This window comes from Spinacia oleracea, chromosome 1 (assembly GCF_020520425.1).
Source record: "Spinacia oleracea cultivar Varoflay chromosome 1, BTI_SOV_V1, whole genome shotgun sequence".
Classification (NCBI taxonomy): domain Eukaryota; kingdom Viridiplantae; phylum Streptophyta; class Magnoliopsida; order Caryophyllales; family Amaranthaceae; genus Spinacia; species Spinacia oleracea.
In genome coordinates this window covers 15,966,147-16,038,235 of record NC_079487.1, presented here as the reverse complement: position 1 = coordinate 16,038,235, position 72,089 = coordinate 15,966,147, and the positions used below count along the sequence as shown (strand labels likewise).

The 72,089-nt window shown below is 36.1% G+C and overlaps 3 protein-coding genes and 1 long non-coding RNA gene across 10 annotated transcripts; 3 read left to right on the top strand and 1 right to left on the bottom strand.

Annotated features, from left to right (window-relative positions):
- Positions 1 to 28,185: 28,185 nt before the first annotated feature.
- Positions 28,186 to 39,470, top strand: LOC110793650 (vacuolar protein sorting-associated protein 45 homolog). Its single transcript, XM_021998540.2, has 13 exons — positions 28,186 to 28,500; positions 29,954 to 30,155; positions 30,573 to 30,652; positions 32,502 to 32,729; positions 32,980 to 33,099; positions 33,184 to 33,264; positions 33,346 to 33,487; positions 33,617 to 33,795; positions 34,651 to 34,806; positions 36,308 to 36,415; positions 36,489 to 36,610; positions 36,984 to 37,115; positions 38,919 to 39,470. Exons 1-13 carry the CDS (start codon positions 28,411 to 28,413, stop codon positions 38,977 to 38,979), a joined length of 1,701 nt encoding a protein of 566 aa, XP_021854232.1. The 5' UTR covers positions 28,186 to 28,410; the 3' UTR covers positions 38,980 to 39,470.
- Positions 39,471 to 41,965: 2,495 nt separating this feature from the next.
- LOC110793651 (protein FAR1-RELATED SEQUENCE 6) lies at positions 41,966 to 52,066 on the top strand. 5 transcript variants are annotated; one of them, XR_008926346.1, is made up of 9 exons: positions 41,968 to 43,868; positions 44,579 to 45,809; positions 46,187 to 46,249; positions 46,426 to 46,709; positions 47,377 to 47,482; positions 47,983 to 48,317; positions 48,417 to 50,001; positions 51,562 to 51,650; positions 51,740 to 52,066. XR_008926346.1 is itself a non-coding variant. In XM_021998555.2 (5 exons), the coding sequence occupies exons 2-5, from the start codon at positions 42,568 to 42,570 to the stop codon at positions 46,675 to 46,677; spliced, it is 2,847 nt and encodes a 948-aa protein (XP_021854247.1). In that variant the 5' UTR covers positions 41,968 to 42,193; positions 42,561 to 42,567; the 3' UTR covers positions 46,678 to 46,948. The 5 variants fall into 5 exon arrangements, 2 of the variants coding, with proteins under 2 accessions (XP_021854247.1, XP_021854243.1); XR_008926347.1 differs by having other exon boundaries at positions 47,970 to 48,317; XM_021998555.2 differs by lacking the exons at positions 47,377 to 47,482; positions 47,983 to 48,317; positions 48,417 to 50,001; positions 51,562 to 51,650; positions 51,740 to 52,066 and having other exon boundaries at positions 41,968 to 42,193; positions 42,561 to 43,868; positions 46,426 to 46,948.
- Positions 52,067 to 63,700: 11,634 nt separating this feature from the next.
- On the top strand, positions 63,701 to 65,768 carry LOC130466281 (ATP-dependent DNA helicase Q-like SIM). 3 transcript variants are annotated; one of them, XM_056835086.1, is made up of 4 exons: positions 63,701 to 64,493; positions 65,034 to 65,212; positions 65,321 to 65,540; positions 65,632 to 65,768. In XM_056835086.1, the coding sequence occupies exons 2-4, from the start codon at positions 65,149 to 65,151 to the stop codon at positions 65,723 to 65,725; spliced, it is 378 nt and encodes a 125-aa protein (XP_056691064.1). In that variant the 5' UTR covers positions 63,701 to 64,493; positions 65,034 to 65,148; the 3' UTR covers positions 65,726 to 65,768. The 3 variants fall into 3 exon arrangements, with proteins under 3 accessions (XP_056691064.1, XP_056691065.1, XP_056691063.1); XM_056835087.1 differs by having other exon boundaries at positions 63,702 to 64,493; positions 65,045 to 65,212; XM_056835085.1 differs by having other exon boundaries at positions 63,704 to 64,493; positions 64,917 to 65,212.
- Positions 65,769 to 67,334: 1,566 nt separating this feature from the next.
- On the bottom strand, positions 67,335 to 68,081 carry LOC110793653 (uncharacterized). The gene is made up of 3 exons (XR_008925764.1): positions 67,899 to 68,081; positions 67,691 to 67,802; positions 67,335 to 67,590 (listed from the first exon to the last, which is right to left on the bottom strand). It is a non-coding gene; the product is annotated as an uncharacterized lncRNA (long non-coding RNA).
- Positions 68,082 to 72,089: the final 4,008 nt, after the last annotated feature.

Below are 72,089 nucleotides of genomic sequence, written 5' to 3'. Positions count from 1 at the left end.
GTCTTTTAGTGCGTATCAATTTCATGATGGAATGCGTCTGGGCCCGTTACGAACTCTAGGCTCGTTAGGATTTTAATTAATACGTAACTCTTATTTCCGAATTATATTAGGAATAGGATTCTCGCGGTTTTCTATCTCATTTAGGATTTATGTTGGAATGCAACACCTAATTCTGACAGGTTTCTATCCTTTATGATTTGCCACTTTTAGAAGCTACCTTTTACGGCAGTTACTATTTTTAGCAGGTTTCCATAAATAGCAGGTTTCGGGTGAAATGAAATGGGGAATCGAGATTCGTTTATTTTATAGGAGATGCGTTGTCAAGTGGAGATTTATGTTTTCATCATCGAACCTTTCCCTTTCGGGAACGGGGACAAAAGTAGGTGTCTACAGCAATGGTGCCCCCAGAATATCACATTTATTTTTCGCCGATGATAGCATACTTTTTGCTAACGCTACTATTAGAGAATGCTCGGTGATAGCTGATATAATCAGCAAATATGAAAGAGCATATGGGCAAAGTGTCAATCTAAATAAAGAGGATGTAGTCGTTAGTAAACGTGTGGATGTAAGTATGTAACTCGAAGCAAGGAAATTCTTGATATTCTGGGGGTAAATGAAATTGAGAAACATGAGAAATATCTGGGGTTGCCTACTGTTATTGGGAGATCGAAGAAAATAATTTTTTCGTCCTTGAAGGAGAAAATCTAGAAGAAAATGCAAGGTTGGAAGGGGAAGTTATTGTCGATACCGGAGAAGGAAACTTTGATTAAAGCAGTGGTACAAGCCATCCCGACTTATATGATCACCTTGAATGCATCTCATCTAAAGGCCAATATAGCTAACAAAGCCCTGATACTGATAGAGCATGATGACAATGATGAAGACCTTTGGGGGTTCAGTGCTGAGGTAGGAGCCATCGAGTCCAAAATGAATCCCATGGCAAGGCATATAATGATCAAACGTGGACGCTTCTTGGTCACTACTCTGCTACCACCTATCGAGTCTCCTTTCAAGACTTTGGGAAATACTAATTGCTTTGGTCTGGGATACAAGTCAACTAAGCACGACAGCAAGCAACAAGAGGCCAAGCTAAGGGCCCGTCGAGCCAGTAACGATCAGTTCAAGCTACACCCCCATCAGCGAACACTCAATGGGAAGTTCGTGAAGGAAGGAGAAGATGACTTGTACTTCAACTTCCCGGAACCTTTCTATGACACTTCAAATGGGATCATCTACCCTGGTTCGAGATCTTCCAAGACTGCCATTTCCTCGAAGATGCCCCTCCAATACAAGACAAGGTTGTCTCTGAATGCCTTGATTCATCAGCTTTTAGCCTTCTGTTCGGCCAAGAAATAACACCAATCATCTCCGAAGACACCATGGTCCAAGTGGTCATTCAAATTGAAAGCTTTGACCCATCCAAGCTTATTGCTCCCAGTGAAAAGATGGTCAATGGCTGGAGGAAATCCCTCAAGATTACTGCTCCAACTGGCAAGATGTTCAAAATTATTGTGGGCGAAGGATCCATGATGAGCGAGTCTGAATCCGAGGATGAGTCTGTATCTGAGTCTAGTGATGAGTCTAAGAGTCTAGAGTTAGAGTCTTGCATCAATCAAGTGCCCTTAGAGGCCGAACTTCAAGTCAAAGTTGTCGATGTAATGATTGCTAATTTTATAATACTTCAATTTCATCCTACTCTTCAAGTCCAACTTTAAAACACATTCCTAATCCAAACAACTTTTCTTCTCAAGAAACTGACCTTGAAATCTTAAAATCTATCAAAAATCATGAAAACAGGAGGCCCATAATTGAGGAAACAGAAAAATTTAACCTTTCTAACAACAGTGATCCAAAACTAGTTCACATTGGTTTGACTCTATCTCAAGCAGAGCGGGAGATCTGGTCAAGTTACTTTCAGAGTACGTAGACATCTTCGCATGGTGCTATCATGATATGCCAGGGGTTGATCCAAGCATCGGTCACCATATAATTCCCCTCATTCCAGGTTCAAAGCCCATCAAACGGAAACTCGGTCGCATGAAACCTGATGTTTCCCTCAAAATTCAAGAAGAAGTCTCTAAGCAGCTAGAGGCTGGGTTTATTCGAGAGTCCAACTATCCAGACTGTATTACAAATGTCGTCCCAGTTCTAAAGAAGGATGGCAAGGTCCGAAATGTGCGTCGATTACAGAGATCTTAACAGGGCCAGCCCTAAAGACGGTTTTCCACTTCCACACATCCACATCTTGGTCGACAACACAAAAAATCATGCCTTACTTTCTTTTATGGATGGGTACGTAGGCTACAATCAGATTCCCATGGCGGAGGAGGACATGGACAAAACAACCTTCATCACTAAGTGGGGTATATATTGCTACACAATTATGCCATTCGAACTGAAGAACGCAGGGGCTACTTATCAAAAAACAGCCACATCCATCATGAGTTACATGATTCACAGGGAAATCGAGGTGTATGTCGAAGACATGATCGTCATATCCAGAGAACTTCATGTGTAGGGGAATACAGTTAAACATAATAACATGTGCGGAACAATCCCCAAAGCCAGGAAACATGTATAAAGCACAGATTAAGCAAACTTACATTCGAAGCGTGTTTTCCACAATGATCTGTCAACGAACACGAACAAAGAACTCCACTTGTTGTTCCTCTACTTGGTTCAGCGACACGATCAGATCCGTCTTGATAATCGTAGCTTAGACAATCATTCAAGAATTTTGTGCTTTTGGGAAGAACACATCCATGGAGGCTAGAGAGAATTAGGGTTTCTCTCTCCTCCTTAGGGTTTGATGTGTAATCTGATTTTTGCATTAGGTTATTGGAAAACGTGAGAGGGATTAATATTATAACCCTTAGGTTATAATATCAACCGGCCAAGGCACATAGGTCATGCGCCAGCCAGCCCCGTCCGTGCAAGCCCACACGCGCACAGCCACACAGGCGCTGGGCCTTGGGCCGCGCTGTGTGTGCTGCTGCTGCTGCTGTTCCTCGCATGCGCGCGCGCGCCCAGCCAAGGCTTGGGCCTTGCGCGCTGGCTCGCTGCTACGCCTAGTGGGCCTTGCGCGCTTGCGCGCCTTGGCTCGTTAGGCTGGCAGCGTTGCCCCTTTCCGTATCCGCGATTAATATATTTCCGATATATTATTTATCGTTTCGTATACGACGAATCACCGTCGTACGATTCGATTTATTCGTTTCGCCTAGCTTACGAATATTCGCGATACGATATACGATTCCGATGCAAGGTCGTATCGTATAATACGTTTTCCAACTAATTCCCGAAAAGCTATTAAATGAATTTCCGATTCATTTAATCCGATGATCTGTTACGTGTCATTGGTGTGACCTTGTAGGTTCAGTCAAGAGTAAGTTGTGAGTTCAAATATGCATTAGAACTCACTGATCGGAAGCATTGCTCCAGCTAGCTGTTCCGATCACTTGATCTCACTGAATTAATTGTTCGCAATTAATCTGAACCTTGGTATTAGACTTAATGCACCTTGGGTGAAGGACATATTTCCTTCAATCTCCCACTTGTCATTCAAACAAGTGTGCATTCACATTCCTTTGTCACTTAGTGTTACTTACTGAACATAAGGTAAGATCCAAGCCATCCTTATTAGGTCCAGAAGTGTTTCTCGGATTACAGAGTTCAACTGTGAAACTTTTGCAGAAGGTTAAGCCTAACCATTCTGAGCACGGCCATGCATTTTACAGTATCTAACTCTCCGAGAGGCCTTGTTACACAACAACACCATATCCTATCAAAGATAGGAGGACAATCCATTCTTACAATCTATGAACACTCACTTTGATTCATAGTACGCCCAATAACTGCTTTTATAGCCTCCTTTTACGGTGCGACGTTTAGCTAGTATCAAAGCAAACAAATTCTCAAACGAGCAGACATAATCGCTCATGTTCTGAGGAACGGTTTCTAATCACCATTAATGAGAACTACCTATGACATGACTTTAATCTCTTAAAGCGTTCTCATGGTCAATCCGATACAAGATCCAATAAGTATCTATGCAAAAGATTCTGACATCCAGTCACTCTAGTTCAAGAAACAGAACTAAGTAATCTACTTGCAATCTAATCTTCATTAGTCATTGGTCGTCCACCTTTCAATGACCTGGATTAGGGATCCTTTGTGACTTCAATATTCAAGTTCACTTATGGGTGTTTCTTTGTCGAAGAATCCATCTTGACATCCCATTTGAACGATTTGAATCACATGGACTTATCATTTAATACTAAACCAAGATTAAATGAACTATGAAATATAATTTCATAAATGATAAATGTTTAAACCAAATTCTTACCAATTTGTGGGCCTCTAACCCAAAATCAAGCATTTAATGTTTTACAGATATAGGCCTTTCACCCAACACTTAAAACATTCATGGAACTCAAACTTGATTCCATATATGCATATGAATGTTGTGTATCATTCAATGCAGAGGTTTAGTTTATCGTACTTTGCTATCCTTAGCATCTTTTCTATCGAAAGCCTTTCGATGTAAGATGAAAAGATCTTTGAATATGTTTCTAGAATGATCTAGTCTTTCGTTGCTGTTTAGAATGATAATCATATCTAAAATAGAAAATCATCCAGGTAGCAGACTTGTGATCAACCTGAGTTCATTGAAGAAATCCCACTAAAAACAATTCCCTTTCATTGCTTCTCAGGCAACAATGAATTTATTTCAATTATGTAGAATTTCAAATGATGCTTCCTTTTGGAATGCTCCAACCAGTTCACATAGATGTGGGAGATACATCTTTCAACTGAGAACTTGGAAACTAATCATTGATTCAATTTCCCATGCATCACATATGGTTTAGAACCTATGTTACCACCTTTTAATCACGACGCCTGATTGCCCGTGTATGTTTGTGGTTTGCCTAACAACAAGATTCAACTTTTGCTTAGGCAAATGCATGTAGCATCAAAACTTTAGTTATCTTCACTTCCTCTTATCAAGTGCTCATCCTACATCTCCAAATGTATTGGATGTTCTTGATACTGTTCCAATGATCTTTGATCCAGATCAATAGAGATTGGTATAAACTCGTCACGATCCAATGTTCACGAGTTATCTTGGCGATCTATATATCACATTATAAATGATTGATTGTAATGCAAAACCATTCGCATTTTAAAATCCATCCATGTAACTTTTAGCTTCATTCTGTTTCAAGAGACACTGAATCTTGCTAAAATCTTGGCATCGTCATGTGACATAAGGTGAAGGCACCTCTTCAAGGTCCTTCGTGCTTAACTCTAGTGATAACAGCCTAGCTTTATACTTAGTTAAAGCATTCATAACTTAGACTTAATCATATGGGTTGAGAGTCTCTTTTGAGTCTCTCCATTGTGTTTGATTTAGTAATTACTTTTACAGAATCCAAACAACGCTTTAGATCCTATCCAATAGATCTCTAACCCAGTATGTTCTAAGTTTCGCCATAGTTCTAATATTGACAAATACTTTCAAATCTAACCATTTGAATGTCATTTTCAATAGAGAGATATGTATCTCATATATAGAACCAATAAACATGACTTAGCTCCCACTAAACTCCTCATCTATAAGATGATCCATATTTTCATAAAGCTATGATTTCTCAATAGCCTTTTAGACAAATATGGTCCAATTCCCACTTGCATGCTTTATTCTACGAATAGATTTCTTAAGCTTGCTCTTTTATCTAGCATCCAAAACTTTTACATTGTGTGATATACACAATTCCTTTCTCCAAGTCCAATTGAGTAAGGTGTTCCGTTTTCCAATTGCCATATTGCCATATGCAATGATTGCTAGATTTATCCAAAATAATTCAAGCATTCCGACTTGGTGAAAAAGATTTCAACATTATCAACGCCGTGAAGTTGTTTACAATCTTTAACCACCAATCTAGCTTCTCTTTTGTATGAGTATACAATATCATCTCTGTATGTTTTGAAAACATATTTGCAACCAATGGGAGTAAACCCTTTATGCAAATCAACGTTGTATGTTTAGAAAACATGTTTGCAACCAATGGGAGTGAACCCAATATGCAAATCAACGTTCTATGTTTAGAAAACATGTTTGCAACTAATGGGAGTGAACCCTTTATGCAAGTCAACCAAATCATAGATTTGATTCTTCAAGATGAAGGTACTTTGGATGAAATGGCCTCAAACCATTTTGTATGGCCTCGAACCATACTTTATGTTTCTGATGGACTCAAACCATACTTGGGAATTTTTAATTCTTCGTAGCTAACCTGTAAGTCGTATGTTTTTGAAGCACTTTCCAAAGTCTTCATAGTTTTCATTCCTCAAGATATCTATGTATCTTTCTTGGTTGAATTCCATTCCTTATACGATTTACCTAGGTATTGAACATCAAACGTTAGTGTCTATAAAGACATTACTCAAGTCCTTTGAGTATTAGGATTCTCTTGAAGCACTTCTAAAGTCTTCATGAAGCTCTTCCAAAGGCTTCTAAGTATGGAGCTTTTCCAAAGACTCCTAAGTATCCTACATTTGTTTGTTGCTTGACTCGAAGTCCATTCGAGGTCATTTTTCTCCCACTTGCCTTTTTGGAAATATGATGGTTTCCTAAAAGACATTATCTTAAGCAACAACCATATGTTCTCAGATTTGTGGTAGAATCCATACCTTTTGTTTCTATGAGTCGCTCATAAAGAAACATATATCTATCCTTGAGTTTGTTTGATGTAAACACTAACTCCCACTGGGTTTGACAACCCTAGATATATATGCTGAAAAGATGTACTGAACCGAAGTTCAATCCTTATGACATCTTATCTTAGCTCTGACAACCTTGTTTAGTGTGAAAGTCACTTGAGAGTATCATTTAGAAACTATATAGGAAAATAGTCGTGATTATCGTTAATCGAAATAGATTCCGATTTCTCCATTTAGACATACCATATTCTTATGGAGCTTCGATTGTTATAATGCCATATAAACAATCTATATAATCTTTCTTGGCTCATGCAAACATCACCTTGACCCAGCCTAGATGTTTCCAAAATTCTTGCCAAGTTGATTTTATACCCTTTTGTGAATTGCATTGAAGCATTTCACACATTTCACCTTGAGTAAATATAGCCATATTTTTCTCAAATTCTTGTGAAATAGGTAAGTAATAAAATCCATCTTTGGCCCATGAACTTCATTGTCTAGAAACCTCTAACAATAGTCCATTTCTATGTCATGCTCAACAAGCAAGACCTACGTGTCCAACTTTCAGAAATCCATGCCATGGAATCTTAGAATGTTGACTTGTTGATATGGTCGTATGACATTGCCAAAGATATGTGGAACACAAATCAAAATGTTTGATTTGAACCTTCTGAAGTTTGAGTGTGTAGAGATTCGTTTGTTTATTAATCAATCATATGACTCAACCCTTAAATGACCATTTCATTCAAATAAACACTCAATGAATGTTTTTGTTTACTTTGAATGTGAGTCTTCCCGTTGTCCAAACAGAAATTGATTATGATGATTAATGGAACATAATACCATTAAGTTCCAGCCTTTGGAAGGACTTTAAAACAAACATGATGACCGTACGGTTACTGTAGCACAACTTTGCTTCATTTCCCACTTGTAGGTCAATAACCAGACTTAGCTCCCGGAATTTGAGTTCTTAACAAGAGTTAGAATCTCAAGCGGTAATCTAATACCATAGGAGTCTATTTGCTAAGTCGTTTCTCTTTAACATAAACTTCAAGGTAGAAATTGAATCTTGAATTCATTTCTTTTGTTCCCCTTTCCTATCCTTTCTAGCATGTTTTCTTTTAGTCCTAAAGATTTTACTCTTTGCTTGATCTTCTTACTTTGTTACGCTTACAAAGTCCGTTTCTTTTGTTCACTTTGAATGACAACATCCAATGAGTCTAATTCATTATCGAATCAAAAGAAAATTGGTTGTTAACCATTGGTTATACATGAGTCTTTAACTCAATACTTCATTATTTCAAAAGTACCCAGTATTCTGAATATATGAGGTCCAATTGGTCTATCATTCAAATTTTAGTTTGAAAACAACCATGAATATCACTATAAGAAAATAGCATTCAAGATACGCTCTCACTCTCCTTTTGTTTGAGAATTGCTCTCAAAAATAGTTACCAATCGATCGAGGAAATATCGCAGTTCTATTGTCCGAACGCAATAAGGTTGAAGATTGACTATTCTACAAAATGAACTAGCAAAGAAAACATTTATCATACTTTAATAACTTGAAATAAAAGCATTCACGCAATCATCAAAGCTATTAAACATTTCATTCATGCAAAAATAAAACATGGTCCAAAATGAATGAAACGATTCCAAGACCCCAAAAGTCCTAAATCCTTAAGCAGCTTTAGCATGTCTTAAGTAGTTTAAGATTTTAGGTAAGCAAAACCTATTGCTAGTAATCTCCAAATTACTCTTGGTTAATAAATTAATGCCATAATTTATCCCATTGCCACAACATAATGCCATTGTTGTTTGAGTTGTAACCACAATCAACGTGCTCCTTTAGGACGTCTTACCACCTAAGTCAACTAAAATAGCACCTCGCTTTAGCGTAAACCTACTATCTTAGATCCCTAGATTTTTGTAAGTGCTTGATTTGGAAGGCAATTTTTAAACTCAATATTACTTTGGACCTAGTTGCTTCTATGTTGGTTCGATTATTTAGTGAACTCAATGTAATCGAGTCATAAGAAACAACCTGTTCATACAAAGCATACATACATTCATACATTCACGCATAATATATATATAGAAGTGCATAAATAAATGGTGATCTAGTATGGCCCAAAACATCTTGTCTTGAAGCATCCAATCTTCATCACCTCCTTGTTAGCTTGGCATCGTCTTGAATCTTCGTTCAAATGCTAACTTAAAGTTCTAAACTTAGAAATACTTGAAAATAATAAATTACATCAAAATTTCCATGGTACGTAGACCATATTTAAAACTTTACATTCAAAGATAGAACGGTGCGCAGACCGTATTTAACTATCCTAAATTGGCCATACTAGTCACTTGGAGTATCTGCATTACATAAAATATATATTCTATGCATTCACCCATTCGTATGCTAAAACGAATGGCACATGTAAATATGCAAGTATTTACGTGAATTAATTAAAATTCACGTTCACATAAACGCGTCCTAAAAGATTAATCAATTTCCAAATTATTAATCCTTAGACTTTATTCTAATTAAAATTGAATTTAATTAAAATAATGTGACCTACGAAATAATTAAAATAATTATTTCATTTTAATTTCATTTAGTGGCTCCCACTCAAACCAATAATTATTCCGGATAATTAATTATGAAATATTAAATTAAAACTCGCGGCCCGGCCCAAGCAAATAAAATATTAAATTAAATATCCTGTTAGCCCAAATTAATGCAAATATACGAATCCCAACGAATTAAACGATTTAAAAAAAATCTAATTGCTAAATCGGGCTAAGCTTGCGCCCAGCCCTGCCTTGCGTGAAGCTCAAGAGCACACGAACATTGCCCGCGCACCCCCAGCCCCATCGTGCGTAAGGCCCAAGAGCACACGAGCAATGCTCGCGCGCCCCAGGCCCATCGCACCGCATGCGCACCACGTACCCGCAGCCATGCTGCCCCTGCGTTGCGTGTGTTGTGCATCGAGTGTGCTGGACGTCGCAAGGCTTGCCCTTGATTCGTCGCAGCCCCGCAAGCTTCCTCGCCTGCCCCTTCCTCGCCTAGAGCGCACGAGGCACGCAGCCTTGCTGCTGCTGCCCGTGTCGCATGGCTCGGCGAGCACAATGGCCTCTTATGGCTCGACGAGCCACACTTCCATCATGCTCATGTTCGTGTTTTTGGTTCGTAATAGGGACCAACTTAATTAAATTAAATTTAATTCACGAACTTGCATTAATTTTATTTTTCAAAAAGGTTACGATTTAATTTTCGAAAAACAACGATTTTTAACGATTTAATAAACTTTAACGACAATTCAATTTCGTAAAATTAATAAATCAAGGGCTAACAATATTCAAACTTTCAAGAACGATCGAATCAACTTTAAAGTTTGAACTTTTAATTAATAAAATCCGAAACTTTATATCGTTCATAAACAATTAAATTTTAGATTATTAATAATTTGGTTTAAGTGCGATTAAAATTAACGAAACCATTCTAAATTTTAATCCAATAATTTTTAAAATTATCCACTGACCCATGAAATTATACCCCTTTCCCCAATTAACCGAATTATTAAACCAAAATTAATTAAAATTCAATTAGGGTTGCAAATTTTACGAATTGGGGAAAGGCAAAATTAGGGTTTATACTTATCGGAAAAATATGAAAATTTTACCATTGATCAAGCATGTACCCAGCAACATTGTGTCAAAATTTCAAGAAATTCCGAGTAGTTTACGTCTACCTTTTAATTGAATTACTGTCCGACACTTTTAATTTTTGATGAAAAATTAACAAAAACGCCCAAAAAACGATACTTCGAGGCCTGTTTTCGCAATTCTATTCTCATGAGTTGATCTTAGAAAATCGTTTTCCATCAGATTAAGGTTTTAAAAATCGAAAAAGAGAATATTTTTTATTTCGGAACTGCCAATTTCGCAATTAATCCCATAATTCGAAAAAATTCCGAAAAATCAACAAAAATTCCAAAATTTTCGACAATGCAAAAACAATAATAATCATGCTAATTCATGCTTTGAATACATAAGGCTCATGATACCACTGTAGGGGAATACAGTTAAACATAATAACATGTGCGGAACAATCCCCAAAGCCAGGAAACATGTATAAAGCACAGATTAAGCAAACTTACATTCGAAGCGTGTTTTCCACAATGATCTGTCAACGAACACGAACAAAGAACTCCACTTGTCGTTCCTCTACTTGGTTCACCGACACGATCAGATCCGTCTTGATAATCGTAGCTTAGACAAATCATTCAAGAGTTTGTGCTTTTGGGAAGAACACATCCATGGAGGCTAGAGAGAATTAGGGTTTCTCTCTCCTCCTTAGGGTTTGATGTGTAATCTGATTTTTGCATTAGGTTATTGGAAAACGTGAGAGGGATTAATATTATAACCCTTAGGTTATAATATCAACCGGCCAAGGCACATAGGCCATGCGCCAGCCAGCCCCGTCCGTGCAAGCCCACACGCGCACAGCCACACAGGCGCTGGGCCTTGGTCCGCGCTGTGTGTGTTGCTGCTGCTGTTCCTCGCATGCGCGCGCGCGCCCAGCCAAGGCTTGGGCCTTGCGCGCTGGCTCGCTGCTACGCCCAGTGGGCCTTGCGCGCTTGCGCGCCTAGGCTCGTTGGGCTGGCAGCGTTGCCCGTTTCCGTATCCGCGATTAATATATTTCCGATATATTATTTATCGTTTCGTATACGACGAATCACCGTCGTACGATTCGATTTATTCGTTTCGCCTAGCTTACGAATATTCGCGATACGATATACGATTCCGATGCAAGGTCGTATCGTATAATACGTTTTTCAACTAATTCCCGAAAAGCTATTAAATGAATTTCTGATTCATTTAATCCGGTGATCTGTTACGTGTCATTGGTGTGACCTTGTAGGTCCAGTCAAGAGTAAGTTGTGAGTTCAAATATGCATTAGAACTCACTGATCGGAAGCATTGCTCCAGCTAGCTGTTCCGATCACTTGATCTCACTGAATTAATTGTTCGCAATTAATCTGAACCTTGGTATTAGACTTAATGCACCTTGGGTGAAGGACATATTTCCTTCATCATGAACATAGAACCTTCAAAAATTCTTAAACAGACTCGGGTAATACAATATGAGGCTCAATCCTCAAAAATGTGCATTCAGGGTAACGTCAGGCAAGTTGCTCGGAATATTTCATCAGTTCTCAGGGCATCGATGCTGATCCTTCCAAAATCAAAGCCATTCTAGACATGAAACCGCCAGCGAATGAAAAAGAAATTCGGGGGTTCCTTGGCAAATTACAGTACATTAGTGAAGGAAATAATGCCCTTGGTCCAAGTATGCATTCTATGTTAAGTCTAATAAATGCGGTTCAGTATTAATTAACAAGTTAATAATTCAGTGAGATCAAGTGAGCTGAATGCCTAGCTAGAGGCCGCTTCAGTTCAAGTGGAATTAATGATATTAATCCACAGCTTACTCTTGACTGAACCCGTAGGGTCACACAAATAATACGTAAACGGATCAAGTATTTAATGGCATTAAATACTCCAACTATGGATATTCGGAATCGACGGATCTTGGTTTCAGTGGGAGCTGAGATCGTCACAGGCAAGAAATGAATACTCCGGAAACGATGATATTGCCGGAAACGGAAATATGGATCGTATCGGAAATATAAATATTATCCAAGTCGTAGATGTTGCCGGAAACGGAAACATGGTACGTATCGGGAAATATTATCGGAAATGGAAATATTGCCGGAATCGGAAATATTGCCGGAAACGGAAATATTGTCAGAATCGGAAATATTATCGGAATCGGAAATAATTCCGGAAACGGAAATATTAAATATTTGTTCGAAACGGAAATTAATTCCGGAATCAAAAATATTAAATATTGTTCGTATCGGAAATATATTCCGGAATCGGGAATTTAATCGGAAGCGTATCGTACGAATAAGCATCGGACGAGGCCTGCCGGACGAGGGCCCAGCACGAAGCCAGGCCATCGCCCAGCAAGCCAAGCGCCACACGAACAGCCAAGGCCACGCCAGGCCCAGCGCAAGGCCAGGCCCAGCAGGCCGTGGCAGCGCGCACAGCGCGCGCAGCGCGCGCAGCTGCGAGCAGTGGGCTGCGAGCATTGCTGCAGCTCGCGTGGGCTTGTAGCTCGCGTGGGCCGTGCGGGCATGGCCTGCACGCTTGCGGGTCATGCTCGCGTAAGTGTTTGTGTTCGCATACGAAACCTAAAACGTGCAGAATTCGTTTAATGATTAAATTCCTAATTCTATTTGATAAATTAATTAAATAAGAGTTTTATTATAATTCTAATTTAATTAATTCGTATCCTAATAGGATTCCAATTCTCTTTCCATACCCCTATAAATATGTGGTCTGGGTTCACAATTTATAACGAGTTTTCAAGTATTCAAAGTGAGTTTTTGAGAGAAAAAAATTCAGTCACACATCTTGCTCAAAAGTGCCGAAAATTTATAGTACCTTAGGGGCGATTCTAGTTGGTCAATCTTAAGGCGGATCCGGACGTGCTGTGGACTATCTACGGAGGGACGACACTTGGAGTCCTAAAGACTTGTTCTTGTTCGGTTCGGGCGCAGCTAAGGAAGGCACGCAACAAAGAGTATGCATCTAAATTATGCTATATGATTATGTGTAAATAATATGTATTCCTGGCTTAATGGTTGTTTCCGCATGATTTATGAATTGTCATATGTATCATAACCTAACAGTGGTATCACGAGCCTCTTATTATTTTCATAATCTAAATTGCATGAACATGGTTAAATATTACAAATTTGCAAGAATTAAAAGGGGTGATTAATTTTCGTAATTGTTAATTAATTGCAAATTGCGTTTATTTAATTATACGTACGCAGTTTTTCGACAGTTTCTTCGTTACTCATCCAAATCGAGTGATTTTTGTGTCAATTCCGCATGTAAAAGGCATTCTAAAATTTTGACAAAAGTAGTTTTTTTCTGCCGAACCCAGAATTCTCAAATTCGAAGCCTAACTATGACTTTTCGAAGGTTTTAGTTTTTCGAATGCAAAATTTCGTAAATTTAAGATGTTAAATTAAATATTTGCGATTCTTGTTGATAAATCTTGAATTTTTGATTGACCTACTGTATATGTTTAACAAGTTTGAATGCCTAGCCTTGTTAATTATGCAATCTAATTTGTAATTATGATTAATTAGTTGAAAATTAGAATAATTTAGAATTAATTTGATTTTCATAATTAATTATAATTTAATTAGAAACCTATGATTAAAAACCACCATAAAAATTGTAAATTTATGATAAATTTTAAAATTTTTATGACCTAGGCTTGAATCCATGATAATCGGAAATCAATTGAATAATAAATTTTTGATTTTTCGCCCTAAAATTATGAAATTAATATTAATTTATTAATTTGTCAGTAATTTAAATATAAATTTTAAATTTTATGCGATTCGTTCATATAACTTGCACGCACAAAGCAATGGACGCTACATGTTACCCTTAAGGGGTGTTGTATATAGTGCGGGCATGCGACGACGAGCAAGGGAGCTTGTCGCCCGTGCGGCACGAATGCAATGAGCAAGGGCATGGTGCACGAGCACAAGGCAGCAGCCCTGCCTTGTGTCGTGGGCCACGAGCTATGGACGAATGGGCATGGGCGAAGGCAAGGCACGGCAGTCGCGTGTGGGCAGCAAGCGAGCTACGCCACAACGCGCACTGCCTCGCGCAAGCGCGCGCAGCCTCGCGCGCAGCGAGCGCAAGCTCGCGTGCCACGAGCGCTGCGCCCGGCGTCGATCGCGCGCAGCGAGCAATTGCTCGCGCACAGCGAGCGATGGCTCGCGTGCATCGAGCGCTGGAGCGCGCGCAGCAAGCGCTGGCGAGCGCGCACAGCGAGCGATGGCTCGCGTGCATCGAGCGCTGGCGCGCGCACAGCGAGCACCACTTGTGCGATGGCTTGCGATGGGAAGATGCAGCAGCTATGCGACGAGCGCATGGGCTGCGCGCACATGGCCAGCGATGGCTGTGTGCGTGTGGCCCATGGGCGTGCGATGCGTAGGGTGTTTGCGTTGCGATTAGATCGTTTTGAATGTTTAATTTGAAATTTTAAGTTTACGTAATTTTAATTAATTTTAAAATTAATAATTTAAATTATTTTCTTGGATTTTAATTTTGAATATTGTAATTATAATAAATTTTATTTATTCTAATTATTTTACTAAAATTAAAATCATGAATTAATTTAAATACGACTGAAATCAAATCAAAATTTTTGGATTCAATTATAAATTTATATGAGCTTTAAATTTTAATTAAATTTGTATGTTTCCGGTTAGACTTGAAATACATTTTTATGTTTAAAATTAGTAAAGGATATGAATTTATTGGTTTAAGTGGGAGCGCTTTTTAGTCATAAACTCTTGATTAGGTCTACGAATCCTTAAGGTTAAAACAACTTGATTAGAATTAATAAGGACTGAATAATTTGTAGATTATTGATGCCCTTGATTAATTGCTGCAAATGTTTACGTGATGCATAATGTGTTTTACTAACCAGCTATGTGGGCCATTCATGATAATGAATGGGTGAATGGTATATATTGTATATGTACTGTTTTGCAGGTTATGAAGTGACTAGTATGGCCCAAATAGGATAGAAAATATGGTCTGCGTACCATTAATTTGAATGTAATTGGTCTAAAGTACCAAAGTTGTTTTTCAATTCAAATATGGTCTGCGTACCATCAAATAGTTGTAATTAGTTTTAATTATAGCTTATCCTATTTGAAGAAAATGGTGCCTCCCCTGGAGATTTTCAAGACGGACTTTGAAGTTAAAGCTTCAAGATGAAGTCGGGCCATACTAGATCACATTTATCTTATGCATGTTTTAAGTTATTTATTGCTTTTAAATATGTCTTAAAATGCATGAGATCATGGCTTGATTATGTTGCATGATTAAGGATTTTAGTTCACTTAAAATCTAACCAACATAGTAAGAGCCTTAAGTTCCAAACTTAAAAAAAATTGAGTTATAAGGTGCCATGCCAAAATATACACTTGCTTGGATATCCTTTACATCAATCTAGTAATAGTTTTCGCTCAGCGAGGTGTTACTTATTGGTCCTAAAGGGGCAAGGTACACAAATAATTGTGAGTACATGTTAGTTTTGGTGAAACTCAACGATATAAGTAAGGAGTCCTTTTATGTCGTGGCAAACTCGATAGGTTTACCTAATAAAGTTCTTAGACGTACCTATCAACCAAGAATAGTTTCTAGACTATTAGCAAAAGGCTTTTGCTTACCTAAGATGTTTTAGGACTAAGTCGACAAACTGTGCTTAATTCTTCAATGGTTTTAGGGTCTTGGAATCATTTTATTCACACCTGCCGGAACACATAATTCGAATAAAATGCTAATGACTTGTTTAAATTGCATGATTGCTTTCATTTTCAAGTTATTATTCATGATAAATGTTTAGACTTTGCATGCTTCAATGTATGTTTTAATTATTGTTTATAATTAAATATCTTGCACTGCAATAAATCCTTTTAGAAAGGTAACAGTAAATTTCCTCGATTGGTAGTGAATCCAAGAACGATTCACGGAAATGAGAGAAAGTGAGCAATTTAAAATGTACGTTTCTTTTAGCGACTTTTATGGTTGTTTTCGAATATCAAAATCGAATGGCAAACCAATTGGTGCTTGTGAATTTAAAATACAATGTAGTTTTGAGATCATAAAGCATTGAGTTTAATACGCTCAGCTTTACCAATGGTTAAACAACCTAATATCTTTGTCCATTTAATTCTCGAATGAGTCTAGTCCCTAGACATTCGAATAGATAGATGCTTAGAGAACTTTAGAAGCTTCTGGTAAGATCATCTAGTTGAAAATTAATATTCAACATAAATTAAATGGTAAGAACCTTGTTGGGGTGACATTGGACATGTCTAACAAAGTATAAAAGTCAACACTAAAGAGTTCAATTCTTAAGACTATAAGAAAGGGTACAAGAAATAGGAAAACGAGGAACAAATGAAAGGAATTTACGATTCCGTTTCTACCTATAAGTTTATGTTTAAAGAAGAAGTGACCTAGCAATCAAACTTCCTTGGTATCATATACTGCTTGAGGTTCTTACTTCGGTAATAACTCAAACAATGGAAGACAAGTGGGAAATGAAGCATGGAATTGCTACATTAATTGTAGGGTCATCTAAGTTTGTTTTAAGTCCTTTCAAAGGCTGGAACTTAATGGCTATTTTGTTCCATAATCAGCATACCTAAATTTCTGCTTCAAACACAGAAAGACTCACATTCAAGAAAAACAAAAACAATGTTTGTTTGTTTATTTGAATGAAATGGTCAATTACAGGTTGAGTCAATATGCTTGATTAAAACAAACAACTCTTTAAAGAACTTTACTAGGTTCAAATCAAACCCTTGGTTTGAGTTCCACTAATCTTTGGCATTGTTGCTTAGACATATCAACAAGTTAACATTCAAAAGCTCTATTTTAATGGACTTTTGAAAGTTCATTGATTTTAGATCAATTTAAGACGACTAGTCTTACTTGTTGAAAGTAACAAAAGATATGAACTATTGTTAGAACGCCTAGACAATAGAGTTCAAAGCTAAAGAAAGATTTTATGACTTTATTATTTCACATGGATCTGAGTGAATATAGGTTTATTTACTCAAAAGTGATATAAGTTGAATCTGTTTGGCTAGTTCAAAGATTCAGAAGTATAAAATCCACTTGGCAAGAAATCATAAAGATCTAGGTGAGATCATGTTGATGATTACTTGAGACCAAATATGATTATCAATGATTGTGTGTTGTAATTTCACAATCTAGGTCCATAAGATATGGCATATCTTAGTTGGAATAAATCGAAGTCAATTAGTACTTGATTCAATCAATGATGAATCATAAAGACTTTTCCTATAATTTCTAAAACAAAATGCTCAACTACCACCAAACTAAACCAAATTCGTCAAAGCTATTGAAAAGTAATTTCAGGATATCTTTTCAATTATATATATCTAAAGAGTTGCTAAACTCAGTGGGAGCTTAGTGTTTGTTATTCAACAAACTAAGGCCCAAGTCTAGATATATGTTTCATTGTGATTTATTCAAATGAGACACAAGGGTATTGTTTCTACCACGAATTTTTGAGAACATAATGTTTGTTTGCTCGAAATAATGTCCTTTTGGAGATTCGTTTCCAAAATGACAAGTGGGAGAAAATAGACCTCGAAAGTCTTCGAGGCGAACAACAAACATAGACGGACATTCCGGAGGCTTTTCGAAGTTCTTTAGAAAATCCGAACACGTATTCTTTAAGGACTTTAGAAGTGGCTTTTAAAGAATAGACATCTCTTAGAAGACTTTACAAGTGCTTCAAGGAGAACAGAATATTCAAAGGACTTTCAAGTGGCTATTGATATTCTATTTGTTTGATGTTCTATACCCAAAGTAGGCATAGAGTTCAAGTCACTGGAACTATGATATTCTTCTATTGGATAGTGAAGAAACATGGAGTTCAGGTCACTAAAGCTATGCGATTCTTCTATTAGATAGTGAAGAAACCTACAACTTACTGTCAAACTATTATCATGTAGATTAATGAGTTTGTGACCTGTAAGAAAGCTATGACGAAACCCAGATTCCCTAAAATGGTTAGAGGCCATATATAGACTCAAATGTTTTAAATGGTTAGAGGCCATAAAACATACTCAATGTTTTGATGACAAAATTGAATTTTTGTTGATTTGCAAGAATAGTTTCACACCTATTGGTTGCAAGTCTGTTTTAAGGATAAAAACCATCAAACATGAAATTGTGTTCACAATACAAAGCTAGATTAGTTGCTAAAAGGTTACAAGCAAATTCATGGCATGGATTGTGTTGAAACCTCATGCATAATCGTAATGCTCAAGTCTATAAATCAAGCAATGATTGCATATTGGTACATATGGCAATTGGATGACAAAACATATTCCTCAATCAAATGTTGGAAGAAAACTATGTACATGGCATGTCATAGGATTTGTGGATCCAAATAATGCTTGAAATGAATGCCAGCTTAGGAAATCTAAGTACAGATTTAAGCAAGCAATTGGGAATTGGAATTGTATTTTAGTGAAGCTAATAAGTATTTTAGTTTCATAAAATATACATGATTCTTATAGATATATAAGAAGTTTAGTGGGAGTACATAAAACTTAATTGGTCCTATGTGTATCACACACATATCTCTCTATTGTGAAATAACATTCAAATGCTAATTACTTAGATTTGAAATTATTCATCAATGATGGACCATGGCGAAACTTAGTACATACTGGGTATTAAGATCTATTTACAAAGATCTTATGATATTGTTTTGGATTAAGTAATGGCATTTACTAAATCAAACACGAAAGACTCCATTGGAGATATTCGACCCATATGAATAAATCTAAGTAAAGGATGTTTGAACTATGTATAAGCATTTACTAAGTTAAACATCAAAGAATCTAAGTAAGATTCTTAAACCTATATTATATGTCAAAGAATTTAGCTGGATTTAGTATCTACTGAAACTAGATGAGCTAAATTTACATGAATAGAATTCAATTGGGAATTATTCTGCAAAAGAATTTATCATGTATGATATAATATGAGGATCGCCAAAAACGTATCGTATGACTTTAGCCATGACGAACATATACCAATCTCTATTGATCTAAGTAAAGATCAACTAGATTGAGATCAAGAATACTTATGGTACTTGAAAAGGTACATAGGAATAGTTCTTGATTCAAGGAAATAAAGATATGCTAAATATTGATGCTACACGCATAAACACTGGCAAAGGATCAAGCAAGACCCTTTGGAGTTAACCATTGATAAGGACGAGCTATAGAGCATCGTGTTTTGAAATGGCAACATGGATTGGAGACCATGAGTTGTTGCGTGGGAAATTAAAATAATAATTTCTATGTTCTAAGATATAGTTGGAGAGTCTTCCACATATCTATGAACTGCTTGGATAGGTAAATCCAAACAAAGCATCACTAGCAACCTATACAGTTGAAGTAAAAGTGATTATTGCCTAAGAAGCAATAAAACAGGGTTGTTTAAAGTTCTTCACTGAACTTGGGTAGATCACCTATCTGCTGGCTTGATGGTTCTTCATTGAAAAATGCGTAGAACCACTCTTGAAGCAAGAAAAACGTCTGCTAACTTGATGGTTCTTCATTACAAAATGAGTAAAACCACCATCAAAGTAAGAAAGACTAGATCACATAATAAACAAACTCGAAAAGATCTTATCATCATATCTCGAAGAACATTCGATGAAAATGATATTAAGATTGGCAAAGCATGATAACTAAACCTATGCAACAAGTGAGAAGCAACACTCACGTTGTAGCACTGGAAATCAAGCATAGCTTTGAATTCCATGAACTGTTTTAAAGATGGGTTTAAGGCCCATGGTTGTAAAACAATGGGGTTGAACATTTATCATATATGAAATGTAATTTCATATTCCATTTAATCTTGGTTTAGTATTAAATGATGAGTCCCTTCAATTTGACGATATATTCAAGATAGACTGTCAGGACCAGTCCTGTGACTAAGAAATGTCTATCAAGTGAACTTGAATGTCAAAGGTTGAAAATGGTCCCTAGTCGGAGTTTTCTATAAAATTGGACGCATAGAAAACGTTAGACGATTAGAATGCAAGATGACTAATAGTTCTGTTTCTTGAACTATGTGGACATGGCAATGTCATAATCATTTGCATAGATACTTACTTTGGGAAGACTAGTATCGGACAAGACCTATTAAACTTTACTGTAAGAGATGAAAATCTGTCATAAGTAAATTTCATTAAAATTATTAGACACTAAATCCTCAATACCTAAGTGATTTGAGATTACTTGTTTGAGAACTGGTTGCTTTGACGTTGACCAACCGTCGCACCGTAAAAGGAGGCTATAAAGGCAACGCTCAGGTAATCACCTATCAAACGAAGTCTAATCTCAAGATCGCAAGATTGGGATTGTCCTCCCATAAATCGGGATGAGATGCTTAAAAGTTGTACAAGGCCACTCGGAGAGCTAGAAACTGTGAAATGCATGGCCGTGCTCGGATGAATCATAGGCTATGATTATCTGTTTATTTGATCAGTTGAACTCTGAAACCGAGGAACACCTCTGGACATAATAAGGATGACAACTCTTACCTTATGTTCAAGAGCAAGCATCGAGCGACAAAGGAATTAGGAAATGCACACTTGTACCTAAGGACAAGTGGGAGACTGAAGGAAATAATGCCCTTGGTCCAAGTATGCATTCTATGTTAAGTCTAATAAATGCGGTTCAGTATTAATTAACAAGTTAATAATTCAGTGAGATCAAGTGAGCTGAATGCCTAGCTAGAGGCCGCTTCAGTTCAAGTGGAATTAATGAAATTAATCCACAGCTTACTCTTGACTGAACCCGTAGGGTCGCACAAATAGTACGTAAACGGATCAAGTATTTAATGGCATTAAATACTCCAACTATGGATATTCGGAATCGACGGATCTTGGTTTCAGTGGGAGCTGAGATCGTCACAGGCAAGAAATGAATACTCCGGAAACGATGATATTGCCGGAAACGGAAATATGGATCGTATCGGAAATATAAATATTATCCAAGTCGTAGATGTTGCCGGAAACGGAAACATGGTACGTATCGGGAAATATTATCGGAAATGGAAATATTGCCGGAATCGGAAATATTGCCGGAAACGGAAATATTGTCAGAATCGGAAATATTATCGGAATCGGAAAATAATTCCGGAAACGGAAATATTAAATATTTGTTCGAAACGGAAATTAATTCCGGAATCAAAAATATTAAATATTGTTCGTATCGGAAATATATTCCGGAATCGGGAATTTAATCGGAAGCGTATCGTACGAATAAGCATCGGACGAGGCCTGCCGGACGAGGGCCCAGCACGAAGCCAGGCCATCGCCCAGCAAGCCAAGCGCGCCACACGAACAGCCAAGGCCACGCCAGGCCCAGCGCAAGGCCAGGCCCAGCAGGCCGTGGCAGCGCGCGCAGCTGCGAGCAGTGGGCTGCGAGCATTGCTGCAGCTCGCGTGGGCTTGTAGCTCGCGTGGGCCGTGCGGCCGTGTGGGCTGTGCGCGGGCATGGCCTGCACGCTTGCGGGTCATGCTCGCGTAAGTGTTTGTGTTCGCATACGAAACCTAAAACGTGCAGAATTCGTTTAATGATTAAATTCCTAATTCTATTTGATAAATTAATTAAATAAGAGTTTTATTATAATTCTAATTTAATTAATTCGTATCCTAATAGGATTCCAATTCTCTTTCCATACCCCTATAAATATGTGGCCTGGGTTCACAATTTATAACGAGTTTTCAAGTATTCAAAGCGAGTTTTTGAGAGAAAAAAATTCAGTCACACATCTTGCTCAAAAGTGCCGAAAATTTATAGTACCTTAGGGGCGATTCTAGTTGGTCAATCTTAAGGCGGATCCGGACGTGCTGTGGACTATCTACGGAGGGACGACACTTGGAGTCCTAAAGACTTGTTCTTGTTCGGTTCGGGCGCAGCTAAGGAAGGCACGCAACAAAGAGTATGCATCTAAATTATGCTATATGATTATGTGTAAATAATATGTATTCCTGGCTTAATGGTTGTTTCCGCATGATTTATGAATTGTCATATGTATCATAACCTAACAATTAGCAGATTCATATCAAAACTCACTATGATTTGTGAGCCACTATTTCGAAAACTCCGCAAGAGTGAGCCTAAGGTATGGGACGAATACTGTCAACATGCAATTGAAACCATCAAGGGCTATCTTTCAAATCCACCAGTGTTGAAGCTAGCAATACCGGGCACCTCGCGCAGGCTTTATCTTACAACAACTGACTCAGTAGTTAGGGCTATGCTTGCCAAAGAAATCGAAGGCAAAGAAAACGCCGTGTACTATTTGAGAAAGAAGCTACTCGAGTATGAAACCAGATATACTCAACTCGAAAGGCTCAGTATTGCCTTGGTTTGGGCCATAAAGAAACTCGGACATTACATGCTCTCCCATATAGTGCACGTAATTTGCAAAGCAGATCCTCTCAAGTTCCTATTCGAAAAACTGGCTCTCAACGGACGACTGTCCAGATGGTTGGTTATGCTAGCTGAATTTGATCTAAAATACATTCCTCAAAATTCTATCAAGGGTTCAACGGTCTCTGATTTCCTAGACGACTGTCTTATCAAGGCAGAAGAGGAGAGTTACGACCTACCCGGTGAGAAAATTCTAATGACAAGCGACGATAGCTGGTCATTGCACTTTGACGGTGCCTCCAATCAATGAGGATGCGGTGTCGGGGTAATCCTAAAAGCTCCTAACGGCATTCAAACTCCAATCTCAGCAAAACTTCAGTTCAATGTTACCAACAATGCAGCCGAATATAAAGCATACATTGTGGGACTTGAAGCCGCCATAGCATTGGGTGTCCGGAAGCCGCCATAGCATTGGTTGTCCAGAAGCTTCGAGTGTACGGGGAATCTTCCCTAATCATCAACCAAATTTCCGGCAAATGGAAGGTCAGAAGTAAAAGTTTGGCCCTTTATCAGTCCTATCTCGAAAAGCTATCCGAACAAGTGGAAGAGCTTCATTACGTACACATATCTGCCCAGAGAAGAGAATCAGTTTGCCGATGCACTGGCAAAACTAGCATCAATGATCAACATTCCAAATGGCATGGCTGAAATGCCCCTTACAATTGAAACCCGTCAAGAAGCAGCATATGTCCATGCTATTGACGATGTCGAGCCTAGCAAAGAAGAACCTTGGTTTACATTCTAAGGTACTTACAAACTTCTGAATACCAACCACATTTTTCAAGAAAAAATCAAAGGGCTTTGCGCCTTCAATCAGCAAACTTTGTCCAAGCAGGTGGCATCATATACAAAAGGTCTCTCGATGGCCTCAACCTCCAATGTGTTGACAAACACGAAGCACAAAGGGTCATGGATACTGTACATTATGTCGGGGTCTGTGGCACTCACATGAATGGGAAGATTTTAGCTCTCGAAGTCATCAGGGCTCGATATTATTGGACCACCCTAGAGCAGGACTGCTACTTCTTTGTCAAGAGGTGTCCTATTTGTTAAAAGTTTACAAACCTAAAGCACATTCCTCTGTCCTTGCTATATTCACAGTCATCACCATGGCCATTCTCAGCTTGGGGTATCGACGTCATCGGCAAAGTCACTCCAACAGGCACCGGGGGTCATGAGTTTATACTGGTTGCAATCGATTATTTCACTAAGTGGGTCGAAGCCAATTCTTTCAAAGTATTGGGTTCCAAGCAAATGGCCCAGTTCATTCAAGAAAACATCATATGCAGATACGACGTTCCTCACGAGTTCATCAGTGATCAGGGAACCCATTTCCAAGGTGAGTGTGAAGATCTTTTCACCGAGTACAAAATTCAACATCACCGCTCTTCGCCTTACCGCCCACAGACCAATGGGGCAGTCGAAGCGGCCAACAAAAATGCCAAGACCATCATCATGAAGATGACAACCAATTACAAAGACTGACCCCCAGAAACTACACTTTGCATTCTGGGGGTATCGAACTTCAATTCGCACTTCAACTGGCGCAACTCCATTTTCATTGGTCTATGGAATGGAAGAGATACAACCTATTGAGCTGGAACTGCCTTCTATAAGGATAGTACTCGAAAGCAAAATCCCAGAAGCTGCATGGGTACAATCAAGATACGGTGAGCTAGTCATGCTCGATGAGCGCCGACTTCAAGCCGCTCACCATGTACAAGTCTATCAGCGCCGAGTGGCCAAACATTTCAACAAAAGGGTTAGAACCCAAAACATCAAAGAAGGCGAGCTTGTCCTGAAAGCCCTTCGCAAGAGTGTCATGGATCCAAGGGGAAATTCAGACCCAACTGGGCCGGACCATACATTGTCAAGAAAATCCTTTCCGGAGGAGCAGTCAAACTAATAGATGTCGATGGGACTGAGTTCCGTTATTTGACGGACCTGGATAAACTCAAAAAGTTCTATGTCTAAATTCAAAATTTAAGTTCAAATTTGCTGATACGTCTGAGTCTCCACATTTCAAGCCGATCTCGACTCTTGTTGAGACGGATAAGGAAGTTGATTTACTCTTCGGTTATGATCCACAACTCGAGACGGGGATCTAGAGACCTTCGAGAAAGTGTACCTAATGTAGTGCGCAACAATTCTGAATGGAAGTGGGAAAATTATAGCGGTTTATGTAACTGGACATGAAGTTTCACTAGTAGCTTATTCAAGTGAGAAAAAACTTATAGGGTATACAAAATTTATAATACATGACCTTCTTAAACATTTTGGGGACACTGTGTTATGTATAGAATTAATTCAATTGAATATTATTCCTTACTTTTTTCTGAAGTCATAAAAAACCACTATATATTAATCAAATTTATATTTCATAATATCAAAGAAAATGTGTATGCATCACAAGTATATATTGCCTACTAGCTTAGCAACGCACGATTGTTACTAAATTTGTGTGCGGAATATTATTAATTACATCGTAAACAATAATTTATATTTTAGAAATATTTTATTGAAATAAAAAATTTATTCGTATTTGTTATGTGTGGTTGAAAAAACATGAGATACAAATTAAAATTTTAAATTTGTGTAAAGCATAATTAATTTAAATTAGTCAATATTAATTAAACGTGATCGGCGTACGGTGTAATATGTACGTTCAAAATACATATAGATCATAATATATTCAACAATTTTTTCACTTTTTTCGGGGAAAATTTGAAAAAAAAAATTATGTTTAAGAAACAATAAGGATACATGATATCTTTACATTTTTAGGGGTTAAAGTTTAAATTTTTTTAATAAAATAAATTGTTTAGGGACTTATACTTTGAGACCAAACTAGATACGTTGATATAGCTTTATAACCTATATTTTTTTGCCTCTTTTGAGGTTTTCTGTTTTGTTGTTTTTGAACAAGGGGTGTTGTCCTTGTCAACAATGGGTGTATTTTCTGAAGATGAAATATATTTATTTTACATAGACTTATTTATCCAGTTATAAAAAATAAGTTTATCTTTTGTGAATGTACCAAATGATGAATTGCTCCCATCAATATTTCATTTCTACAACATAATATAAAGGGTTCATTTGATATCACTGCTAGTTTCCATTCCTTAGTTTTGCAAGTCAACTCCGTATAATTTTGATTGGATGACGAACTAAACACCATTCATACTTGTAGTAATTATGCTGATTTTGAATTTTTTTAAAAAAAACTACCCCCTTCGCCTCTTTTTGTTCTTTACGTTTGGTATTTTGCACGCGTTTTAACGACTAATTAATGTGCATTGAGACTCCTCTATTTTTTTCCTTTAAACAAGATAAATTACGTTTATTTATAATGTTTTTAATTTTATCAAGATTCTGATATTGGGAAGATGAGAAAATTTTAATAACCCAAATTGGAAAAGTGTGAGAGATTAAATGATCAAATGAATGTAATTGGTTAAAATAATCACTGAACACAAACTTTTGATATAATATTAAAGCATTTATGTGAGAATATAAAATTAAATGTATATAACATTTTGGAACACCCAAAAAGAAAACCTAAAGGAAAAAAAAAGAGACGGGGGGAGTACAAACTACTCCCTCCATACCTTTTTATTCTTTATGTTTGGTATCATGCACGCGATTTAACAACTAACTAGTGTGTAGCCCGGGCGATGCCCCGGTTGCTACTTTGAATAATTAAATTCGATTTTTTTTTCTTTTCAACTCAATATTTGACTAAGATACGTGTAGACCATAAAAGTGAAAAGATTCATTAAATTCATCAACTACACATGTACATTACCTGCACCATGAAAAGTAATTTTCTTAATGTTTTAATTGTTTAATTCACGGTTTTCCTAATATTGTAACGGTTATTTTTATTCTAATATAGTCCATACGAAATAAGAAGTAACATAAAAAATTTAGTTGTTTTAGACTTCATGTTAACATGTGTTATAAATTAACGTGCATGGATAAACAACAATTAGTGGTTGGTTAAGATGGTAATGAGAGTTATTCTCCAAACTTGAGGTCTTGTGTTCGAACCTTATTGTATTGATTTTTGGTTGTCAATAACATCACATAACCTTGGTGAGTGGATGATGTGGCGTAAGCAAGAGAGTTCTATGTGACACATAAACATTTTTCGCAACGCCTTTTAATATATTAGTATAGATTTATGTTGATAAAATATTTATTTATTAAAACAATGAAAATCATGTATATTTAATAATGTTTTCACTTTTATCCAAAATATGACATTGAAAAAGCATGAGAGATTTAATGTCTCAATGGAAACGTTTGTAATGTTTAGTGCCCTAATAAATTTAATTGATTAAAATAATGATTTGTACGATTTTGACATAACATTAAAGACATTTATGCAACAATATACGATGTAAAACAAAATATTCAAAGCTTAAAGATCAAAATGGGACATCCAAAATAAAACACATAAAGAATAAAAAAGGACGAATAAAATAATTTTTTATGGATTTTATATTCTTATTTTTAGTTTTATAAAAAAAAAAGTAAACGAAAAACATACCAAACAAGTAAGTCTGCAAATTAGTCGAGTCGAGCCGAGTAATAACCTTATTGAGCTAAGCTTGTTAAGAAAATTTGTGTTTCGAGCCTGCTCGAACTTGAACGAGCTTTTATTTCTTTTGTTCGAGCCAGACTCGTTTAATAAAATACTTGTTCAGGCTCGGCTTGAGCTTGTTCGTTTGTATTTCGTGATCGAGCACAAATCAAATGAGCTTTAGTAAACGAGCTTTGCAACCCAAACTTTTTATAAGGATAAAAGAAAGTTATGTTAATAGGTAAAGATCATCAGAATTTATTATCAAAATTAAATCATCCATTGCAAATGAATATATTATTTAGGGATTTTGAAGAGGAAGCCGACATATGTGTATTAGTGATTTTGATTGACTTTATTCATAAAATTCAAGCAAATTTACATTGACTAAAGATTTTATAGATGTATAATTCCAACTTTTTTTTTTTAATTTTTTTTTAATTTTTTGTTACCGTATTAAACATGACTTTACCATTATACTAGTTAATATACATTCTTCAATTAAAATTTTATTTTTTTATTAAAATATTTTACGAGCTATTAACGAGTTATAAACGGGCTGTTCGTGAACACAAACGAGTTAAACGAGATGTTATTCGAGTAAAGATCCTTTATTAAACAAGCCTTAAACATTTGCTGGAGCTCGTTCAATTGCTTAATAATCAAGTTTTGACAAGTTACAGCTCCTCTGCTACGACAATAAAACCTACCGAGTATACATCCCACTTTTACAATTATACCCTTCCTTACAAGTTACAACATCGAAGAAAGAAAAGGAAAACACGAGATCATCGTCGACTTCCATTGTTGGAAGCTTGCAATTGCCACTGAAACTTTACCAATTTCCTGGGAAGCAATTCCACCATTTTCCCTCAATCAAATCAAGAAAAATTGATCTGAATAGCAGATCTGTCGCTAAACAAGGAAGGCGAAGATGGTGTTAGTAACTGCAGTTCGAGATTACATCAATCGGATGCTTCTAGATATCTCCGGCATGAAAGTTCTTATTCTCGATTCTTCCACGGTACTTTTGATTTTTACATCTTTCTGAGATTTATTTTCTGGGTTTTCTGAATTTGTTTATGTTGTAGTTGGGTTTTGTTCATTTGATTGATGATAAATTTAATATTAATGAAGGGAAATGACAAAGGTTGATTTGATGATTATTTTGGATTAGATTAAAACGAATTGTGGGAATTCCTGCTTTTCTTTAATCGACGAGCTAGAATTGTAGTTGTAATTCAGTCTAATATTTTTGAACCCGGTTTCACAAGAGTAACATCCCAATTCCCATGCGTTGTGTTATGCTGCCAATTTTGTTCAGCTGTTTTAACTTTAAGCCCTTTAAGGTTTTGTAGATTGTGAAGGTTCGTGAACAATTTAAGGGGGAGCTGTTATTGTTCCTGTTCTTTGTGTTTAATTTAGAATTGGTTAAAGACCTAAGAGGATTGTAGTTTCTTGGATATGGGGTCATACACTTTTGTAGGTTTTACCAGTTGTAAGCGAAAAAAGCGAGAAAGCAGAAGGAATTCACAGGCTATAACTTGATCTTTACTAGTTTCGCGTAAACCTTTCCATGTGTGACATTGGATCTCCACCAACAACACATACCCTCCTAGACCAGCTAGCTTAACTTGAACTACAAATTACTGGAAGCCACACTACACAAGCAGTTGTGGCTTCTATCCTTGCCAGCTACTCATCACGATTCATAACTGACATTAGTGTGATTTGAATTAACGTGTCAACTAATTTTGGATAGAGGAAGTAGAAGGACCTCGTGGAGAAGATACAATTATATCTTCATGTTTTTTCTTCTTCTGTGGGGGTAATTAGAATTGGAAATTTATAGACAAAATTAGATTACCCCGAGAGAGAAGTCAAGGCTTAATAAATATTAATGCCGCTGTTAGTGAATCCCAAGAGCCAGGGTGGCAGCTCTTTGCAAGGTTCGGTACATAAACACAGGAATCTTAACAATTGCGGGTGAGAACAGGATGAGGGCTGGTCTATGAAGGTGATCAACAAGGACAAAGACAGAAATAGCGTTAAAGTTACTATCCGTGATATTTTATCGATGCGACCAACTTTAATATTGATATAATTTTAAATACCCTTATGCTACTAAAATATAACGGTCAATGCTTTGAATTCAAATTCAAAGGGGGTTTATTATTTGAACGTGAGGGATCCATCGCAAAATGATCACTCGTTCGGAGTCCTAGTTTAATCAAGCGCTACAGGCAAGCCTGCCATCTACATGACCATACTAGAATGCCTTGATTTCATTGTTCGTCTTCATAGTGCTGGTGCAGTGAATTTCATCATGTCTATGATGTTCTCGAGACTTTGTTTCTGCGTAAAGCACTCTGGTGCATTTTAGGGACCCCCCTCCCCCTCCTAAAAAACAACAAAGAAAGGGACCAATATTGTTAATTACTGAGTACTGACAGCAATTATGTAAATTCTTTTTACAGGTTAGTATTGTCAGTGTTGTCTATAGTCAGTCTGATTTACTGAAGAAGGAAGTGTTTTTGGTAGAATTGGTGGACTCCATCTCCAAGTCAAAGGAATCCATGTCCCATCTTAAAGCTGTGTACTTCCTTAGACCCACATCGGAAAACATCCAGCACTTGAAACGTCAGCTTGCTAGCCCTAGATTTGGAGAGATTCACCTTTGTAGGTTTTGTTATATTTGGTTTTTACTAATTACTTGAATTCACCTGTTTCTTCTTGAAGTGTCCTGTTAGAGTTTAAAGTTAATAGTCCAGTTACACCTTGTTTGGATAAGAGGAAATGGAGAGAAAGGGAGGGAAAGGAAAGGGAGGGGGAGAAGTTCCCTTGTTTCGATAAGGGGTTGGGGGAAGGAAGGGGAGGGTGAGGGATGGATGCCTCCCTCCCTCTTTAATAAATACCATCCCTCCATATTTGGAAAGATCAGGAGGGAAAATTGAGCTCCACGGGCCTCCACCTTCTCCCTCCCTCTCTTTCTCCTTCCTTTCCTTTCTATTTTACTATCCAAACAAGTGTTGAAGTTGTATTTTGACTTTTTGAACATGTTATTGAATCATTATTTGTATGTTTCTGCTTTTGCAGTTTTTTCGAACATACTGAACGATACTCAGATTCACATTTTAGCAGATTCAGATGAACATGAATCTGTGCTGCAAGTTCAGGTACGAAATGCGAAGGAAATAATAGTGTAAAAATCTTATAGTTGACTGACTATTTTGTTGTATTTCTTGTGCAATTGAGAATTTTATGTTCTTTTAGATTCTATGATTGTAATGATACTCAACCTTAGATCAATAACCTATATGCTATTCCCAAGGCCAAGACGTGCATGTTGCTTGTTTTGGCCAACCTCATGCATGCCTATTAAGCAAGATCTGCTTGATTTCTTCTATTAGTAATCTTAGACAGATCAGCAAAAGGCTTTCTGTTTCTAGCTTATATTAGTTTATATTCATTCTTATGTTGTCTTCTTCTACTCTTATGCCCTTGATTAACCACTAATAGATGTCTCTCAATTATATCACTCCCTCCGCCCCTTAATGTTTTCCCCATTGTACTTTAGGGTCAAATTTTAAAAAGTTTGACCATTAATTCTCACTAAGCTACAACAAATAATATAGTCATGTGTTGTCTTGTTAGATTCGGTTGAATGTATATTTTTAGAATATGAACTTTTTTTAACTTTTACGCGTGTAGAGTTGGAGATATATGAATTTTAAGTCGCGTCTTGAAGACCGTGACAAGTCAAATGGAGCAAACACAAGGGAAAAAAGGAGTATTGTTTTGGATTCAGATAATTAATATAGTTACTATAAAAGGAATCGATGTGCACACGAAAGAGGAAACCACCCTTTTCAAAAGAGAACAAAAATATTGAGGAACATAGAATTCTTATTTTTGTAACTATTAAACCACCCTTTTAGTAAGGGAAAATCTCTATTATATAAAGGAACGCTTGAGGCGTCGTCAAAAAGGTGTTTGTCTCTTTTACCCTTTATTTAAATCAGAAAAATAAAAACAAATTAAATGTAAAAACCGTTAATTTTATACGTAGTATTATAATATAAAAGGGAATCAATATAAAGGTTTTTTTTTTATTTATTTTATTTTTGTTACACATCGGGAGTAAAAGATACTTACCAAAATCACAAATATAAAAATTGACTAGAAAAAAATATCAATAAAAAAAGCAAGAAGTAATAACCATTTAAATACTATTGTGTATGCATTTTAAATTACAAGCACGTATTGCATGCATATAAATCTAGTCACCTGTGTTGAAGCTGGGAAATTCCTTGTTCTGCTCGCCTCTTAAAGGTTCTGGATCAAGTACACTTTGCGGGAGCAGCAAATTTCGTAGAATCTTAACTTCTGTACAAAATAAACTGCTTCAGAATGATGATTTATGTCATCCCTAACGTAATCTATATTTTTGGAAAGTTGTTACAGTTGTTATATGATTACATAGGTGAGGATTATTAGGTTATGGAGGAATAGTTAGACAAGAATGAAAAGTTTGGGTATTAGTTGATCATCATCCTCAGGTTTGATTTTTATTTGTATGGTCTAAAAATAACATATATCTGAGGTCAAATGTGATGAAGTGACAGCATTGAATTGAATACTCAAATGCTTTGTGCTTAACAGCTTAACCAGATTGCAAGATATAGTGGAAATGAAATTAAGTTTTGATGTAGAAAAATATAATTCACTTGGGTTAAAATTCTGGCCCCTCTTTATTTTATTGAGATTTCCCGTTTGGGATCAATTCATTCATTTAATCAGTGAGGTGGAATGTCCTAATCTAAGTTCCAGTGATAATCACCAGGAAGGTGTTGTCTAACATGATTACATCGTTTTGCTAAATACCAGGATGGTAGTTTATCTCCTTCCTAAAGATTTATTGGAGAACACGAAGTTATCTGAAAATTGCTATGTTTTCACCGTCCATAAACTTTGTATACTTTATGGTTTTATGGAAGCTGATGTTGTTCCAACTGTATGCTGCAGGAAATTTATGCAGACTTTATTGCTGGTGATCCTTGTCATTTTAGTCTTAACATTTCTTCAAATCACCTCTATATGCTACCAGTGGCTATGGATCCTTCAAATTTGCAACACTATTGTGATCGAATTGTTGATGGCATATCAGCAGTTTTCTTGGCACTAAAACGCCGACCTGTTATCAGATACCAGAGGACATCTGATATTGCAAAAAGAATAGCACAGGATACCGTGGTAAATCCTGTACATTATAGTAAAGTATAAAAACTTAGATAATTCCCTGGGAAAGGGAAGAAAGATCTCTGATAAGTTGACCTTTCCTTAAGATACAACTGTATTTTTTTAATTTGAATACTTGATGGTTCTGCATTATGTATAACCCATAGCCTTCATTTTTTATCCTTCCCTGAAGTCCTTGTCTTTTTTAGTTCTCCTTTAGTGTTGGTTTGTAAGTAGTTGAATCTTTTTAACTTTTTCATTGCAGAAATTGATGTATCAGCAAGAGAGTGGTCTCTTTGATTTCCGGAGATCAGAAACGTTGTTGCTTGTATTGGATAGAAGGGAGGATGCAGTTACTCCGTTGCTAAATCAATGGACTTATCAGGTACTTTGAAGCTGTGCTTATCACTGTACATTGCTTGTGTATATAGTTCTGGCCAGCTGCTCATCTATTCAATGCTTTCCATAGGCGATGGTTCATGAATTGATAAACATCCAAGATAACAAGGTTGATTTGAGAACTTTTGGAAAGGTTCCAAAAGACCAGCAGGTGAGTTTGGTGTTTATATGAATTCCTTTTACTATAATGAGTGCATTGGGTATGAATTAAGTATTCAGTTTCCTTGTTTAGGAGGTTGTGCTGTCTTCAGAGCAAGATTTATTCTTCAAAGCTAATATGTATGAGAACTTTGGAGACATTGGAATGAATATCAAGCGAATGGTAGATGAATTCCAGCAAATTGCAAAGAGTAACCAGAAGATTCAGACAATTGGTGGGTACAATATATAAGTGCTAATACCTATCCATCTCATTCCTGCTTATTGCAGTTCATGTTTTACTTCATTGCTTCCTGGACATACCTAGTAATTTTCTGTCATACATGCACTTCCGTGGTTTGCAGAGGACATGGCCAAATTTGTTGATAATTATCCCGAGTACAGAAGAATGCAGGGGAATGTTTCAAAGCATGTCACACTGGTGACTGAAATGAGTAAGATAGTTGAGGAGAGAAAGCTTATGGTAGTGTCTCAAACAGAACAAGAGTTGGCTTGCAATGGTGGACAAGGGGCAGCATTTGAGGTTGTGAAACAGTCAGCTGTCCTTTACCTTTTTTTTTTTTTTCTATGCTCAGATTTTTGGTCTATTGCTGGTATTTTTATCGTAGGAGATACTTGAAATGTGTTCTCTTGCAAGGTAAAAATTAAAGATGATGTTCTAATCACTAGTGTAATAGCTTTTTGGCACAAAAGTACTACTTGTCTCTAGTTCATAGTTCAGACCCATTTCTATGCATGTACAACATTCTTGTCTTCAATGTACTCTCACAGCAACCTATTTGTATACTACTAAACGTACATAATTTAGACTTATTTCTAAATTTGGACAGACTTGTCCGGCATTTTCTGGACAAAATGTGTTCAATGACCCAAGTTCTGATTGATTGATTTTTGTAAGTTTAAGTTACGGCCTTTTTGAGAAAACTACATTATCACTATAAATTATTATTACTATTTTAAATTATGGAGAAACATACCTTTTTTTTTCCTTGATTTGTTACGGCATTTCTGTGAAGAACATTTTTGTTCATATTTTATTTCACCTTCCCCCCAGAATTACATGATGATTGAGGGGTTTGTTTCTGTTGTTGGATTATTGGTCATAGGTGCAATGGTTTAGCATGGGCGGCTGATGCCAAATATATGTTGATTTGTTCCCGTGATGTGCATGTCTAGCAAAGTTGCAATATGCTGCTATGTACTAGATGCTTCCTCAGAAGTTTTTATTTATTAAGAATGATTTCTGTCCTTGTTTGTAATGTTCGGATGTTTGTTGAGTTCACAATGCCTCCTGACTTTTTTTTATTTTAAAGGAATGATTTCTGTCCTTGTCCTTATGTATATGGCAGTTTATCTAATGCATTTCTGTGCTCTGTAGGCTGTGACAAATCTTCTCAACAATGAAAATGTCTCTGATATTGATCGTTTACGGTTGGTAATGTTGTATGCTTTACGCTATGAGAAGGAAAGCCCTGTCCAGCTGATGCAACTTTTCAACAAGCTTGCTTCCAAATCTGCAAAGTACAAGCCTGGGGTAATGCATTTAATTGATGTTGAACCTGTATTTTTCTGTATTATGTAATCATGTTCATCTGCTACGTTTCCTTAGCTTGTTCTCTTCAAATCTAATTTCTATGCTCTCAGTTTTTTTTGTTTTTTTGGCAAATATATTTTTATTACTCACCAAAGAAAGGAACCAAAACAACTTAGCAACACAAACAGTAAGCTAAGCTACACCAAACTACGACATTAATTGCAAAAAGCAGCAGTATTGAAGCAGACCAGCTCCCAGTGTATTTTTCTTTCATTTAGTATTGTCAATCAAATGATTATCCTCACTGCTCAAAGCATTTTCCAATATAATCAACTGTAAATTGGTGTATGCTTTTCTCATCATTCTGTGTAATAAAAGTCTCTTTCATTTTCCACTAGAAATGCTTAATTTATGCTCCCAGTGTATTTTCTCCATTCATTATTTTCAATCAAATGGTTGTCCTCAATGCTCAAAGCTTTTTCCAATATCGATCACTGTACTTCTTTTTTTGGCAAATAATAAAGGATTATATTAATCACCAAAGAGGTTTTACAACTGGTCAACAAAACACCAGAAACAACAAAACCAAGACTTCCCTAACAAGGAAACACACCTCAACTATCCTCTACAAGCTACATTAAACAGTATCCTGTTTACAACAGACTGACTAGGTTCCATCTGGTAAATGGAGATTTTAGAATTTATCACTGTACTTGCATATCATTCTGTTTGGACATGTAGCTTAAGATTTTAGAATTTATCACTGTACTTACATCTGGTTAAGATGATGGAAAATCGTTTAAGATGGTTTGGACATGTAAGCAGAAGATCAAGTGATATCCCGGCTAGGAGAATAGAAGGGTGGCAAAGTGATAGAATTGCAAGGGGTAGGGGGAGACCTAATAAAACTTGGAGGAATGTGATTGAGCACGATATGAGCTTTCTTGGGATTGAGGAAAATATGGCGTTGGATAGGACAGAGTAGAGGGAGAGAATATACATTGATGACTTCATTTGACTTATACAACTTCCATGTTTCTGTTTCTTTCTATTTTTATTTTATTTTAAAAATTCTTAAATTTTTTTTTAATTTTACATGCTATTTTGAAATGTACTTCTTTTACTTATTCATTTATTTTAAACTTTACTTATTTTTTATTATCTTTTATAATATTTCTTCTATAATATATATATACATTTTTCTCTTATCTTACTTTCATTAATTCCACTTTCTCTTCCTTGTTTTTTCTTTTTTACTTCCTGTTCCTTTCTGGTTTGATTGGTGACAATGACGATCATGTTAGCCGACCCCAAATCATTTTGGGACTAAGGCTTTGTTGTTGTTGTTGTTGTTGTTGTTGTTGTACTTGCATATCATTCTGTGTAATAAATTTTCTCTTTCATGCTTTTCCTAGTAGAAAATCTTAATGAAATGCAGTTCTTATTCTGAGGTATTCCAATCTAACTGGTACTCGTTTTCTCCACATCTTTGAGGTGACAGCTGGTACAGTTTCTTTTGAAGCAAGCAGGTGTTGATAAGCGTACTGGGGACCTGTTTGGGAATCGGGATCTAATGAATATTGCTCGTAATATGGCCCGTGGACTGAAGGTTTGTGACAACTTTTAGGAACCATGTTATTTTCCAAAAGCTGGAGATTAACCTATGAATTGCAATCTTGTAGGGTGTTGAGAATGTATATACCCAACATCAACCGCTTCTGTTTCAGACAATGGAAAGCATTTCTAAGGGGCGTTTGAGGGATATTGACTATCCGTTCGTTGGAAATCACTTCCAGCCGGGAAGGTAAGAGTTATGGAGGTTAAAAATGTTGAACTTTAAATAATACTTGTAGGTTATTGACTATGCTAAGTATTCTTGAGGAACTGTGCCTTAAAGTGTTTAAAATTTAGTGTTAGGAATGAGATTTAACATGCTTAGCTGGTGCCGTACCATATACTTCGGCAGTTCTGCTGCATCTGAATTTGTGTATCCAACTGTCCAGAGAACAACAATGATAGATATTATGTGCACAAATGTTATGTTCTGAATTATGAATTATGGCACTTATCTATTGTGAGCTAAACATAGATTGAGACAGACAACTTTGTTACACTCGTCATGAGTCGTAACTGAATTATCCTCCATCAACTGAATGAAAATATGTATCTCCGTGCAGACCACAAGATGTCGTCATTTTTATTGTCGGAGGGACTACTTATGAGGAATCACGCTCTGTTTCCCTGTTTAATTCCACCAATTCTGGGATTCGTTTTATACTCGGAGGCACAACAGTTCTCAACTCTAAAAGGTATGCTTCTTGTCGTCATTACATACTTCACTTGAAAGATGAGAGGCAGGGAACCTGATTAGGGAGCTCTGTACAAGTGTATATATATGTTAGGAATTTTGATCCTCCTACTCCACATATTTGATAATTAGGGGGGGGGGGGGGGGGGGGGGGCATATGGGGTTTGCTGGAAAGTGGAGAGGAAGAATTTTATCTGGTCATCAGGTGAAGAGGAAGGGTTTTGTGAAACCTTGCCAATGTGAGTACTTCAATCTTTTGACAAACGCAGTTTGAATGATTAACCATGAGTCCATGACAGAGGGGCTTATATTACTTGGTATTTTTCCTCTTTAATAACTTTTTTCAATGGCACTAAACAACAGAAATCTGCCCACCCTCTTTGCAACCTTTCCTGTTTGTCCTCTTACCTTACTTTTCCCTCCCAGCGGAGATAGTTATTTAGTTACATATGGACAAACAAGTCACAGCACCTCCTAAGAATCCGTTTGCCATGGTTAACTTTTTTCCTGCAACCAACTCCTCCCTTCACCCGGGAAAAATAAATTAATTGTCTGGGAATCAATTAGTGGTGAAATATGTGGGAAATCAAAACTACTTAAATAGGGTGAAGCAAAATTAAAGAAATCATCAGTTTTCACTTGTTTGATTGTTTAATGAGAAAAACTGTTGAAAAGTAAAATAGTTTACCTAGGTTTCCATTGTTTGGTAGTTAATTGAGGAAAACTGTTGAAATTAATAATACTCCCTCCGTCCCAAAATTATCTTCCTGCTTTCTTAAACGAGCGTCCCAAAATTATCTTCCTGTTTCTAATTTTGGCTACTTAGGTCTCCACTTTCTCATGTACTATATTAATTAAAATTGAATTGAAAACCCCACCCATGTACTATATTCCACTTTTTCCATGTACTATATTCTCTTTCACATGTACTTTATTCCACTTTTCCATACAACTCAATCATCATTTGTACTTTATTCCACTTTTTCATGTACTATATTCCACTTTTCTTAAAATCCGTGTTTTTGGTCAAACAAGAAGATAATTATGGGACGGAGGGAGTAGAATTTTAGATATCCATAGTTTTCCACATTTATCCATTGATTTTGTAAGAAAAATTATGGAAAACTAAATGACCCACGTAATTTCACACATTTACTTTTCCATAGTTTTCTCTCCCAATAAACAAACATGGTCAAATTAAGGAATTTATATATTTATACAATTTTACATAGTTTTCCTCATTCAAGTCAAGTTACCAAACACATTGAAATTGAAAGTAGGGTAAGAGAAGGAATTTGAAGATTTTTACCAGCTTGAGGTTTAAAGTTTGAACAGCTTGTAGACAGATGTCAGACTCCTAGGCTTGGTGTTAAAAAAATTTACCACATCCATCCTACAACTTGATATTAAGGTAATATTTAAAATACCATAATCATCCTCTACTCTTGAACTGTTTTACATCCATCATACCAATGGTTTTTTTAGAATTCTTATTGAAAGGTATTATTAAGAGCAATATGGCATTGGAAATTTAAATCACTTCAGATAATGTGGTTTTGGAGTATTATTTTGGGATAATCCAACATAGAAACATGGCCAGTTATTTCGGGATGACCAACATAGAAATGTGGCCCTCAGTATCCAGGGTTTAATATCCACTGATCAGATAAGATGTCGAACAAATATTCTTGACCCTTGAAAGATATTGGACGCATGATTTCCTTGCTTTGCATTGCTGCTTTGATACGCCTTATACAACTTGCATAGTAAAAGCAGAATGCTCATTCGCTTGGTTCAATGTTAGGTTCTTGAAGGACCTTGAAGAAGCCCAGAGAATGATCCGGTCCAGCAGTACCGTAGTTTGAAACTTAAATCATTCACTTCAGACCAGTACTAATTCAATACAGCATGTAGCCATGTCGGGTAAAGAACACTTGTCCAATTTTTGATGGAAGCTGAGCTCGGCATAATCCATTTCTTCGGCCACATTGCTATACTTTCCGGTCTCTTGGTGGCTGTATGAGCATGAGCCCGTCAATTATTGTGCAGGGTTATAAACTGTTGGACTATCAAATCTCGATGAGGTTAGCCAACACTAAGTCTCTTTGGCGGACAATGACAATGTAGAGGATGTTTGTTGATTGGAATTTGTATTCTTCTTTGTCTGAAAGGTAAGTTGTATCTATGAAGGGGAAGAGAGGCCAATGTAGAAATTAGACAGGCTGTTTTTTTTTGTGTATGTTTCTTTTTTCTCCTGGGCTTGTACATTTATGTATGAGAGAAGATAATTGGAAACAGGAATCGTATTGCCATTTGTAGAGTTTATTTATGAATTCAGGTTTCGAAGTTCCCTTATTATCATTTATCAAATAAAAATGCTAGCTTTGGGGGGAAAAATAGTAATGATTGCTTCTATATATAACTTGACAAAGAACTAGTGGTTGGCCTGTGCGATGCCAGATGCCAGATGCCATATTACGTAGGACATTGCCTGATACTCTGTACAAACTACTATCACTATGACGTTAAGAATGCGAGGAGTCGAGGACATGGCAATTCATGACATTTTCAATAGGTGGAAATCGTGGAACTCTATTAATCTTTCGTTCTAGTTAAAAAAAAAACTCTATCTATCCTTCGTGCAATTAAACTCGACTCCAATTTAGCAACCCAACACTATTCGAAAGGCACAAAGATCACATTGCAGGTGGATCATAGATAGATAAACTTATTATGTCAATGCAACAGTCACTGGAAAATGTAAAGATGACAAAATGTTAAAAGCACTTTACGTGCGGGTATCAAGTGTTTATCTTAATGGTGTATACAGAATACGATGTATTTGATGACCTATATCTCTTTAAGTAAATGGCAGAAAGGACTAGACCTTAAAAATTATCTCTAAGCATCCCTAGATGTGAACGACGAATCGCAACTTGAATCACTTACGCTTGAAGCAGGCTTAGTCTTAACATTTTATGGGCCCTAGGTGAAATAAAAATCCAGGGCCTCATATATAAATATGAAAATTTGGGTTTACATAGAGATTATATATGTACTTTTTGAATTTATCCACTAATTAAGAATTAACGCACACGAGTATCTTTTTTTATGAAGGGGATTCTTTTGGCAGTTACCATTTCAATTCAATTACAAAGTCAACCAATTACAAAATCAATTGAGTTAGTGAACCCTTCAGAATAAACCTCTTAATTGGCAACTTATCAATACCCATACTATCAATTACAAAATCAAGATACAATTGTGGTATTATTCGTTTCAATAACAATTACTATTTCTCGATGAAAAATTATCCTTCCACTAGATTTAAAAGTTAGAAATTCCCTCAAAAATTAAAATAAATTTATGGAAATATCTCATAAAAGTATCCCTATTAGAGACATTCTCTCAACTCTCAAGACATCATCTTGGCGCCATTATAACGCATTTGTAACCAAAACAATGTAATACTTGTTCATATATTGTCCAACAACAAAATGGTTTGGGAACACACATTAGTAAACACGCGAAATTTGATTGCATTTTCAAGAATGCTTCTCTTCATTTTGTTGTTCTCTGTCGAGCTACATTCTATATCGAGAATGATAACTTATAATGATGGTAGACTCTTGTCAAGCGACAAGCACCCCGTTTTCCTCTTCATCAAATTCATCCAACTTCTTCATCAACAACTACAAATAGTCTTCCACTCATGGTTACTTGATGCCTCCGCAAACGGGTACTCACAAACTCAATTTTGATGGCTCGTATAGAAATAAGTTTTCAGCAGCTTACATCATCACCTGCGACTAAATCGGAAACACTCATACCATGTTTACTTTCAACCTTGGTACAATCCTTTTATTAGCAGAAGTAACAAGACTCCATTTCGAGAAATTAAATTGAAGGTTATAATATAAATGTGGCTAACTCTATCAAAAGGCTAGAACACTCCATGAAAGATTATCAGTCACTTCTACATATTAGAAAATAGAGCAGCTAATCTATACCTAGTATTTAAAAAGCAAAACCATAAATCTATAGATGACATGTGGCATCCCCTTTTTTCATGCATCATTTTTTGACATGTGGCATCCCTTTTTTAATTCATCATTTTTTTTCCAATTGTTTATTATATTTTATGACTCTAGCACCTTTTCCACTTCATATTCTTCATTCAACATCGATTTACCATTTTAATTTATATACTTCCTCCGTTCCGTTAATATCGCACCATTTGGTTTTTTACACTATTCAAACTACGACTTTGGCCATTTTTTGTGATTCATACGTAAGAAAATTGTAGTCATGTGGGGTCACGTTAGATTCGTATCGATATATATTTTCTAATTGTCAAATTTATATAATTTTTACTTACACGTAATTTGTGATATTAAGAGTGAAAGTAATGTGTTAGAGGAGTAAAAGTCAACCATGGTGCGATATATATAGAACGAGAAATTATCATTATTCAATCTTTTACACTTCATCTCTTTCTTTAACACTTAATATTAATTTCATCATTTAATTTAATTTTATGAAGTATATTCTTTTAACCTTCAAATTTCTCACTCTTTTAAATCATATATTCCTAATCAAATACAAGCTAGCCCTCCAAAAAAATTAAATGTTAAAAGACAGTTTAACAACCACTAATTACCCGTTTTTGGAACGGGTTTAAGAGCTAGTTAAATAAATAAATAAACGATATCTTGTAAACACTTATACATCAACATTTAGTAATAACGTACCCATCTCATCTGGATTCTTAAAAATGATAAATTAGATGAATGGAGGCCTCTAATTTGCAATTTTTTTTTACCTTTATCTATATTAATAAAAAAAAAACAAATAAACATTATTTGCAAAAATCGACCTGTACAAAACCGAAATAAAATCAAATATTGAAACACTCGTTCATCCTGAGAGCTGAACTGCACGAAGGAAATCAGATGACAGGAAATTTTCATTTGCAGTTCAATTGAATACTGAAAATCCATAATTGAAGACTGAAAAAGGGTTTCTGTAGTTTTAATTGGAGAGTGAAAGGAGATAAAGTTTGGATCTTTTATTCACGAGGTAAATTCTGGATTTTCAGTATTATTATTGTGCTTAATTATGTTCATGGATTATTTTGGGTTATTTATCCCATGAAATTGTGGAATTGTTAGAAGCAGTTGATTGAGTAACGGGGAATTAAATACTTCGTATAATAATTGAAGCCAAGGGGTTAATTTCTGGGAAATTTTGTGTGAAAAGTTGAACAAATTTGGCAATTAATGTAAAAATGATTAAGACAATTGCTGGGTATTGAATAAAGTGGTGGAAATTCTTGATTCAGGGGTTATATATGAGAGTTAGGATCACCAATGTTAGGAATCAGGATAAAATCTTAGGTATTTCCAGGTTTGATGGTGAGTGGAGTATATTGTTTCATGTCCTGTAGGAAGCAAATGGAGGAAGGTAATGACCGGGAAGCGATTCGATTGGAAAGAGTTGATAGTCCAGGATGTGAATTAGAGGAGAACGAGGTTTCGGCTGACTCGAATGAGGCTGCATCGAATAACCAGAAAGAAAATGGGGAAGTTGGGGTTACTGCATCAATTAATTTGAATGTGGGTGAAGGAATCCAGGACGACGAGAGGGCCGTGTGCATAACACCTTTACAATGTGATCCTATTCCTTTACCCTTACAAAATGTTGAGATAGAAAACAATGTGGTGCCACCTAAAGTTGGGATGGTGTTTGTTGGTTGGCTGGAAGTGGAGGCGTATTATAGGAGTTATGGGAAGCAAGTGGGATTTGGTATAACTAGGGTGAAAGCAGCATACAAGGGTGGAAAGAGCAAGGAGAAGCGGTCAACAACTTGGCGATGTGAATGTTCTGGTAAGCCGGATATGCGCAGAGTGAGGAATGGAAAGAAGATTTCAAAGGGGTTGGAGGTGGGTGGTGTATTGCCAAGGATAACAGATTCATTAGTGGGAGTGAGGGCTCCGAGGAGGTCTAAAAAATGTGATTGTCCTGCCATGATATATGCTAGTGTTAACAGCCAAGGAGAATGGGTTATAAGGACTGTTGTCTTAGAGCATAAAAACCACATACCAAATCCTAGCCTGTCCAACTGTATAAGCCAGAATCGGCAACCTGGTATGACAGCGTGCAAGAGAAGGAAGTCTTTTAATGATCAAGATTTGGGTAGCGAGAGGGATGGAGTGGAGGAGATGCCATTTACACAAAGGGACGTACAGAATGTGATAACAAAAGAAAGAAGATTGAAGCTAAGGGATGGTGATGCAAATACCATTATGGCATTTATTGAAAAAATGCAAAAGGTTAATCAGAATTTCTTCCACTCTCACAGGTATGATGAACATGGTGTTTTGCAAGATGTTTTCTGGGTTGATGCTAGATGCAAGGCAGCATTTGAGGAGTTTGGTGATGTTGTTTGTTTTGACACAACGTACCTGACTAATGAATATGAACTCCCTTTGGTGAACTTTGTTGGGGTTAACCATCATGGGCAGACCATTTTGTTGGGTTGTGCTTTGCTCTCACATGAAGATACGGTAACATTTCAGTGGGTGTTTCGCACATGGTTGCTTTGCATGGGAGGTAAAGCACCACCTGTTATGCTAACTGACCAGACAAGTGTGATTGGGGAAGCACTTGCTGCAGTAATGCCAACCACTAGACATCGTTGGTGCCTATGGCACATAATACAGAAGCTTGGTAACAAGTTGGGGAGGTTTGACAGGTAAATATTATGTATACTTTGCTGTTGTTACTTTAGAGAAGGATTGTCTTGTCTGTAACAAACTTGATGTGGCAGTTAGCTTAGCTGTTCTGTTTCTCTTATATTTATGATTATGACACTTTATTTAGAAGAATGAGTACGTGAGAATTTTGAGAAATTTAATATTTATGTTTAATAGCTAATCTGCTGGCAACTTGGCAAGTGCTGTTATCTGAACCTGTGATACATTATATTAGTTCATTCTGTAAAGTGCTTACGAATTGACAGTGAAAGCCCAAATTCAGAGGGTGGTTTGTAGTTGTATGAGTTGGAATGATACGCACAGAACTCCGCCTGGGCCAAATCAAAATGTAATAGCTGATCATATTGTTTGAGACCTGTAGATTATCAGTTATTTTCTTAGTACTTAGCAGGTGGTTTCTCTATCCACATTAGGATCTGATGATTTAAGCGTCCAATAATAGTAGGTTCCGTGTGTGTGTATCAAAAAGACCAAATTAGGCGGTATATCATTTCTGCTTCTATATTAGGATCTTATAGCTTAAGCTCCCAAAAATAGTATTTTGTGTGTGTTTTGAATTGACCAAAATTGGTGGTTGATTATTCCGTATCAATTTGTTTTGCTGTTATTTGAAGATGACTATTACACGTGTTTCTTAAAGATGGCTGTTTGGGCATAAAAAGCACATTTTTGTTGTTAAATATGATAGGTATACCCAGTTTAAAGAGGAGTTGAAGAATGTCATCTATGACTGTTTAACAGCAGAAGAGTTTCAAAGTCAATGGTCGCGTGTCATTGAAGAATATCATCTTCAAAGCAGTGAGTGGCTCACTCAGATGTACGGGGAAAGGGAGATGTGGGTTCCAGCATACATGAAGCACCTATTTTGTGCTGGGATGCGGACAACACAAAGGGTGGAAAACATTCATAGCTTTTTCGATGAGTATGTAGGGAGACATACAAGGTTAAGTGAATTTACGGGAAAGTATTGTGTTGCGATGGAACAACGAGCTTCTATGGAGAGAGACGCAGATGCAAATACTGCAAGGTATGTTAGGGGATTGGCAACTGGATTCAAGGTGGAGAAAATATTTCAAAAGATGTACACAGATGCAAAGTTTGCTGAAGTGCAAAGGGAGTGTGCCAGGGTACTTTATTGCACTGGACGGGGAGAGACTTGGGTGACAGAGACAGAAGTGGATCACTTGATGGAGGATCGAGTATGGGTGGTTTGTAAGTCAAGCAAAACTGAGATACCTTCAACAAAAAGGAGGTTGTATCGAGTGCGGTTCAATACGGAAACAAGTGAAGTGAGCTGTGATTGTAGGCTGTTTGAAAGTTGTGGTATCATGTGCAGGCACATCATCAAAGTTTATGACATGAACTTGATAGAAGATGTGCCTGAGAAATATATATTAAGACGATGGAGGAAAGACATTCCAAGGAAATATGCAAGAGTAAAGGTTGCGTACCATGACCCAAGTAAGACGGTAGAGGTTATAAGGTTTGATAAGATGATGTCTGCATTCGAGCTTGTTTGCGGAAATGCAATGCAGATGGAGGAAGCAATGCAAGTTGTAATCAACATGGTAAGGGCTATGGATATAAATGTTAATGAATGTCTAGGGAAGATATCAATGAGCAGTGTGGGACAATGTCAGACCATGAATGTTCTTCAAACTCCTCCGTCAACCGGGACTGTGAAATTCGCAGGGGATGCAGAGATTCGGTCAGCTGAGACAGGTTCTGGTACAGACGCTGCCAGGGATCCTCTGTTTACAAAATGGAACAGAACAGTTCAGTCCACATCAATAACTGAGAAGAGTGCACAAAATTCAGAGCAGTTGGTTAGTGAGGCTAGTGTTCTTGAGCATGATGATGATGTTGATGATGATGAAGGTAGAAAGAGGAAGTTTGAGGTTATGAAGAAGAAGAAACTGGTAAGTGTAATGAATTAAGTGCAAGGGGAGGGCATAATAGGTAATAAGTAATATTAGGTAGAAGACAAATTAGGTAGGTCTAGTAGAAGGGTTATAAATAGTGGCACATTAGGTTATGGGAGGTATGTTGAGAATTTGGTAAAGCTTAGGCTTTGGAGAGTGGTGACCTCAAGTCACTAAACCTAGAGATTGGTGGCCTCAAGTCACTACTTTTATTCCCTTTTGTGTTCTTCATCCATCAAGCTAGTTAATATAATTTCTGTCATTAATTTTCTGCCAAAAATATAGTCAGTTCATCACAGTAAGTAGTGCCATAGTGGAGAAATTGAGGTAGACCTGAACTGAACAAGTAATTATGTATTTTTAAAATCTTGCAGGACGTTGTATATAGTCCTCAGGTGATTCAGGTACAACCAAGTGCTATGCATGGAGAATGCCAGGTAACATCATAAAACTTCATAAGTCATTGTATTCAATGTATATTGTAAGTGATATACGGAGTAGATGACATAGAGAATTGTCAATAACACCCCTGATCATTTTAAACCAGAATTAGGCATATGATAATCTTGTGGGCGATATGAACATGATATGGAGCCATTTGTTGACAACACAGGGACAGCAACAGGAGCTAATGTCGCCTGGGGGTATGCGTCTCATGGAGGAAGCTGGACCTGCAAGTTATTTTACAAGAAATATTGACCAAGAAGAGCTAGGTAAGGAAGATGACAATATTGAACATAACATGGAGCCAAGATCAATGGGTGTTGCAGAAATTGGTGGTGAAGGAGGACCTGCAGCTTACTTAACAAGAAATATTGCCGCAAAGAATGACATGCTTCAGTGGAACAGGATATCATGGGAGTAGTGTATAGTTAATAATTTACTATTCATATGTAGGTAATATATTGGAGTTTCCTGATTTATCTGAATTCTGAAATGAAAGTTTGTGAAGAATGGAAATCATGGAATTGTAGGACATAGTCAAAGTCTTTTACCATTATGAAGTAGTATCATATTCAAAGGGTCATTGTCTATTTTCACTGTACCTAAGCTTCTAGCTTGTTCTACCTTTCCCTGGTCAGGCATGCAATGCCATCATTTTTAGAATCATGACTTCTGCTTTACCTGATGGATTATCTGAATGAACCTTTGTTTGGCAGCCCTACTCCCAGCCCCCCCTAAGAAGAAACTTAAGGAGTTATATCTGTTATCATTTTATTGCTATTCTGTGAAGATAGAGAAAGTTAAGGAGTTTAGTATACTAAAACCTGGAAAGCGTAGATGAGCAAGAAAATAGTCTAATATACGGAGTACATTTTGGGACTTTTATTACCTTTTTTTATGAGTGCTTTATTAGTCTGTTGGTTGACCCTGTTAGTCATGTAAATGTGAGGTACAATTCATCTTAAGGAGGATATTCAGTTTACTTTGAATGATTAGGGTAAGAGTGAGTGAATCACAGTTCAAGTAGATCTTAATGTGAGCAGATTCTTCAGGTTCTCTTCCCCTAACAAAATAGCTATACATGTTCAGAATTGTCATTGGAGTTCTTCTTTTATGTTAGGAAAGTGCATCGTTACAGATTGACTTGATAGTTGCTACAAGCAAGCCACGCACTACATGGAAGTTGGTCCCCAAAGTTCGCCATCATGGTTGCTTTTTACCTCCTGGTTAGCAATTCTCCTACCCTTTTCTATTCGAAAAAATTGAAAGTGCAAGAAATTCCGTTATTTTTGTGTGTGTGAGGGGAGGGGGGGTGTTAACTGCCCATGATTTTATTCATTGCCTCTGTTTCCGTATGAATTATACTAACAACAAAGCCAGCTGTCTGTTATACTATGATTTTACATGAATGCCCATGCAGCGGTGATGCAAGTCGGACACAACTCTGAATTGTTTTTAATCTTTGCGATAAGCTTTAGCTTTGTAATCCTAACTCTCATGTTTTCCCTTCCTTTACCCATGTCAGACAGGTTTCTGTTCGGTTGCTTTGGTATATAATTTCACTTAACCATGATACATAATTCTATGTTATAACGAGCTTATCACTTTTGATGAATCTTAGCAAGTAGAAATATACTTCGCAAGCTATTTCAGTACCTCACATCATGTTCATCACTGCTGGAATGTTTTCTACTGTCGTTCTCATTTTAGCAGGTTAAATTTGCAGGACACAAGCAATCACTGTTGTTCTTCATGATCTACCAGAAACTTCTTTGGCTCATGGAAGCCTTACTGCAAGAAATTTTCCCATCCCTGAGCTCCACGGGCACCATGACAGAGATTGCAGATCTTTGCATCAGCAAGTTTGCTACTTGTGGACCTCATCCTTACACAGTGTGTCTTATTCTCAAAATTAACACGTTGTAGATGTTGGCCATTATATATTATTCAATGCAATGTAACAGGCATCTGTGCGTTCTCTTTCCCGAGAAGTTGAGACAACATCTCCCTTTGGCCTCTACATGCCCTTAGCCCCTTGCCTGCAGTTAACCAGGTAGGCAGGTAATATTAGGATTTTATCCTTCGTGAAATTTTACTAAAACATGCTTTAAGTAAATTTGATTTATGAGGTGTATGTGAACTTTTTTTCTTGCTTTTCAGACAGGGAGCTTTTAGAGGACATTTATTAAAGCTCACACCAGCTAGTTTTTTGCAGCTTAAAATAGTCATCGGGTATATGCTTTCCAATATTTAAAATCTTTCAAGTAATTTTTTTCCTCAATCATTTTGTTGCTCCTCTATAAACATAGATAAGTTGAGGAATTCAATCAACTACCTAGTGGAAATCTACCTAGATGTATAAATCAAACAAGATATTAGTTTATATACATGTTGGCAGTATGTTACCTGTGTTACTTCACTTGGGTTTATTATTTGACTTAATTAGCTTTTGTGTAGGTTTGCTATAATCTATTCTAATATTTAATAGCAGGCCAGTTGGAGAACCACGTGTCCCCCCCTTGGAATTTAAAATTTTTATTACATTTTTTTTAAGTTAACAGCCAAAAAATCAACGAAAAAAATCAGATCTTCTACCCTCTTCTCCGACCTTCAATTCTCTCCTCCAACGGTCCAACCTTCACACCTGCAAAATCATAAACCGGAAAACCCGAATATGCATCAATTCAAGAATAAATTATCTCCAAGCTCAAAACCAATCTCAAATTATGAGTTTAATTTCAAAAAAATTGATATTTGGGAACTGTTATCTTCTTCTATTTCATGAGTTATGGCAGTCATGACCAAACAATTCAAGCTTCATATTTTGATAAAATACCCACAAGAACCACGCATGTAAACCCATAAATCATAAACCACCCATTATCTTCTACTCACTTTCTCCTACCTCATGCTAATCGTTTTACCACAGCATGGTTTCTTCGTCTTCATCGGATGAACCATGGCCAATTACTAAGTCTCTTCAACTCCTCTTGAGTTCAATTGAAATTGATAACACTGAAATTAATTGATTAATTTCAAGTTCACACTGATGAATCATTGCATGGCTTCTTGGTCTTGCTGGGAAATTGATTTTGTCTCTCGGTATCTCCACTCTTTCTCTTCCCATACTTGCTTTTCATCTCCATTCAATCTTCCATCTTTATTAATTAGATTTTTTTTTCTTTTTATTTCTGAATTCCAACAAAATGCCTTTTACTGGAAACCCAATTCAACACCATCAACCACCGCAGCAACAACCACAACGGTGTAACGATTATATACATATTCTAACAGTTTATTTTTGGGTAAGTTTGGTTTAGTTGTTTTGTTGCCCTTATTTTATTCCATGAAAATAAATCAATTGTCTCTTATAGAAAAGGTGACGATTCAATTGGATAATTATTTTTTAATTAATTAAATGGGTAACTGCTTCTCTGAACGTTCTAAAAAAATTATCCTAGGATACATTCTATAAACATAATACATAGTATGTCACTAGAAATCTGGGAAAAAAAGTCATTACTACATTGTTCATCACTTGATAATGTAAGTTACTCCATTGTTGCGTTTTTCTTATATTCCATTCTCTATATTGATTTGCTTCGATGACACGTACGTGTTTCAAGGGATATGAATTTCTATAGTATCAGCATTTCCAAATTTAACATAATCTCAATGTCTTCCTGCAGAGCAAATTAAGTGTTGTACCATTGATCAAAGTGGTCCTACTGTTTCCGATTATTAGGTAAGTATTTAGACTATATTCTTATCTTCTTCCTTGCAAAGTTGGAATTTTTTTTTTTTCCTTCTAATTCCCTCAAATGGGTGAATAAACTATTGGTTAAATTAGAATTTAGTTGAGTTTTAAAATAGAAATTTGTGTAATTGCGATGCATATAATAGTATAAGATGATTTCTTTGTGTTAAGTAATTACACAAATAATTGGTTTTTGTGATAATTGATGCATATAATTGTTATGGAAATTTCTCTCATTTAAAATGGTTTTGCAGAATGATTGATTACGTTAAAGTGGTGCAATTTCAGTATAGGGGGAAGGATATAGATGTTAGAACTGAAGTTCATAAGTGTTGCCTACTTGTGATGCCTTGATGAATTTTGAGGATATTTCCAGGAAAATGGGACCTATGATAAATTTTCATTATCCTACATTTCCTTATGTGTTTAAGATAATACATTGCGATCTCCGAATGGATGGAGATTTGATAACCATGTTCAATAGGTTGCCTACTCCATTAAACAAATTGGTGATACATTTTAGATAATAAAATTCCAATAAGACTGACTAACCTGTTCGTGAACTCCATTAGCTTTCCCTGATGTTACTTCAGCAATAGAATAACTAACACCCGGCCCTACAACAAGGCTTATGCTGTAATACCACCATTTTCCAGGATTTCCAACAATAATTTATGTTCAGAAAAGCGAGTTTAGTTTTCCTAAATTTTAATTTTTAATTTTTAGTTGAGTTTAGAAATGTAGTTCAATGTAGAATTCATCTCAAACTTTAATGAGAACAGATGATGGATTAAAGAATTCAAAGGAGTGCACATAAGAATTATCAAAACATTGCCTGTTCTCATATGGTCATCATTGGTGTTGTTTCCCCTATTTTTGAATTGGTATTTTAGCCTCAGCGTTGAAGGGATTAATGCCTTTGTTCTTTATCGAGTTTGAAATGCTGATTATATGCCCTTGTATTGTATTCAAAATCATGTTGTTGTATTTTGGGTTTATCTCCTATTTTCTTTCATTAGAAAAGTTCTACTAAAACAGTGAAGTTATAGCCTTGCGTCTAATCAACACTCATGTTTTAGCAATGTGTGGTACTCTTCTTTGGATCTTTTCCTTGCTCTTTGTGTTAATAGAATGCCATAAAGTATTCTTGGAATTTTAAGCTTTCTTAGGTGGCATGCTACTTTTGGCATGACTGCATCATCTATTTATTTTGATAGTCTTACTATGGGAGTTTGTAATTGGGGTTGAAGTTTTGGATTCTATTAATGGTCTCTTGAGTTGAAACAAATTTCTTGAACCTTGGAAAAAGGGTCAGTACTCAGTAGAGAGGGGTGATTAGTTTGTATCGTGAATGTATTTTCTCAAACTGCAGTGTTACTCTAAATCTTCACCAAAGAAATTGAAATTTCAAAGCAAGTACTAAAATCTTGACTACATTAGTCATTGACAGATTTGGTTGCCTAAATTTATTTATTTTAAAGTGCTATCATGTTATTCTTCTATACCCCTTTTACTTATGCATTACTTGTCAAGTTAACCTAAATGCAGGAGCATCCCATTCTCCACAGAAGTGAAAAATACATCACAATTTGAGGACAAGAAAGGGTAAATCTGTTGTGCAACAGAAAATTTACATGGTATAACTACTATTAAAATTTTGCAGGATTTTGGTTTGTGTAATACTCATAAGTCAAAACTAGCATGTAATTGCTACATTACTTTGCAGCATAAGCAGGATGTCCCCATGAAGGAAAATCAGCTACTTTGTACGGAGTATATGACTTCTTTTCATTAAAATTCAATTATTGGTGGTGCAACTCCAAGCACAGAATTGTTTCCTTCATGTTTTGGTCTTTGAAATCATCAGGAAACATCAATATTACATCACTTGCAGAATTTGTTCTACAGTTCAACAACCAAATATGTTAACCTAGGATTATTCTTGCGTCCACAATAATATTAGTGTGGACCGAAAATCAATAGTTTTATGTAGCACTTTTTTTACACGTTCATATAGTAACTATAATAAATTAAACACCAAAATTCTTAGACATAGTAACCATTTTTTGAAGCATAGTATCCCTATGTTTTTAAAAGCGAATTGTGACTTAAAATCACATTATTCAAGCATAACATGTATTGACGACACTAATTTGATATTTTTTTTCCATAATAATCTTAATAAAATGCCAAAATAAATTAGGAATAAGTTGTTAACTTTATTTTAAGGCATGGTCCACAATAAATTTAGTGTGGACCAAGTCCATTTAAGAACTAGTGGTTAACCTATTGTACATCTGATAATGGTGGCATTGCTTTACTGTTTCTTTTTTGATGTCATGCATGGTTTATTATGTAATTCAAATTATATAAAGATAAAGCATTGTCCATTTATATTTATACCAGATTATGAAAGGAAATGCAAATATAGTTGACATTTACTCTTCAACAAGTAAATATAGATGTTTTTGAGCTAACAATATTTCACTTTTGTATAAATATGTATATGATTTCTAAATGCAATTTTGCTGAAATAAGTATTCAAATGCTGCTGCCAAAAACATGTATTATGTCCAACCTTCTATTTTAAATGTGGCAACCTTTAGATATTAATCTTAAAGACAAAAACATCCATGTGCATTGTACGGGTTATAAAACTAGGAAGTTAAATGGTTAGCAAAACTAACTTTTATATTGGTTGTTATTCAAACTAAAGAATAATACGGAGTTCCATGCTTAAAACTAGTTAAGTTATATAGAAGATCATAATTGGAATGGTAACTGCAAAAGTTTAGTAGGTCTTGAACATAGAACATTGGCAAATTCTTCAGGGTCTCTTGACTATCTTCCTTGATAGAATAACTGTATAAGGTGATATTTTTTTGGAGGCCATCACTTTTCTAAGTTATCAGAATCGAAATGTTTCTACTCTATTATATTTTTCTTCTTTTGATGGGCTGTCTCTACTATTTACACATAGTGGTTAAATTTTCAGGGAATTATGTCCAGAAGTCATGCTGATTTTGTGTAATAAAAGTCAAACCACCTTAATAGAAAGAACCTTAATAGAAAGAAAATGAAGGGGAATTAATGAAGGTGATGTGGTGGTGTTGTGAGGAGAAGGGAGGAAGGGGGAATTTATTACCCAAAAATGAGGGTAATTGTAACACCCCGACCTCTAATTCAATCATTAAAGCATAATTAGCAGCGGAATTAACCTAATTGGTCGGGACATTACCTACCGTAACTTCCTTTTTGGAAATTACGGCAGGTAATGTCCCGACCAATTAGGTTAATTCCGCTGCTAATTATGCTTTAATAATTGAATTAGAGGTCGGGGTGTTACAGTTTCGTATCAAGAGCAAAGGTTCTGGACCATAAGTGCTAAACCTTACGGGTTTTCGCACGAATAAGAATTCATTAGGCTTTAAGTAAAGAATTTTAAGGAATGAGTTAAAAAAAGAATGTTCTAAAATCTTGCTAAATTAAAATGAATATGAGTGTGAGTGTAGGAACGGGATCAAAGGGTTTATTTTATATTATTATTTCGCTTCAATCTGATAAGATATGTTATGCAGAATGTCGACCATCGATGCTACCAACGATGTTACCAACGGAGCTCGCAACGAGCATCATGTTCACGATGATAACGACATTACTCATGAGGAGTATGTCCATGTTAATGGCCACGAGGAAAGGATGGAACGATTGGAAAATGTGAGTGCAATGCTGGCCGAATTAGTCCATGACTCTCGGAAAAGAAAGATGTAAGTGGGAACGAGAGCGCAACGATGTTCAAGAACTTTTCGTCACTCAACCCACCATCCTATGATGGCAAGCCCGATCCAGTTGAGTTCGAGGATTGGATAAGTCGCATTGATCAGCTGTTTGAGACCCTGCAATGCCCTGAGAAATGGAGAGTTGATTTCGCAGTGTTTTACCTGTCGGGTCAAGCAGGATTATGGTGGAAAGTTAACAAGGAACGAAAGAATGGGCCTGGATTTGGTTGGAACGAACTACAGAAGTTAATGAGAGACAAGTTTTATCCACCATCCTTGAGGAAACAAAAAGAAGATGAATTTCTACACTTGCAACAAGGAACAATGAGCGTGTTGGAATACGCAAATAAGTTTATGGAGTTGTCAAGGTTTGCGCCAGACTTGGTGTCGACAGAGCAGTCCAGGATGAACCGTTTCGAACGAGGTCTGCACCTTAAGTACCAGGATAGGTTGTCCACTCAGAGGTTTACTTCATACCAGGATATGGTTGATATTGCAGCTAATGTGGAGCGAGTGGTACTACTTCGAGAAGCGAAGAATGTTGGGTATAAAAGGAGAAATGATAACCAAAGCCAAGGAGGAGCAAAGAAGCCTAACCAAAGTTACCAGGGAAATCAAAGGAGGAATGATGGTAATCAAGGAAATAATAGGGGACAAGGATTTCAAGGAAGGAACAATCGGTCGCAAGGATGTGCCAAATGTGGGAAAAGGAGTCATGTTGAGAGTGAATGTCGTGTTGGCACAAATGCTTGCTATCGATGTGGAAGCCATGATCATTACGTTAGAGATTGCCCAAATCAAGTGACGTCAACCATACGAGGACCAGTTCCAACTAACAACGATCGTGGTCGGAACAACAACGCAGGAGGTTCAAGCCGCAACCCACCCCGACCACCGCCAGCTGGAAGAGTTTTTGTGATGAGACAGGATGAGGAAGATGAGAATGATAATGTTATCACCGGTACCTTCTCTATCCATTCTTTAGCAGCCCATGTTGTTTTTGATTCTGGAGCTTCACATTCCTTTATTTCTCCATTGTTTGCAAAATGTTTAAATATAAAACCATGTTGTGACTTTCATGCTATGAGTGTTTCCCTTCCTAGTGGAGAAATTGTGAAATGTAGAACCATGTATAAGGATTGCCCTATCATAATAGAGAAAGTAGAGTTCCTAGCAGATTTAATAGCTTTTAACCTATATGAGTTTGATGTAATTTTGGGAATGAATTGGTTGACTAAGTATGGAGCTAACCTTAATTGTTCGAGGCAAAGTGTGACCCTTAAAACGCCAGATGGAGATAGAGTTTCATTCCATAAGTTAGTAAGAAAACCAACGATTCAAATTGTCCATGCTTTGAGAGCACGTAAAATGATTGAGAATGGTTTATCTGGTTATCTGTGTAGTGTTATTGACCTAAATACCTCTGGACCTTCCATTACTGACATACCTGTTGTTTGTGAGTACCCACATGTTTTTCCAGAGGAAATACCTAGTATGCCCCCACCAAGAGAATTAGATTTCAGCATTGAATTAATTCCGGGATCCACCCCTATTTCTAAGGCACCATATAGAATGGCACCAGCTGAGTTTCAAGAATTAAAGAAACAATTAGATGAGTTACTTGAAAAAGGATATATTCGACCTAGTGTTTCACCTTGGGGAGCCCCTGTCTTGTTTGTGAAGAAAAAGGACGGAACTATGAGGTTATGCATAGATTATCGAGAGTTAAATAAGATTACCATTAAGAATAAGTATCCTTTACCCCGTATTGATGATTTGTTTGACCAACTTCGAGGTGCAAAAGTGTTTTCTAAGATTGATTTGAGGTCAGGTTACCATCAACTTCGAATTAAACCCGAGGATATTCCAAAGACAGCCTTTAGAACTAGATATGGTCACTATGAGTTTGTTGTGATGCCTTTTGGGTTAACCAATGCGCCAGCTGTATTTATGGATTTGATGAACCGTATTTTTAAACCATACCTTGATAAGTTTGTAGTTGTTTTCATTGATGATATTTTGGTATATTCTAGGAGTAATGAGGAACACGAGGAGCATCTGAGAAAAGTGTTAGATATGTTGATAAAAACCCAGTTATATGCTAAATTGTCGAAATGTGAATTCTGGCTTAAGGAAATATCATTTTTAGGTCATATTATCTCTGGGAAAGGTGTATCTGTTGATCCTGAGAAAATAAAAGCAATTGTGGAATGGCCTAGACCAACTAATGTACCCGAAGTACGGAGTTTTATGGGTTTAGCTGTATATTATCGAAGATTCGTTCGAGATTTTTCTAAGGTTGCCTTACCCATAACCCGATTAGTTAGAAAGAATACCAAATTTGTGTGGAATGATGATTGTGAATGTGCATTTCAAGAACTTAAGAAACGTCTCACCACTGCCCCTATTCTTACCCTTCCATCTGGAACTGACGGATTTGTAATCTATAGTGATGCTTCCAAGAATGGGTTAGGATGTGTCTTGATGCAAAATGGAAAAGTCATAGCTTATGCTTCACGCCAACTCAAAGTTCATGAACAAAATTATCCTACCCATGACCTCGAACCTGCAGCTGTTGTTTTCGCCCTCAAAATTTGGAGACATTATTTGTATGGAGTTTCGTGTCAAATTTTCACTGACCATAAGAGTCTTAAGTATATTTTCACCCAAAAAGAACTCAACATGAGGCACATAGGTGGTTAGAACTTCTTAAAGATTACGATCTTGATATTCAATACCATCCCGGAAAGGCTAACGTTGTTGCAGATGCATTAAGTCGGAAGTCTCACCTAAATTCTATCCTAACTTTTTCCCGAGTCAACCAATATGATCTACAAAAGATGGAAATTGAGTTTATCATGAAAGGAAATCCTTGTTTGAATGTGTTGATAATGAAGCCAACTTTGATTGATGAAATTAAGGAAGCACAATGTAAGGACTTGCAATTAGAAAGAATAAGGAGTGAAGTGGAAAATGGGAAGTCACCTGGTTTTGTCGTTCAAGAAGATGGCACGTTGAGGTTTCAGGGAAGATTATGTGTGCCAAATGATGAGAAGTTGAAAAAGAGAGTTTTAGAAGAAGCTCATAGTTCACCATACTCGATTCACCCTGGAGGAGATAAGATGTATAAGGATTTAAGACAAAGGTATTGGTGGAGCAACATGAAGCAAGAAGTGGCAGAATATGTGGCTAAATGTTTGACGTGTCAGAGAATCAAGATCGAGCATCAAAGACCAACAGGTTTGTTGCAACCTCTGGATGTGCCAGAATGGAAATGGGATTTAGTTTCAATGGATTTTATCATAGGTTTACCAAGATCAACCAAGGGAATGAATGCTATTTGGGTTATTGTTGATCGATTAACAAAGTCAGCGCATTTCTTAGCAATGAAGAGCAATTCGAGTTTAGATCAACTTGCTGAGCTATATGTGAACACTATTGTGCGATTGCATGGAGTGCCTAGTTCGATTGTTTCTGATCGTGATACGAGGTATCAATCAACCTATTGGAAAGAATTGCAGAAAGCTCTTGGGACGAAACTTAACTTCAGTACTGCATTTCATCCAACGACTGATGGACAAACAGAACGCACTAACCAAATTGTTGAGGATATGTTGAGAGCTTGTGTTTTGGATTTTCAAGAAACTTGGGAAAAGTTTCTACCTATGGTTGAATTTTCGTACAACAACAGTTATCAAGCCACCATTGGTATGGCACCTTACGAAGCACTTTATGGAAGGAAATGTCGAACACCATTATGTTGGAGTGATATCGATGAGGCACGTGTTATAGGACCAGAATTGATTCAAGAAACTACTGACAAGATTCGTTTAATCCAATCAAGAATAATGGCAGCGCAAAGTAGGCAAAAGAGTTATGCAGACCAACGAAGAAGACCACTAGAGTTTGAGGTCGGAGATCACGTGTTCTTGAAAATTTCGCCAACGAAAGGAATAATGAGATTTGGTCAAACGGGAAAGTTGAGCCCAATATACATCGGGCCATATGAGATACTAGAAAGAGTAGGTGCAGTAGCATATCGACTAGATTTACCAACCGACTTGGAAAAGGTGCATAATGTGTTCCACGTGTCGATGTTAAGAAAATATGTTCCTGATCCTAGCCATGTGATTACGCACGAACCCTTGTTATTGCGAAATGATTTGACTTACGAGGAGAAACCAATTGAAATTCTGGAACGAAGAGAGAAACGACTGAGGAGCAAAGTAATTCCAATGGTTAAAGTCTTGTGGGCCAATCACTTGACATCTGAAGCTACATGGGAAGTCGAAGCGCAAATGAGATCGAAATATCCCCAATTATTCGTTTAGAAACGATAATATGTATGAATTCTAATATGTTATTTGAATGACTTTGTTATAATATTATTATTCCGCCATGTTTGTATAGCGAATCACACGATTAAGTATGAATTGTATGATTTCTATGAATGGCTAGTTCGACTGAGCTCCAGTTTCGAGGACGAAACTTTTTCTAAGGGGGTAAGAATGTAATACCCCGAAATTTTAAACTCGATTTATTAAAATTAAAAATATTTATTAACTTGATTTCGTTTTTAAATAAATTACGAATAATCGAATTTCGTTTATACTTGGACCTCAAGCACATTTACTTGTTCATCACACTTCTCATATACAAAATCAGAATTTTTGGATGGAATTTCAACAACAAACCAAGCACAATTTCAATTTCAATCTCAATTTTCTGTGATTCAAACCCACCACCATCAATCACCGTCTGCCACCACCGTCCACCACCATTCCCACCATCACCTACCACCAGTCGCAACATCCCCAGCCACCCAGACCACTGTCGCCTTACAGCACCACCGCACGCACACCCTCCTTCCCCTGCTTCCCTCCTCCTTCGCCACTCCCCCGCTTCTTCCTCTCGCTGCACCACCCACGACAACCACCACTACCTCTAGCCACCCTCATCATCTCTCCAACCAACCTCCGCCACTAAAAATCCGGCGATCCGCCGCCCAAAACCGCCCAGAACCACCCCAACCTCCCCTGTTTTTCGGCCACTTCGCGCCCCTTTCTCCCTCTCTCCCTTCGTTCTGCCACCACCAAAACCCCACCACCCTCACCGCCCTCCGGCGTCGAGCCACCTAAGCCCAGCCGCCACCTTTCCCTCCTCCCTCCTCCCTTTCCTCCTCCTCGTGCGTCTCCTCTCCCCTCCCCTGTGTCGTGCCTCCTATTTTCCAGAAACCCAAAATAAGTTTCAAATGAAACTTTGATTTTTAATTCTCCTCAAACCCAATTTCAGATTGGGCCAACTTTCAATTTGGGCTTTTTGGGTGAGTAAAGCCTGATTTATAAATTTCAGATTTTAATTTATCAATACTTGTGATTTAATAATTTCTATAAAATGCATATTTATTAATAAAATTGTTTATTATTTTTCAGGTTTTATTATCGATTTTATGAGAATAGGATTCTATTGTTATTTATCCAAAATGAAATTTAAACAATATTTTCATAAAAAAATTGATTTAAAATTTGTATGTATTTTGATTAAAAATCCGAGTAACAATAATAATATTTCGTTAAATTTTGAAATTATATTTTTATTAAAATTCGTTATTTATAAATCCATTACTTATAAAATTTATGATTTATAAAATATTGATTTTATAATTATTTATCGATTTTAGTACTAATTCAATTATTTACTATTTTTAAAGAAATTGGACTCGAAACTCAGGACGAACGGACCCAGGCAAATCCCTAGCAAATCGCGGAATTAGGTAACGGCTATTGCTAGTACCCGCAATTCCCTTATAAATGTGATTATGAAATTACAACGTTATGATTGATTTATTAAATGAATGTTTTGACATGTTTTATGAATTGCGGGAAATTAAATATGATTTTATTGAATTATTTATTATAGGATAAATTGTTTTTTACCACCTAAAAAAATTGAAAAATTGTATTTTACCACCTAAAAAACTAAAACTTGTATCTTACCACCTAAAAAAATTTAAAAATTGTTTTTTACCACCTGAAATATGGAAAAATAGATGAAAATGTTATGTAAGGGGTCACAATAACGGTAATACTTCTAATATGTTCTATTCTTCCACGATTTCATGTATTTAACTCTATTTTCTTCCCCCGCTTCCTTATTTTCCATTAATTTACATAATTTTTCACCACCATTAATTTACAAAATTGACAAAATTTAATGGAAGTAAAGAACGAATGGTGAAAGAGTTAAAGAAAATCACACAAGGAATGTATAAAATTGGAGAAAATTGAATTAGTTAGCCATACATAAAGGTTTCATCTCTTTTTTCGTTTTTTAGGTGGTAAAAAAACAAGTTTTAATTATTTTTTAGGTGGTAAAATACAAGTTTTAATTTTTTAGGTGGTAAAAAACAATTTTTCGATTTTTATAGGTGGTAAAAAACAATTTGTCCTTTATTATAATATGATTTGATGGAATTATTCCTTATATTATGATTGATTGAATGTTCTTATAAAATAATGTTTATAAGAAACCATGACAGGAATGATGATTTATTTTGGTCACATGATCTAAAGGAAATATGTTACTTCAATCGAAGTAAAAAGACTAAAATGTAAAATTAAACGAATCATGATAAATGAAAGTGAAAGACCTAGTCCGTTTGCCAGTATATGTTCACAGGTTACTATTCCCGGTCATGCATGTACCCATGGGGCATCCGCCCATTGAGCCAAGGCTCTCATGTTTTCGGGCCAAGGCCCCATGTTTTATGGACAGCGGTCCATCGTGGAAGACGTTCCACCATGTCATACTTGCCACGGCTAGCATGTGCACCCTAAAGTTATGAATGAATTAAATAAAGGACTTTATAAAATGTTTTACTATATTCTATTCTCCCTGTGTTATTAAATAAAATGAATTGAAATGAATTTACGTTGCTAGAATAGTTCGTTACTGAGTCTTCGGCTCATCGTTTTTGTTTTCTGTTTTAGGTACTGATGGAGACGATGGACACAAGTAGTGGCGAGGAATTTCACTTTAATATTATCCACCTAGTTTATGCTTACAGTTTTAATAGTTTAATAGTTTTAATTAAATACTTTTAGTAAGTTATGTACTTTTATTTTGGTATTATAAAGGATTATTATATACTTTTTGGAGTAATTAATAGCTTATGATTGATGTTTGCCTTATAATTTCCAAAAAGGAAGTTACGGCAGGTAATGTCCCGACCAATTAGGTTAATTCCGCTGCTAATTATACTTTAATAATTGAATTAGAGGTCGGGGTGTTACAGTAATAATCACCCTAGTGGGATAATATGTACTCCGTAACAATTAACCCCATAACAAGAATAACTATTCTCCCTTCCGTTTCTTTCTTCTTACCAACATTAGCTTATTCTAAAATTGTCAATTACTATCCAAGTTATTAATTAGTGATTTTGTCAATTACTACCTACATTTTTAGCAATTGATGTCAAATACTACATCAGTCCATATTCCGACGACCAATTGGCCCAATAATGATATCATAGTTAACCCTTACTTATAGTTTAACTATTTTAATTAATTCATAAAAATTAGAATACCAAAAAAAAGTCCAAAATTAAATTCTAAAAATTACCCGAAATTAAGAAAATATAAAATAAAATAAAAATCCGAATTTACCAAATATGCCCCGGATTTAATTTTGGGAAATTGTTTTTTTTTGGGAATTTTTTCGTGTGATTTATCATTTTGGATTTTTCAAAATTACCCTATTTAAAAAAAAATCTAAAGATCCAAAATGACCAACCCCGAAAAAAAAATTGAATTTTCAATCCTTGGAAGTCCCTTGGGTGTGGAGCAAAACAAGCAGGCACACGGCAACTACGACCAAATTGCGAGCAAAATCCGCAGTTGAGGGGCTGAGCGCGGGATGGGGTGCACAGTTGTGCTCGACGAATCTCGCGGGCGTGGGGTGAGGCGCATCCTTGTGCGCGGGCAACAGGTGGGTTCCTACATTGCTGCAGCAATCATGAGATATAGGATGAGCTAGATGATGCTTGCAGCGATGAGCTTGACGATGATGAGCTAGACGATCACCAAACTTCGACTCAATCACCGCTATTAGATAATCAGTGCCATTCTATTTTCCAGACCAAAATCTTCGTTTTTGACATGAACGATTCGATTGATAGTTGTCATATCAACTCTAAGTACCCTGGAAGCATTAAAATGACTACGAAATTACCTGAAATATAAAGAAAAAAAAATTAACGGAGAGTAATAGAGCATAACTTATGCAAATGTGATCTTAAATACAACTAAAAGGAAATGAATGCTTATAAATGCAACCTAAATAAGTCTTAATTATCCTATGTAAAAGTGACTTATCAATTTATCATTCACCGACGCCGTCGCCGTCCATGTGATGAAGGTCAACAACACTATGACACACATCAATGTTGGTATTTTTCACAAATATAATGTCACAAGGCAGACAATGTACCATCTTTTTTTTATGAGTACCTGGACAATGTCCTTGCCGTCCCAATTAGGTCCAGTGCCGTGTTTTGGAATGCTTGACTGCTTGAGGGATGACAAGAGTCTTATTTGTTGAAAATTTCACCAAGCTTTATGATGTTTTCAACCCAATTATTGTGTTCATCTCTGAGCGTCGGATTTGCTGCCAAGGGCGTGCGGAAGGTGTTTGGCTACGTTAAACTTATTTCTTAAAAATGAATTATAATGTATAAAATTAATTATTTAACCCTTTAAAATATTTATCTATCAACTTTTTTATCACCCATATAAAAGTTAATCAAAATTAAGTTAAAGTTACAAAAAAGTTGGTTAAAAGTTATGTTGGTGTACAATAAATTTATTGTACACCTTGTGCGCGCAAAACGTTTTGTTAGTTGAGATACGCCCCTATACAATAATACAAATTATATATCCTACACGTACTTGGTAGGTTTTCCTAAATCTTATAGACTTCTATATCCAATCATATTTCACAATTCCTATTTCAAATGATATTCGGTTACACTAACACTTGCATGTACTCTATAAATATCTCATGCATATTATATGTCGATAAGAAGATACTTCTTTGTACCCTTTAATTCTTCTCTCTCGATCGGCAGTTGGGCACCATGGATGAAGTTCACAATAGAATTCGCGATAGTGTATTCTGGCCAATGGCAAACAAAAATAAAAGCAGATTGAAGCAGATGTTAATCATGTTATTTATATCGTCGATGCTACTGACCTCTGCTCTCTTCTTCCTACATAAACATAAACACTATCCCTATGTAATTATAATAATAATAATAATAATAGTGTTGTATGCACTATGTATACTCTTATTTGTTTTTCTTTCCTTTCAATGGTTTGTTAAGGGTAGGAACAAATGCGCCATATTTTTGGAGATTTTGGAAATAAGTCGAGATCAAAACAAGGTAAATGAAGTAACAAAGAATTGCACCGAATGCTCGATTTGCTTGAACGAATTCAACTATGTCAAGAAAGAGGATAAGAATGTGTTAGTTTTGAAGCAATGCGGCCATAAGTTTCATAGGAGTTGCATAAGAAGTTGGTTTATGCATAGTAAAGATCAATTAGGCAAACGGAAATACACTTGTCCTACTTGTCGTACACCGTTACCTAAGTGTAAGAGATGTGTCCAAGAATTTTTCATTTTTAAGGACTTCAAAGGGTGTTAAGAATTTTTCTTAGCTTTCTTTTTCTTTCTAAATCCTTTTTACTTGTACTCTCTTTTTGTTCATTACCTTTGGTTTTACACGTTTATTAACAACTAATTAATGTATATTGAGATTTCTTTTTTTCTTTTTTTTTTAATGACCCATGAATTTAATTGGTTAAAATAATCACTAGTGGAAAAACAATCATTTGCATCACCATATTTGCCTCGCACATTTAAACATGTGACGCAATTGACAGTTTTAAGCATTAAAATTAGTCATTTGCGTCGCAGAATTACTAATCTGCGACGCAGATGACTCTAAGATGTTCTTAAAGTCATTTGCGTCGCAGATTAATAATAATGCGACGCAAAATATTACCTCCTTTGCGTCGCAGAATTACTAATCTGCGACGCAGATGACTCTTAGAGTCATCTGCGTCGCAGATTTACTAATCGGCGACGCAAAGGAGGTAAAAAATTTTCGGTTTCTAATTAAAATTTAATTATTACCTTTTCCTTTTCTTTTTTAATTTGGTGCGACGCCCTGCTCCCATTCCCTTTCTCCCTCATACATTTCCTGCCTCCCCAAACTCTTTCTCTCTCATAATTTCCAGATCTCCATTGTTGAAATTCCAAAGCTTCTCTGTCTCTCCTTCAGAATCAGTATCGAGCTTTCCCTTCAAAGTCTCCTCTCACCAAATCATCCCAATATCTCAAATTTGTTTTAAAATTCAAGCTTAGCGAATACGAAGGAGGCAAACCCAGATCTGAAAGCGATGACGTCTTCAGCCGGATTTCAAGCCGCATTCTCTGCAAACTCCAGCTCTGAGGTGGATGACTCGGCGGCGACTCATCTGGGTGCGGTGGAAGTGGGGCTGAGTTTTTGGGGAATCTGTTGAGTCGACTCAGACCGAGTTGGTCCCGAGTTACACCGCCATAACAACGCCGAAGTGTTGGTGCTGGAGTTTCGGTTTTTATCGCCACCGACCTTGAATACCTTGTTTCGATCTAAAGGTATTTTCTCTCTCCCTACCGTGATTTCCATGTTTAATTAATTTTGCAACTTTTTCATATTGTTTTGATGAATCTAGGGCTTAATTATGTTAGTTAGTTGGTGATTTTGAGTATTTATTTTACGATTGTTTGAACTCTTCATTTTAGGATTTTGATTTCAGATGTTGTAGTTTGTTATTGATTATGTCGAATCTGTTTAGGATTTTGATTTTGATTTTAGGATTTTGATTTCAGATGAATCTAAATTTTGATTGTTTGAACCCTAGATTTTGATTTTGATTTTAGGATTTTGATTATGTCGAACTCTTAAAAGAGATTCATTAACTAGCTAAGACAATATCATGAAACATATAGTCCATCCAGTTGAAAAAATTCAGTAAGATTTACCTTTGGATTTTTTTCTTTGTCTACCATGATTGCTAGGCAACCCTGCAGTAGAAGCAAGAACTTAATAGACACACATATGCCACATATATGACAGAAAAAACAACTAATTTAGTCTTTTGGAACCTTGAAGAAATCTTCGCTGACATCTTACAGTCTGAACTCAGCCCATAGAACAGTAGAGGATGTAGAACTTGGACCAGACTGGGACCAGAAAGCCAACAGCCTGCTGCGTAAACATTTTGGGTACTCCGGGTTGAAAAGTTTTCAAATGGAAGCTCTTGGTGCTTGGTTTTCTCAGCAAGACTGTCTTGTTCTTGCAGCAACATGGTCTGGTATTTATTTTCTGATTCTTATTCTCCCTTTTCTGTGCATTTCTTCTTGAATCCTTTGTACAATGTATATACTGTGTCAATGTTTTTGAGGCTTTAATGTTTCTACAGGGAAATCTCTGTGCTTTCAGCTACCTGCGCTTTTGACAAGGAAGGTCGTGGTCGTGATTTCTCCATTGATAAGCTTGATGCATGACCAGTGCTTAAAGCTATCAAAACATGGCATCTCTGCATGTTTCCTTGGATCAGGACAACCAGATAACACCGTTGAGAAGAAAGCAATGAACGGCATGTATTCCGTTGTATACGTTTGCCTCGAAACACTGCTTAGGTGAACACATTTGTACATCATCTGGTATTGCTTGTAGTTTGAATTGTTTCTAAATGCCCTGATGTTGTCACTTGGGACTGTATGATGTCAGCTTTCACTGTCTGATGAGGTGTATAATGCATACTAATAAGTCCACTTCAGAGGCTTGCGGAGAACCGTGGAATAGCTTTATTTGCCATCGATGAAGTACATTGTGTTTCAAAATGGGGACATGACTTTAGACCTGATTACAGGTTTCACCCTTGCTCACCTTGGATGTCTTATGTTTGAAATGTTCAGTTGCTTATCCAATGATACATGTTTTTCACATTGCCATTTTGTGCATACAATAAATAACAGCTCGTGTGTTTGATTATTGTGAGGTCTAAGTTCAAATTTTAATGTTCTGTGGTTGATTCCCCAATTCTTGCTAGCGTTTATTACTTTTTCTGAAATGTTCCCATATAATTGAGGTTTAATTATTGTTTCCTTATATGAATATAATTGTTCTGAATGCAATTCAAACTGCAAATGGTAGCAAGACTAGCAGACTATTATACCTCCTGTTGAGAGTAGGTTTGGGGTTATGCAACTCTAATGTTTTTCTTTTCTTAATAAGGGTGAATATGTATTGCCTTTGTTGCTAAGAATGTGATTGTTCTGCTATTTTTGTTTGTTTTCTTTGGGCTGATTACATTATGAGCAATGTCGATATTTAGCTAGTTTATTGTAATATTTACTTAAACTTTTATGTTTAAAGTGTAGTTAGGTTATCAACATGTTGGTTGATCTATGGTGAATTTGCCTTTTATTGGGTTGTAAACTGTTTTGACAGGTATATATTAATGTATTATAACATTCCCGGTATTGGGGAGGGTCAAATTACAAAGGAAATATTGTCAAAATTTTCACCTAGTTTACTTTTATTTTTATGCTCTGAATATACTAGTACTGAAAGCTGCTTATTTTATTTAATCTATGGATTAAATAAAATCAGCAGCTCATTTTTTTTAGAATATCCAAAAGTCATTTGCGTCGCACTTTAGCTAATCTGCGACGCAAATGACATTTTTTTTAACATATTGAAAAGTCATTTGCGTCGCACATTTAGCTAATGTGCGTTGCAAATGACATTTTTTTTAACATATTGAAAAGTCATTTGCGTCGCACATTTAGCTAATGTGCGTTGCAAATGACATTTTTTTTAACATATTGAAAAGTCATTTGCGTCGCACATTTAGCTAATGTGCGTTGCAAATGACTTTTCAGCACCATGCCTGAAAAGTTATTTGCGTCGCACATTAGCTAATTGTGCGACGCAAATAAGGTTCATTTGCGTCGCATAAATGTGCGACGCAAATGACTTTTAGTCATTTGCGTCGAGAGCTTTTGCCACGCACGATGTGCGACGCAAATGTGCTTAAAAGTGCGATGCAAATGACCCTTTTTCCACTAGTGAATCCTTGGACACAAATTTTGATATAATATTAAAGCATTTGTGTGATAATATAAAAGGAAATGTAAATAGAATACTAAAGCAATGAAAATAACATTTTGAGATACTAAAAAAAACTTAAAAAACAAAAAAAACGTAGGGAGTAGTATTTTTAGTTTTATTTTTCCAGTTTCTTTTATTCCTCTGTGAGTAACCTGCATGTGTATGTACAGTTTTGGCGTTGCTGCGTCTGGATATTGTATAACTGTTATGCACATACAAAAAAGAGCTGGTTTTTGTTCGATTAACCAATCTGAGTATTCGATCAATTACTACTCACAATGTGGATGATGATATCTTGTTCATATGTAAGGTCAATGCCTGAGTTGGAGTAACATAACTCTAAGATGATCATGTCGAAGCGTATATTCATTCAGTCATAAAACAAGTCCAATATGGGAGTAGTTTATGGAAAATGAAAGAGCCTTGACTAGCTGAGACTGCTAATGGCAAACCTAAAACTTGTAGATAAAGTAAAACAAGATTCAAAAGATTTAAACACAATCATCCCTGCTTGTGCACACATGTGGAAATCGTAGTATAATGGATGGCAGACTTTGGTGTCAACCACCGTTCCTGCGTAAGTAAATAAAGACAACAAAACATTTTAAGACTTGATGAATTTTCTGGGAAATTTAATTCACACTATTTTTGGAAGGGTGATAGATTTGCTAACCAGGTGGTACATTGTCAGGGCTTCCTTGTTGGAAAAACTTGGTATGATGCTGTTTTTGAGCAATCACAATGGTGAACTTAGGAGACCAACTTTCATCAAGCGCCTTGCACGCCTGAAAATCAAAGTGAATTCACAAAATAATGCAAATTTTTAAGAACCTTAACACGAAAGATTCCGGGAAAACATTCAAAATATACAGTAACAGAACCTGAAGAATCTGTTCAAATTCTATGTTGAGGACCTGTTTGAACTGCGATTCACTCACTCCATCCCTGATCAATGTATGAATAAAAATATTAGTCTCTAAAACAGGTTAGAACAGATAATCTGTTAAAAACTGATAAAAATGCGCTTAAAACTCAGAAAATTTCAATCGACCAGCTTGGACACAGGTTAGAACAGATAATCTGTCAGACTATAACAGAAGTTAAAGTTTCAATTTTCAAGTGCCAGGTGGATTTTTCCTTCAAAATAAAAATAAGCAGGATTAGCTCCAGCCCAACCAACTCAAATACAAGCAAGATCTTCTCCCTTAACAAATAGGTTTCATCCGAAGCTACTTGTTTCATACTCGGAATAATGACGCTTATGTGTGGAAGATGCTATAAAGCCTTAAAATATCCACTCTAGGTCAACTTACACTCACACCGCCTGAGGGCAGGTGAGTAACTCCAGCCGTCCCTCTATGCACACGGAGGCACAGATGGAGGCAGCCATTGCCATAATGCAAAGCTACTTTGCATAAGCCAAGAAAATACTCGCTCCATCCAATAATATTTTTCCCGTTTCCTTTTATGGTGCCCCAAATTGATCTTCCCATCTCAATTCTTTCATTTGCAATTTCATATTTTTTTTTCTTTAAAATACCCTTGTAAATTTTGTATGACACTTTATCCTAACTTTCTATAGAAATTGCGACCATTTTGTGTTAAATATATACTAGTATGTGCCCGTGCAAATGCACGGAATAACTAAATTATAATCTTGCTAAATCAATATACTGTATAATAACTAACAATGTTTATAGAGAATCAACATCACAATGGACATGTATACTCCGTATAATGTTTGGATAAATATAAAACCAGATTAAGAAACTAATTAAGAACAATAAAGAACATTTTTAGAAAATCATGATGACCTTTGCAAATAAAAACTTTGAAAATGATTATGTGGTTAATTTTAATTTGCAGATGCCCTGTCGTAATAATAAAGTTATTCTTCTAATCCCATTCAAATTATTCTTCTCATCTAATTCAAAGGATTTTCGTGAGTCACCACCCACATTACTTCATTTTCTTCTTGGGAAATACGTAGAATAAAAGTAAATGAATTCATATGATGCTTACGTAAATATTTTGTTGATATGCTTCATAATTTTTAGTGTTTATAAACTTGAGTTTTTATAATCCTCCAAACTTATTAAATCTAAACTTATAATTTTTACCAAAGGATCTTTATACTACGTATTTTTTTATTCCATATTACGGGAATGCTTACCCTCCAAATTTAGTTGTCAAAATTTAAAATTCAATCTATGTCATGTTTCTTTAATTGTGTGGTTTTGATGGACATTGTTATTTGTTAGAGATTGAACCAGAGATTTTGGAAGATAACTTTATAGTGTATTTTTAAGATTCTAACTAAACCAATTTTCTCATTTAAAATTTCTATTTATTAAGATTTTAGTATGTATAATGGAGATTGAAATTATATTATTTAATTTCTTCCCTACTCTGTATAGTGTGTATCATTTCCTACGTATTTGTTCTTTTTACTTTTTTAGTGTGCTATGTACGTATTACTTATTTTAGGTTTATTTCTGAAATTATATTATTTCTTCCTATTGTTGATTTTTTATGCTTATTTCGGAAAATTTGATATTTATTAAGTTAGATTGTAATTATTTAATATATGTAAATTTGTTTAATTGAGTTATATTAAATTTGTATTTAAATTTCCTTTTTAAATTTTTTTTCTCCTTTTTTTTCTTGCTTGATTGATGCCTGATTGAAGATGTGATTAATTAATTGTCTTTTGAGTGAGTATGATGTGGCATAGCTAAAAGGGGAGTATTGGGGTTTGCTAACCTCTCGTTATCCACCACTCTGCTTTAATCTCTATTATATAAGCCAGCTCCTAAAGGCTTTTTAGTAAATTAACTTTTCGTGTCCCCCAATAAATTTACAATAACACCCTTCCCTGTTTAACGTGTATACCAGACCCTTCAAGTTTCTAACGCCCAAAACGTGATTAATGGCCCTAACCTTCCTTCCTTCCTCCCGTTTTTTCTCTCCTCCCTCATGGATCTTCTTCCTCTAATCGTCTTCCACCAAACCCCATTTTCCATTCTAAACCCTAAATATTTCGTGTCTCTCTCACCGCAAACGCAGACTCTCTCTCATCTGCCTCTCGCCGTCGCCATCACCACCAGCATCTGATCTTCTGGAGATCCGGGTTAAATTTCAACAATTTGTTCAAATTTTCATTTTTTTTCAATTGATTCTGGATATTTTGTGGATTTGATGTTTTTTTCCAATTGTTTTTTCAATTCTCAGTTCTAAACCACCAATTTTTTAAGATTTGGGGAAGAAATGGAGTTCCATATCACACTCTTTCTCTCTCTCAGGTAAATCACTCGGTTCCTTTCATTTCTTAATTATTTCGATTTCAAATTTGTAATATTTGGGGTTTAATTTGTTCCAGCTCCATTGATTGAAGATCGATTTCAAATTTGTAAGATTTGGGGTTTAATCTTGCGTAAGTTGTTTTTGATGACTAATTACGGTTTTTGATGCCATTGTATCACATTATGTTTGTGGAAAGTCCATTTCTTCTGGGTTTGTGATATGAAATTTAATTGAATTGGTTTGTGAACGAAATTTCTAGAAACTGCTTGATTTGAGTTTCTCTTGAAATGGTTGCTTTTGATGTGCGGAAGTTTAATTGACCTGAAAATTCAAAAGGGTTTTAGTCTTCTGTTGTTGTTATTCATTGGATTGTTTAATAGAGTGAGTAATTATGTTATACAGATGTTGACTTTGGTGATTAATTTGTGAAACTTTGATGATTGAAAAGTTAAACTTTTGAGATTTTTTCCATATTTTGCAGAAAGAATTGTCCAGTCTCAAAGATTTGGAAAATGGTTGCTTGAATTGAGTGGAAATAATGCCATAATTGTCATGGATGATGCTGACACTAAGCTGGTTCGTTCTGTTGTCTTTGCGGCTGTTGGTACAGCTGGTCAGCGTTGTACAACCTGTCGTAGGCTGGTAATTACATAGTATCTGTTTATTGAATGACAGGTTTCAGTTCACAAGAGTAGTATGTAAGAGACACTCACGCACGCTCCCCTGTTTTTCTTTTCCTTTTCTATTTTCTTAGCTGCTTCATGAAAGCGTATATGTGAAGGTGGTTTTAAAGTATTGCATGAAGCTAGACTAGAAAACATATTTTTGCTGTCAATTAAACTGTGAAGCTATATTTGTTGGACAATATGATTTCCCTTTGTTAAATGAATGAGACTCCCAAGTTCCTAATCGCGATTATCACACTAGGCATATATATGTAATTATGTACTCGATCCCTTCGTCTGATAATGTTCAATTTGTAATTTATTTACATTACCTTTTTCCTACAGAAGTTGCGAAATTTCCCTCAAAACCTCTGCCCCCATCTCAAGCTGGTGAAGTTTTGATTGATTTTATTGCTATTTTTTTTTGTGTGAGGGTTTCTGGTAAATTGGTGGTTTTAATTTAGGTTTGAGCATCTGGGTTGTTATTTGGATTGTCTATGTTGTTTCTGGTGTCTGATGACTGTTATGGTTTGATTTGAGCAAGTGGGTTGTTGTTAGTTTGGAGATTGAAGTGTTATTTTTGTGTGTTTGCTTTGAATTTATGTGTGGGTTAGATCCTACTTTGTATTACCTTGGGTTGTTTTGTATGCTTGATTTGTTCTCCTGCTTGCAATTGTAGTCAGAGCCTTAAAAGTGGCGTACTTGCTTGAGTTATAGACACTAAACATGTTTTTCAATGCTAAGAAACATTCATGTTCAATGAAAAGTTGGTTTACATGTCAGGTTGAATTGTTGTAAGCAATCTTGACCTTAAAAATCATAACTTGGATATCTATTAGGATTTAATGTGGTACATTTTTAATTTAATGCATAATGAAAGGCATGGTAATTTGCTGACAATTGTTAAATGATGAGTTTCATTATTATTGATGTACTGTTGTTCTTCCATAGGTAGTTGATTCTAAGCTTGATGCCTTTCAGTTTTTTACACTTTGTTTGTCTTGATTGATATTTGTATAGTATGCTCTTTATGAGCCTATTTGATATTTGTATAGTATGCTCTTTATGAGCCTATTTGATCTATCAGCAAATTATAGAATTGAG

Bases quoted from the DNA above. Each gene is read 5' to 3' on its own strand.
- LOC110793651 (XM_021998551.2), top strand. From the start codon at position 42,526: ATGGTGAGTGGAGTATATTGTTTCATGTCCTGTAGGAAGCAAATGGAG. The intron at 43,869-44,578 runs GTAAATATTATG...TAAATATGATAG, and splicing joins AAGTTGGGGAGGTTTGACAG to GTATACCCAGTTTAAAGAGG. The intron at 45,810-46,186 runs GTAAGTGTAATG...AAAATCTTGCAG, and splicing joins TTATGAAGAAGAAGAAACTG to GACGTTGTATATAGTCCTCA.
- LOC110793650 (XM_021998540.2), top strand. From the start codon at position 28,411: ATGGTGTTAGTAACTGCAGTTCGAGATTACATCAATCGGATGCTTCTA. The intron at 30,156-30,572 runs GTAGGTTTTGTT...CTGCTTTTGCAG, and splicing joins ATTTGGAGAGATTCACCTTT to TTTTTTCGAACATACTGAAC. The intron at 33,265-33,345 runs GTGAGTTTGGTG...TTCCTTGTTTAG, and splicing joins AGGTTCCAAAAGACCAGCAG to GAGGTTGTGCTGTCTTCAGA.
- LOC130466281 (XM_056835086.1), top strand. From the start codon at position 65,149: ATGGAAGCTCTTGGTGCTTGGTTTTCTCAGCAAGACTGTCTTGTTCTT. The intron at 65,213-65,320 runs GTATTTATTTTC...ATGTTTCTACAG, and splicing joins TCTTGCAGCAACATGGTCTG to GGAAATCTCTGTGCTTTCAG. The intron at 65,541-65,631 runs GTGAACACATTT...GTATGATGTCAG, and splicing joins TGCCTCGAAACACTGCTTAG to CTTTCACTGTCTGATGAGGT.